Below are 70,622 nucleotides of genomic sequence, written 5' to 3'. Positions count from 1 at the left end.
AAAAATGAATATCAAACAAATTAGTTGCACCAGGAGCTTCTGCTGGCAAAAACCCGGTAGCCCCAGGAGACAAGAATATGCGGCTGCAAGTTTTTGTGGCTTTATTAATTTAGGAGTTGTCACTTCATAGATTTATGGAACTCCCTCAATATTTGCAGATTTCTTTTTCAGATATAATTTCCTACCCCACCTCTCACCTCCCCTTCCCTGATAATGCTAAAAGAAGTTAAGGCAGTTGCCTATAGCCGGATGTTTTTTTCTAAGAGACAGAACATTTTTTTTTTCATGGTATAGTTTTTTTATTTTATTTATTTAATATTTTTTTCCCTCAGTTTACACTCAAAAACAAAAAAATGTGTTTTTTAAATTTTTTTGAGTTTCTAGATTCTCTTCTTTTCTCTTGACTTACAATTAAGAAAATCATATATAAAGTGATGCAATCATTTCCATAAGTCAAGTTGTAAAAGAAAACATAGATCTCCTACTCAAGTAAATATAAAAAAACCCTCAAGAAAAAGAGAGAGAGAGAGAGAGAGAGTGAGAGAGAGAGAGAGAGAGAGAGAGAGAGAGAGAGAGAGAGAGAGAGAGAGACAGAGAGACCAGAGGACAGAGGACAAAAGAGGAAAAAAGAGAGAGGAACAAAACACACAGTCAGAGGACAGACAGACAGACAGACACACACACACACAAAACACAGACCCCACAGAGACAGAGACAAAGACAGAGAAAATAGAAAATAGAGATAGAGACACAGAAATTACCAGAGACAAAGAGAGTCCAGAGACAGAGGACAGAGACACAAAAAATAGAGATAGAGGACACAGAAAAGAGACATAGAAAACAGAGGACACAGAAAACAGAGAAAGAAAAGAGAAAAAAGGAGAGGACAGAGTAAGACAGAGAAAAAACAGAGGACAGAGATAGAGGACAGAGGGCAGGACATAGACAGAGAGAAGGGATGGGGAAAAATCACAAGTCATAATAGGAAATGGAATATATCTTCATTTCCCTCCAGCTCCATTGACATAATTTTCTACTTTTGACCAACTCCTTACTGAATCATCATCCCTCCTTCTGAGAGCCATCTTTAATCAAATCTCATGAAAGTATTGTTTGAAAGCTAATAACCTTACTTGATGTCTTTAAATACATAACCTGGCTTACTATACTTTTTTTGATCCAGATTCTTAGTCCTTCATCTCTTTCAAGATACCTTTGGGTAGCAATTTAGAGGAAGAAGGCATAGTAGGAGGATCCTAAATTTAGAGTTGTGGAAGAATCCCAGAGATCATCTAATATGACCAACTAATGTCAGAGACTAGAGAGAGTAGAATGGTTATGTGACTTGCCTAGTCATACAGGAGTAAATAGAAGAGAAGATTTGAAATCAAGTCAGTTGACTCCAAATTCAGCACTTTTCCTATTACATTCAGATCACAAGTCAATAAGCACTTACTGAGGGAATACTCTGTGCCTCTCCACTGTGATACATGCCTCTCAATGGAACATTCCTCCTTATTAATCAATTGCTTTTATATTATTTGATACCAACTCTGGGACCCAAAAGCAGATTCAAGAGGAAGGTGCAGAGCTCTTTTGGTCCAGGATATGAGCCAAAGATCCTTGCAGCCCAAGAATATTAGTTGTGCTTATCACACCATATGAACTGACTAGTAACTTATTGCTATTTTTCTTCAGCCCAAGCCACAGGAAGACATTTCTGGAGTCTCAGTTGGGAATTAGACATAAGTAAGATAGATAAAAACATGAAGAATATGAGAAACACTTTTTACTATTAATTATTATTGATATTATAAGCATTATTGTATTATATAGTATTAATTTATAACATACAACTGTCATAAAATTCCATGAGATGGAGATATTTATTTTGTAATGAGTTTTTTTAAAAGAATGATTTTAGTCATATTCTCCTTTTCTTTTTTTTCCTCTTTTTAAATTAATTTTATAATTATAACATTTTTTTGACAGTACATATGCATAGGCAATTTTTTTTACAACATTATCCCTTGTACTCCCTTCTGTTCGGAATTTTTCCTCTCCTTCCCTCCACCCTCTCCCCTAGATGGCAGGCATTCCCATACATATTAAATATCTTATAGTATATCCTAGGTACAATATATATGTGCAGAACCGAATTTTGTTGTTGTTGTTGTTGCAAAGGAAGAATTGTATTAGGAAGGTAAAAATAATCTGGGGAAAAAAACAAAAAAAAAATGCTCACAGTACACTCATTTCCCAGTGTTCCTTTTCTGGGTGTAGCTGATTCTGTCCATCATTTATCAATTGGAATTGGATTAGCTCTTCTCTATGTTGAAGATATTCACTTCCATCAGAATACATCCTCGTACAGTATCATTGTTGAAGTGTATAATGATCTCCTAGTTCTGCTCATTTCACTCAGCATCAGTTGATATAAGTCTCTCCAAGCCTCTCTGTATTCCTCCTGTTGGTCATTTCTTACAGAACAATAATATTCCATAACATCCATCTACCACAGTTTTTTCAGCCATTCTCCAATTGATGGACATCCATTCATTTTCCAGTTTCTAGCCACTACAAAAAGGGCTGCCACAAACATTTTGGCACATACAGGTCCCTTTCCCTTCTTTAGCATTTCCTTGGGATATAAGCCCAGGAGTAGTACTGCTGGGTCAAAGGGTATGCACATTTTGATAACTTTTGGGGCATAATTCCAGATTGCTCTCCAGAATGGTTGGATTATTTCACAACTCCACCAACAATGTATCAGTGTCCCAGTTTTCCCACATCCCCTCCAACATTCATCATTATTTGTTCCTGTCATCTTAGCCAATCTGACAGGTGTGTAATGATATCTCAGAATTGTCTTAATTTGCATTTCTCTGATCAATAGTGATTTGGAACACTTTCATATGAGTGGAAATAGTTTTAATTTCATCATCTGAAAATTGTCTGTTCATATCCTTTGACCATTTATCAATTGGAGAATGGCTTGATTTCTTATAAGTTAAAGTCAATTCTCTGTATATTTTGGAGATGAGGCCTTTATCAGAACCTTTAACTGTAAAACTTTAACTGTTTCTTGGCAGAAACTAGGCATGGACCCACATTTAACACAACATACTAAGATAAGATCAAAATGGTTCCAAGATTTAGGCATAAAGAACGAGATCGTAAATAAATTAGAGGAACATAGGATAGTTTACCTCTCAGACTTGTGGAGGAGGAAGGAATTTGTTTCCAAAGGAGAACTAGAGATCATTATTGATCACAAAATAGAAGATTTTGATTACATCAAATTAAAAGCTTTTGTACTAACAAAACTAATGCAAACAAGATTAGAAGGGAAGTAACAAATTGGGAAAACATATTCTCCTTTTCAAGAAGCTTTAAAGCTCCATTTCCTCTCGGATAACAACAAGCTCCTCTGTTTGATGTTTCTTCTCCTCCTTCCCTCCTTATTCAGTACACTTTATCATCCATGTATGTACCCTTACATAGAATGCTTAGAATGGATTATCACCATCACTATCACCACTATCCCTTAGAATTGGTAACTCTCTTTATAGCTCAACTCAAGAACTCCATCTTACCTTACCCAATCCCACTCTCACTTCCCATTCAAAATGCTAGAATTATCTCCTTTTAAATTATGTCTATACTTTGTATTTGAGTTTGTATATACATTTTGTTTTCTCTGGGAGAATATAAGTTTCTTGAAAGTAGCACCAAGTGCAGAATAAGTACTGATAAATGTTTGTTGACTGATTGATGAGCCAAATGTATGTTGATAGTGAAGTTTTTAACCCTTTGGTGGACAATAACATGGCAAAGGTCACATTTTTCTAAAACATAGGAACACACTTTTCAAACCTTGTTTAGGATACACAAATGCCATGGATTAACACTGTCTGGGGCATTGGAGGGTGGGTTGGAGTAGCTGAGAATATTATAAGAGATGTATTTGACCTTGAACTTTCTTCCTGGACCATTTCTTGAGCCCAACCTCATTATCCATTGGCAGAACTGGGATCATAATCAAGAACAAAATTAAGAAATTAAAACAGTATTTTTTCCAAGAAATTTTACTAATTTTGTTGAGACTGTAGAAGGTGGCATATGAATATAAGATGAAAGGAAATTTGAAGGTGAAGAACAAGGAAGAGATAATAAGAAATCCACTGCTATTGTTAAAAACTGAAACATATATGTTGGTCTCTAAAACTCATTAGTTGGCAACATAAAAGTCTATTAACTTCCTCTGATATTATGGAGAACAAAAACAAATCCATTCAAATATGCCCCAGAGAGATCAGAAAAATTTTCATGAAGATCAAAAACATACGTGTAGTAGATAGAGTGCGTTGATCTCAAGTCCTCCTCTGACACATAGTGACTCTGTAACTCTAGACAAATAAGTCATATAACTTTTCAGTGCCTCAGCATCCCTTTAAGAACCTGAGGATGAGCTAACAATTTTCATTAATGGAAGCAGTTTTCACACAGGACTTCTCTTCACTATTGAAACTATAAGTCCCTCTGGACCAGTTTTGCCAACACCAACACAGAGATAGAATGACCATTTTTGTTCAAAACTATGGTGATTTTTGTGTGGAAACTTCCACTATTAACATAGTTGGCACCTACTCTTCAATTCAAAGTCTTAGATGTCCCAGTGAGGGGTTAAGTGACCTGCCTAGTAGCAGAAAGCCAGTATGAGTCAGTGGTGAAACTTGAACTCGATTGTCATGATTTTTGAGGCTTGTTGTCTTTTGACTATGTCAACATTATATCTATCTCACTGTCTGTCTCTCATTCTCTTATTTTTATATTTTCCTTCATCTCTTTCATTCTCTATCATTTGCAGGTATTTTATAGATTTTACATGTGAAGCCTTATGAAGAGGTAAGAGTAATCCATTACTGTTTATATCTTTTTATGTGCTAACACAGGGAGAACTTGATTTGAATCCTGCCTCAGACTGTTACTTGCTATGTGATAATCTCTTTGGACCTCATTTTCCTCATCTTTTAGATGAGGATGTTGAAATTGATGATCTATAAAGTTTCTACCAGCTTTAATTATATAATGCTATCATTCTATGTGTCTAAAACTCATAATATTTATGTTCTCTGGAACCAACTATTGGGACAAATTTTTTTTGATAGAATATGTTGTGCCTTGAGTATGATTAATTTGAAAATATAGTCAGAATCTCATCCCAAATTGGATAACACCAGTGTTATAAGCTTCCCATATTATTATAAGAAAATTTATTATGGTTATAGAAACTGTCAAATCCAAGTCAAAAATTCTGGACAAAGGACTATAAATTTTTTCCTCTTCATACTCATTGGATTACTCATGCCAGTTATGGATATGTCAGATTGACAAGATTTCCTAGTACTAACTTAAAACCAATATGAAACAAAAGACAGTTTTCAAAAAAATGAAGAAAGAAATTGGATGGATGAATGGAATAGCCACTTGTTATAGGATTGTCTTTCTCCTCTGAAGAACCAAGTAACTGGTATAACTTTGACCAAAGCAGCTATTTCTATTACCATCTTTCCAGAAACCTTATCCCTTCATTAACTGAACAAAAGAAAATTGATGAGACTTTATATTTGGAAAAGGAATGTACTTTTGAAGTAATTGAACAAGATTGAGAGGTAATTTTGTTTTAAGAGTAGAAAAAAAATTTGAAATCTATGTATAGTAAGAACAAAACCACACTGCTTTGCTGTCTTGAATACATCCCTCAGTTTGAATCAAGGTAACATTTCTTTAGATTGGTGGCTTTAATATATAGAAATTGTATCTTCTCAAGAATTTACTTTTATATAACCCCTTTCAGTTAACTATTCACTTCTAGAGAGACACACACTGTTAACTGACTACTAAAGCAGGGGCTTTCTGTTCACTTCTTCCTTTTATATACTTAAGAATCTCTAGAAATTACATTAACATTTGTGTGTGTGTATATGGAATCAATGTAACAGTTGTCTCAGTGAAATAATTTAGTTTGGACTTTGTTTTTTGTTTAAAATTGATTTGCTGGGTGGAAATAATTACTGAAAATAATAGAATGAATTTCTTAATAAAAATGCAGTTGAATTCTTTTTGTCCTGATTCTGACTTGCTAGACTTACAATGTTAGGACCAGAAATGGCAACTTCTACTAAAGTACATCAGGTGGATAAATTTTCATGTAACTGCTTCGTGCTAAACTATATGTCCCGCAAAGTTAAAAACCACATATATCCCAAGTGAAACTTGCCTTTTCAGTCTGAGGAAAATCTGATACTATATACTTAACTTTTAACAATTGATTTTAAGTTAATTAATTAATAGAATTTCTTTGGTAATGATGAATGGCTTAAAATAAGGAGACACAATCTTCAAAGAAATAAAGTTGAGAGTTATTAAAAAAAACAATAGAAAAGGGGCACTTGAGCAGGCTGCAACTTGTAAGCAGAGTGACATACAGAAAATGGTACAAATGATGTAATAAAAGAAATATATGACTATAAAAGAAAATATGAGTTGTATATTGGAAGAAGAAGGGATAACTGAATGGATAACCCATGATCACTAGTGGCACCCTTTTAATATAAATAGAAGATCTTCAGTATATTGATTGAGATCCAATATGTGACAACATGAGTGATATGGATAAAGGCCTGAAGTCAGGAAAATTTAATTTCATGAGTTCAAACCTAATCTCAGACTAGCTATGTGACCCTGGACAAATCACTTAATTCTGCTTGCCTCAGTTTCTTTGTCTGTAAAATGAGCTGGAGAAGGAAATGGCCTGTGTCTTTGTCAAGAAAACTTCAAATAAGATCACAAAGAGTTGGGCATGACTAAAATAACTGGAAAACAACATGGATGAGGACATGAACCTTCTCGAATGGGATGCTATATCTTTATTACTGCAGGGAATATCCACATATTTGAATCACAAATCCATTTGATATATTGGTGTATCATCACATAAATGAATGTTTTCACAATAGACTAGATACAAGAAAACAATGGCATAGTAACAATTCAGAAAAAAAGATGATGCTGAATCTCAACACAATTTCCTGAACACATCTTGCTTCTCCCCTTCCCCCCAGTATCTAACACTATGATTCATATAAAAGGTACTCAGTAAGTATTTATTGAATTGGATTAGATTATTAACATTAACTTATACTGCATATTTAAAGAAACAACATGAAAATCTTAAGCATCTAAGAAACATCATTCAAAGGCTTTAGTCAAGTCTGTTTTCTTTTAAAAGTATACTTAATTTTCTTGTTTTAGCTGTTCTAAATAAATTGGTTATAGCATACATAAGGCTCTATTGTTTCAATTCAAATGGATGCACAGATTGAAAAATTTAAAAGAATCCACAAATTGTCATGGATTAGGATTTCCAAGGAGCATCCAGAAATTAGGTAATGATTTTTTTTTAAAATTTGAATAGATTTTTTTATTTTATAATTATAATTTTTTTGACAGTATATATGCATGAGTAATTTTTTATAACATTATCCCTTGTAATCATTTTTCCAAATTATCCCCTCCCTTCCTCTACTCTCTCCCTTAGATGACAGGCTATCCCATACATTTTACATGTGTTACAGTATAACTTGGATATAATATATGTGTGTAAATCCAATTTTCTTGTTGCACGTTAAGTATTAGATTCCGAAGGTATAGGTAACCTGGGTAGATAAACAGTAGTGCTAACAATTTACATTCACTTCCCAGTATTCCTTTTCTGGGTGTAGTTATTTCTGTCCATCATTGATCAACTGGAAGTGAGTTGGATCTTCTTTATGTTGAAGATATCCACTTCCATTAGAATGCATCTTCATACAACATTGAAGTGTACAGAGATCTTCTGGTTCTATTCATTTCACTCAGCATCAGTTTATGTAAGTCTCTCCAAGCCTCTCTGTATTCCTCCTGCTGGTCATTTCTTGTAGAGCAATAATATTCCATAACCTTGCCCAACCATTCTCCAATTGATGGACATCCATTCATCTTCCAGCTTCTAGCCACTATGAAAAGGGTTGCTGCAAACATTTTGGCACATACAGGTCCCTTTCCGCTCTTTAGTATTTCTTTGGGATATGAGCCCAATAGCAGCAATGCTGGATCAAAGGGTATGTACAGTTTGATAACTTTTTGGGCATAGTTCCAAATTGCTCTCCAGAATGGCTGGATTCTTTCACAACTCCACCAACAATGTATCAGTGTCCCAGTTTTCCCACATCCCCTCCAACATTCATCATTATTTGTTCCTGTCATCTTAGCCAATCTGACAGGTGTGTAGTGGTATCTCAGAGTTGTCTTAATTTGCATTTCACTGATCAGTAGTGATTTGGAACACTCTTTCATATGAGTGGATATAGTTTCAATTTCATCATCTGAGAATTGTCTGTTCATATCCTTTGACCATTTATCAATTGGAGAATGGTTTGATTTCTTATAAATTAGGGTCAGTTCTCTATATATTTTGGAAATGAGACCTTTATCAGAACCTTTAACTGTAAAACTATTTTCCCAATTTGTTACTTTCCTTCTAATCTTGTTTGCATTAGTATTGTTTGTACAGAAACTTTTTAGTTTGATGTAATCAAAATCTTCTATTTTGTGATCAATAATGATCTCTAGTTCTCCTCTGGTCATAAATTCCTTCCTCCTCCACAAGTCTGAGAGGTAGACTATTCTCTGTTCCTCTAATCTATTTATGATCTCATTCTTTATGTCTAAATCATGGACCCATTTTGATCTTATCTTGGTATATGGTGTTAAGTGTGGATCCATATCTAATTTCTGCCATACTAATTTCCAGTTTTCCCAACAATTTTTTTCAAATAATGAATTTTTATTCCAAATGTTGGTATCTTTGGGTTTGTCAAAGACTAGATTGCTATAGATGTACCCTTTTTTTGTCCTTTGTACCTAATCTGTTCCACTGATAGACTGGTCTATTTCTTAACCAATAACAAATGGTTTTGGTGACTGCTGCTATATAATAGGCACTGATTCTAATGATAAATTTATTAAATATGCAGTAGCCCAAATTCCAAAAAAATTGGGTATAATGGGGATAAGGTATAGCAATTCACTGGCTTGGGGTTGGCAGCAAGGTATCTGCAAATAATTTCAATGACAGAAACTATGGGCTTGATATTCTCTCTCTGCTCTTTCTCATCTATCATTTACTTGTTTCTATTTGCTTTTTTATTTTAAAGGGAAAAGCAAAGGGAAAGAGTGAGAAATTGGGAAAATATTTTGTGAGTTGCCTATTGTAGATGGTAAAGGGAGAAACAAACTTCTAGCATTTGACATTGTTAACCTCAAATTTTTGGTATTTTGTCATTCTTAGTCCTCCTGCTCATTTTATTTGCTGGCTCCTCCTTTCTTTGACTGGCTTCTCTTGCACTGGGCATCTCCCTGGTTCTATTATTGGCTCCTCTCATTTCCATGCAAATGAGAGGCGATGTGGTATACCTTGAGAAATGACATCAGAGTTGGAAAGACCTGAGTTCAAGTGTCATCTCTGGCACAAACTGGGAGTGTGATTCTGGATAAGCCAGTTAACTCCAAGTACCTCTAGTACTCTGACTATAAATTGCAGAAAAGGTGTCCACCTGCATTAGTAAAATGAATTTTCTTATCAGGGAGTTCTTATTACTATGCAGATAACTTCCCAATCCATGTTGCTTCCCAATCCTCTACCTCTCTACAATCGTATATTTCCAGTTGTCTGCTGGACACTGCCATGTTCTACCTTGATATGTTAACTCCTCAAGCTTAACTAAACTCATTTCTTATATCTAAAACTCTTTACCTCCTAACTTTTCCATTTTTGTTGCTGACATTATCTGGCTAAATTCCACGTTTGTGAGGCTCAAAACCTTAGATTTTTCTTTGATTCCTTTTCCTCACTTTTCCTTACATCCAAATAATTGTCAAATTCTACTACTTGACCTCCTGAAATATTTTTCACATTTATCCCTTTGAGCTCCTCTCCTACCAACCATCCTTTTATAGCATCCACCTTTTACCTTAAGGACTGCTACAATCTCTGAACTGATTTCCCTGTCTAATCTCTCCTGTTTTTAGTCCACCCTTCAGAAACAAATTGAAGAAACAAATTATATGATATAAGTTTTGGTTGTGGAGTCTCTAGAATTGGGTTTAAATCTCAGATTTATGACATATTAACAGCACAATTTTGAAAAGTCTTAGTTGTCCCAGCTGTCTTAGTTGTACAATGGGGGTATTGGACTAGATGATATGGGTGGTTTCTTCGAATTTTAAATAATATTTTAATGCACAGATATGACCCATGATAAAAAATATCAATGTCTTAGCAGTTTCAAAAAAGTCTTGATTCCATTTTTCTCATTGAAATAAAGGCTTAAATGTTTAATTCCAGTCTTGCATTGATATTCTTTTACAGTTCAAGATCATGGAATACTCCTATCTTCAGTTAATAGTGAGTATCACTCAAAGGGTGATGAAATATCCATGAAGGATGTGAACAACTGTAATATGTTTCAAACAAAAGCTACTGAGAGAGATGGACTTAGAGAAGACATCAAAGAAATATATAATCAAAAGAACCATGGCAAAGGCAAAGAAGAAATCACTGATGGAGAGCCCTTGTACATCCCTGAAATCTGTATAATATCAGTCATTCATTCAATCAACAAGAATTTATTAAAGACTCATTTCGTGCCATGTACCTTATTAAGTTCTGAAGATACAGAAAGAGAAAAAACTATGATTATCTTTAAGGAGTTTACATTCAAATGGGGGAAACTATATGTAAATGATTGTGTATAAATAAAATAATACAAAATTAATGGAGGGAAACAAGAGAGTAAATGTAAAAAGAAGTGAAGGAAAGCCTTGAGTACATTCACTGGAACCTCTTTGATAACTTTGATCAGAGTCAACCGTGAATAGCTTATTGGAGGATATAAACAAAAATTACACTAATTAGGCAGGCATAATTGGGTTGCCATCTGCATTGTGGGAAGGAATATTGACATCAATGAGCTCATAGATCCATTTGAATATTTGAATATAATTTGTATAATAATTACTTATGTGTAGTTCATCTCCAACCCACTAACTGATATAATCACAGAAAGCAATAGATAAACAACAGGACAAAGATTGATGATAATCTACAAATAAATCACAAAGACAAATCTATATCTTATTCCTTTAGAAATGTAAAGAAGTGTCTTTTATGAATTTAGAAGGACAGCTTATCACTGACTTAGAAAAAATTGGCCAAGGCTATGATGATCTTTAAAAAAAAAACTTAATATTTCATTTATGGCAAAAGTCAAGAAGTGGCTTCAAGGAGTGTAAAGTTTGGCAGTGGAGAAGAGAGCTGACTATGGATCTAAAAGAAAATGTACTCAGTCACTTGGAAGTAGAAGTATGGAGAGGAGTAGAAACAGAGATGTCACTTGAATTCCCCATATAGTAGAGATACTGTGTGTATTACAGAATAATGAGAAGACATTGAGACCCTACAGTAAGGAAGGTATGAATTTTCTTGGTCATGTGTTCCCTATATTTATGTTTCATTACCAGTTTAAATTTGCAGACATTCTTGTTACTGAAACTTGTGTGAGAAAGCATGTTCCAGTTTCAGATACAATATTTTGTAGCTACTATTATTAATATGCCATCTTAGTAAATTATTCAACTTTGATCTGTATACTAACTGTTAAAGGTATATGCACTGATGAGGATTTGTGAATTGTAATTTTAGGAATGTGATTCCAGAAAATACCCTGAATCTAGGAGTAGTCATCCCACTGCTGACCCAACCTGCAAACTTGTGAGTGCTACATTGGAAAGATATTCAAATAGGATGCTAAGTTAGTTACTCTAGATGTGTTATTTTTTTCATCTTTGAGTTCCTAGTACCTAACTCAGTGTCTCAGAGGAAATACTTGATAAATATTTGAATTTGTTTGAAATTTTCAGAATATTATTTCAAAATAGTGGAAAAGAAACCATTAGAAATTATTAGATCCAGAGGAATTGTGTTAAAGGTAGATAAAGTCAGGTATGAAGAGAGGAATAGACACTGAAATGCAAGATGGAATTGAGAGTTTGGGGAAATGTATGTATGTATGGTCTATACAATCTGAAAATTGATGTTTGAGAAAAGGCTCTTGTGCTTCCCAAGGAACCTTTAGGCAGGGCCAAATAAGCCTTCCAGAATAGCTCTAGACAAGAATAGACCATCCTTTACTGAAGAAATCCTAGTCTGAACCTGCATTCCTCTGAAGGAATTGCTTTCCCAGAATAGACCTAATCTCTGTTTTGCATAGGTTTGCTGGAATGAACTAGAAGATAACTTTGTGTAAGTTTGCTTCACTCTAGGTCCTTCTAGTGCCTCCTAGGAGAAGGTGAAAATGACAACTACTTATTACTAGATAAAAAGCTTTTCAAGTCTTTAACATCAAAATCACCTCTCTTCTTTCACTCATTCATTCATTCAACAACCATTTATCAAGTATCCATTTTGTGTCAGACATCATACTTGAAGTTGAAACACACAAATAATAACTAGTTTTCACCTTTGAGAAGCTTACAATTGAATTTTCTCATTAGTATACTCTTTTTTGAAACATGGAATTTTATCAAAATTGTGTGTGTGTGTGTGTATGTGTTTGTATGTTCATCTGGGGAAGAAATAAAGTTTATAGAGGTGAAAATGAGAATCACTATATATATATCATCCTTTAAATATGCTTCAACTTTTTGAAAGGTACTTTAAGTGATGGAAGAAGAAACTTAGAAAATTATATTGTTGTGACTTAAAGAATAACTAATAGGGAAAATTGTGGTTGTTTATTTTGGGGTGTGAGCCTGCTAAGTGATGCAGTGAATAAAAATAGGGTTTGCAGTGAACAAAAAAGGGGTTGGAGTCAATATTCGTCTTTGAGAGTAAAAATCCAGTTTCATTTTTACTAGCTGTGTGACCCTGGCCGAATCACTTAATCCTCTTTGCCTTAGTTTCCTCATCTGCAAAATGAACTGGAGAAAAGAAATGGTAAATCAGAATTTCTGCCAAGAAAACACCAAATGGGGTCACAAAGAGTCAGATAAAAATGAAATGATTAAACAGCAACAAATTGGAGTGGGAGGGAGTCTGGAATTTTCATTCTCTTAATGTAGGAAATTCCTCCAGACAGTACAGATCAGCAATTGTTTGGCAACTTGGCCTGGGAAAAAGAAAGGATTAACTATTTCTTCATAGTCAGTGTTTGTTGGAGAAAGGTTGAACCCAGATATTTCTGCTTAGGCCAGCTAAGTGGCACAGTGGATAGAATTCCAGCTCTTAAATCAGGAAAATCTGAGTTAAACTCCAGCCTTAATAGCCTTGTGATCCTGGGCAAGTCACTTAACCCCATTTGCCTCAGTCTCCTTATATGTAAAATAAGCTGGAGAAAGAAATGGCAAACCATTCCAGTGTTTTTGCCAAGAAAATCCAAAATAGGCTCACAAAGAGTTGGACACAACAAAAATGACTCAAGAACAACAAAAATTTCCTAGCTTAAAGGCTTGATCTCTCTCCATTTTAAGATGCTGTCTCTCAGTTGATGGATATCTTTTGAATAAAATTTACTTAAATAATGGCATGGATAAAATCACTATCAAAGAGAAGAATGAGAATAATATGTTCTTTTTATCCTAGAATTGGTAAAAGGTCCCTGTTCTCCATGAAGGGAATTTGTTTTTTGGAGACAAATGCAATATTTAATGATATTCAGAAAAGTAATTAACATGGGACCGAAATACAAAAAAACAGTAAACAGTACATTGAAATGATGGAATAATAACAGAAACTCAGGATAATGATGCAGCCGAGGAGCATTAATTGATATACTCAAGCACTCTAAGTTCCCAGAAGGAAAAAAATGATTTAAATGCAAATTATCATTACTACTACTACTTATATTATTATAAATTCATGAAAATAAGACACCTCACTAGCTTAATGCATATATAAAGATGATTGAAATATTTATGAGGCAATTTTTTCCCAAAATATTCCATTGCCAATAATTCACCAAGCATAAAATGAAAGATAACTAACAAGTTTAAATATTTCTTTAGTTCAAGAAAATGTATTTTGCACTTTCTATGCTTGTTTACCTGTACAGGTCAGAGTTATGACTGTTACAGAAATCTGCAGTAAGTCTTGCTTAATGATTTTATATTGATGGCAGTTAAGATTGTCCAGACTAATGTTCTCTAAACTGAAAATTCTGAGAAATTGAATGGGAAATTCTTGGAGAAGTGAAGGTTCTTTTCCTGTTTGTATTTATAAATTCTTCTGCTGTGTTTTTAATAGAATCATATTCAAAAAAATAGATGATAGGGGAACAACAGAGATTGTCATGAACCATCACAAGGGAAATAAAATTGTGGTATCTAGAGAAACTAAGCATTTAAAAATGATTTATTAATATATGCTTTCATCAGTCACTAAGCAAAATATCATCCCTCTAAAAATATTCTCACATTTAAAAGTGTTTTTAACATAAATTTAACATTTGAAGTTTTGAGTTCCAAATTCTTTCCTTCTCTCCCTGTTCTAGAGAGAACAGTCAGATAGAGGTTATATAATTGCAGTCAGGTAAAACGTTTCCATATTAGTCATGTCATATAAGAAGACTCAAATAAAAACATAAATAAAGTAAAAAATAGCATGTTTTAGTTTGTATTCAATCACTGAATACAAAAAATATCAATTCTTTCTCTTGAGGTGGATGCTTTGTCATTAATCCTTTGGATTGTCTTGGATCACTGTATTGTTAAGAATAACTAAGTTATTCACAATTTTTTACCCAGCAAAATTTCTGTTACTGTGCACCACGTTTTCCGGGTTCTGGACACTTCACTATGCATCAGTTCATATAAGTCTTTAAAGGTTTTCTGAAATCATCCTGCTTTTCATTTCTTACAGCAAAATAATATCCCATTACAATCATGTACCATAGCTTGTTTAGCCATTCTACATTTGATGGGCATCTTTTTGATTTGCAATTCTTAGTCACCACAAAAAGAGCTACTATGAATGTTTTTGTACAAATAGGTCCTTTCCCACTTTCTTGAATGTTTTTGGGATATAGCAGTGGTATTGTTGGATCAAAGAATAGACAGTTTTATGGCCTTTGGGCATAGTTCCAAATTACTCTTCAGAATGGAAACCAATCATTTTAAAGAGCTTTTTAAAATTATTATTTGTGATAAGAATGGAAAAATTTGGGGAAAATATGTCCCTGATAGATGATTTGTGCTTTGATGCTATGTTCAATAGACCCAGGGTCTAGAAATAATTATTGCTATTTTAAATCATTACTTAATATTCAGTTGTTCTGGGGGCATTTTAAAATCAAGTATATACATTCAAAATATCTGAAGACAAGTGGAATATATTCTGAGCCCAGAGCATGTTTTTTAAAATCATGTAAGTGTGACAATCTCATTCAAGAAATTTTTCTTGGGTTTCTACCTAATTTTTTTTCATAGCCAAATGAAATACTAAATTCCAAGGAAGTTGAGGTGTCAAAAATTATAGAAGAAAATATGACTAATTTAAGACATTCAATGACAAGCCAAAACTATGATGAGGTCATTGAAGATGTTTTAGTAAGAAACAAACTGTAGTATTAGGGAGGTTAGTAGTCCTGACAATTCAGCTGGAGTGGGGCAGGAAAAAGGATCATGTATTCCAATTGGTAAAAATAAAATCATAAATATTTTGTTAGTCCTATGATTTAATTGCTGTTGGAAACCCCTGGCAGGGAAATTTTCTCTGCTGATTCAGGTCAATAATTTTTGGTTTTAGAGATTTGCCTGGGGCACTGAGAAGTTAAACAACTTGACAAGGGTTACACAGCCAGTATATATATATATATATATATATATTTTTTTTCAGAGGCAGTAATTGAAATACACTTTTTCTGAGATCAAGATTGACTTTCTCTATCCATTATTGTACACTGCCATGCATCATAAATTGAATGATAACAATTGAGGAAATTGAGTACCTTAATTGGTTTTCTTTGAAAATAATATACTTCCAGTTGTGGCTTTTTAAAAAATGTTAACTTCATTTATTTATATATTTTTAAAAATTAATTGATATTTTTTATTTTTTACATCATGGTCATTTCTTGATCTACTACCATCACCATCATCCTCCCTGTCCCACTTTGTCCTGTAATTGGTGCTAAAGAAAAAGATAAGCAAAAAAAGCAGACAAAACAATTGAGATTAATAGGATATTCAACTTTCTGATACCATAATATCCTGCAAAGTATGTTCCATGACCTCATCTCTAGGACAAATTAGTCTGACTTTAGTTGGCATTTATTGTTATTTTCCTTTATATTGTCTTAATAATTGTGTGCACTCATTGTTCTCCTGGTTCTTTGTACTTCACTCTGCATCAATTTGTAATCGTTTTCTCATATGTTTTTCTGAATTCCTCACATTTGCTTTTCCTACAAGTATGAATTAAATAATTTCCCAAGCCATGAGCATCCATTTTCCTCTTTCTTTGATTTTCTTGGGATATATAGTGGTGGTCAAAAGGGTAACTAAGTGGGGCAGTAGAAAGAGTACAAGAATACTCAGATACTTGCCAGCTGTGAGGCCCAGGACAAGTCATTTAACTCCATTTGCTTCAATTTCCTCATTAGTAAAATGAGCTAGAAAAGGAAATGGCAAATCACATTAGTATCTTTGGCAAGAAGACCCCAGTGAGATCATGTATGCTGCTGAAATCAACTGAACAACCACTAAATGGCCTCTTAGGCCATCCAATTCCAAACTTTCCAATAATGTATTAACATAAAGCAATTAATTGTTTTTTTTAAAGAACAACAATGATTTAATTGCTGTTGGAACAGCAATTTAAAGAACAACAAATTAGAAAGTCAAAATGAGAATCTTTGTCCCCAAGTGATTTATTTTTAGAGCCACAAAAATTCATGAAGAACATCAACTCACATGGGGAACAGTGTCAAAGAGTAGCCAGATGAATAAAAAAAAAGTAAGGTTGTGTGAATGATCATGAAAATCACTTCTAATGGTGGGATGAGAACAAACTGAAATTGAGAAATATAAGAAATAATAGAGCAGGAATATGTTCAATAGCCCTAATAGTCATAATTATTCAAGAAGTCTGGTTAGATTGTGAACTACCCAGTTCATTGGTTAGCAGTTGCTTCAGAGTTTAAAATTTAAAGGCCAAAATAAGCTACTTAATGGCTCACTGCCTGTAAACTTAGTTCTCTGTCCTAAGATGCTAAAAAAAAATTGCCTAAGCAATTCTTACTGTAAATGGTTGGTACAAGAGATGCCTAACAGTTTATTGCTAATATGAAGTAAATTGGTGAAAAAGACATCGTAAGATCCTTCCTATCAAGAATTCATAGACTGATACTTCTAGAAAGTATCTTTAGACAGGGATATGTTGGAGTCAGCTCAAATCAGCTTTCAGTTTGAGCATTTATGCCTTGGAATTTAACAACTGCTATAAATCAAGGGTTCGTTTTATTGCTCTGCTTATTATATAGACTAAGTATTGGAGAAAATTTTGATAATATAAATTAAATTTTAAAATGTGCTATGTGCCACACCAGATCTAAAACTATATAAAGTGGAAATTATCAAAACTATTTGGTGTTGGTTAAGAAATAGAGAGATGAATCAATGGAATAGGTTAGGTACACAAGACACAATGGTCAATGAGTATAATAAATGATAAGCATTGATAAATGCTTGATAAGTGGAAAGACCCCACTGCTAGGATAAGAATTCACTATTTGACAAAAACTGCTGAGAAAACTGGAAAATAGTATAGCAAAAACTAAGCATAGATCAATATCTCACATCATATCTTGTATCAAGATAAGATCAAAATGGGTACATGATGTAGATATAAAGCATAATACCATAAGCAAATTAGGAAATCAAGGAATAATTTACTTGTCAGATTTATGGAGAAGAACAAACTTATGATTATACAAGAGATACATATATCAGATTGCTTGATGGGGGGAGGGAATGAAGGGGAAATGAAGACAGGAGGGAAAAAATTTGAAACTCAAAATCATATATAAAATGAATGTTGAAAACTATCTTTACATGTAATTAGAAAAATACTATTTACAAGAAAAAAAGAAAAAAAGTTCAAACCTTTAAAAATGTAGCATATATACTTCTCCTTGCCCAGAAAACTAGTTGTTAAAGATTTATTGTCACACTACTGCCTTGAGAATCTAAGTCCAAACTCCTCATCTTTTGAATTAGAAAACTATGCACCAAGAAAGGTACAATCAATTAATTAATCATTAATCAAACAATAATTATTTGATTATTTATTAAGTATTTACTATTTACCAGGCACCATACTAGGTGCTGAGGATGTTGGGGGAGAGAGAGAAAAGAGAGAGAGAGAGAGAGAGAGAGAGAGAGAGAGAGAGAGAGAGAGAGAGAGAGAGAGAGAGAGAGAGAGAGAGAGAAGGAAAAGAAAAAAAAAAGAAAAAGAAACATTCCCTTCCTTTAAGTGCTTACTTTCTGTGGGGGAAAGTAAACAGATATAATTCCCTTTGGAAACTCTGCCAAAAAGGCTTGAAAGGGGAGATACATGTGGCTCTCTGCAGGCAAGTCCCTTTCGCCACACACGGTTCTAATGCTAAGTATCCTGAGGGTGCAATATTTGTAAATCCCCTTAAAAGTTAAAGTTCCTGGAAATTGGGATGCCCATCATTTGTGGAATGGCTGAATAAGTTATGGCATATGAATGTAATGGAATATTGTGGTTTTATAAGAAATGATGAGGAGAATGATGTCAGAGAGGCCTGGAGAGACTTAATGAACTGATGCTAAGTGAAGTGAGTAGAACCAAAAGAACATTGTACATAGTAACAAGATTATGTGATAAGCAATTCTGATGATCATGGCTCTTTTCAATCCAATTCCAATAGATTTGATAGAGAGAGCCAATTGCATCCAGAAGGAGATGGGACTGAGTGTGGATCATAACATAGTATTTTCATCTTTTGTTGTTGTTTACTTGCTCTTTTTATTTTCTTTTCCTTTTTGATCTTTTTTCTTGTGCAGCATGACAAATGTGGAAATATATATAGAAGTGCACATGTTTAACATATATTGGATTGCTTACCTTCTAAGGGGAAGGGGATGGGAGAAAGAGAGAGGGAAATTTTGGAACACAAGGTTTTGCAAGAATGAATGTTGAAAACTATCTTTGCATGCAGTTTGAAAATAAAAAAAGATATTATTAAATATTGTTTTAAAATATTAAAGTTTCCTCAGTCATAGAAACACCATCTACCCCATGCAGCTCGGACTAATTTTTCTTAAAATATTTTAAAATCATTCTTACGATTTAATTGGTCTAGGGGCTAAGGCTTGAACCAATGACTTCCTATAAACTTAGATTCAAAAGTCAGCCCTCCAAGTAACTTGGGATTCCTCCTTTGGGTTTGATAGATGGTACCAGTAAATATGGCCACCACTGACCTGGGAATCTGTGTTCAATTGAATCTAGGCTATATCTGTTGAATATTCTTTCTATAATATGGTTATCCTTTTGTTGGCTATTGGATTGCCTACAATTTTATTCCATCTGGAACATGACTCATTAGAGCAGCCTGGATCAGGTGTGGCTTACAGCCCCCTTCAAAGGCAGCATCCTGGATTCTCAGGTAAATGATAAAAGTCTTCTTGGACTTCAGAGAGAATGAATAAGGCTATGTGCCTATCTTCACCTGATTCTAAAACACTTTTTGGTTGAGCTCCAAAAAACAGATTACAAATGAAAAATAAACAAAGCTAATTCAAAGCAAGTTCCATAGCAAGAATCAGAAATGTCTCATTTAGGAGATTATATGTGAGCTGAGCTTTGAAGGAAGCTGGAAACTGTAAAAACTGAAAGTGATGAGAGGATACAAAGAAATGGAGATAAGATAGGAAAGACAATTAAGTCAGTTTTGCTGGAAAAAGTGCATGGTGGTCAGCAGTTTCTGTTAAGTCTGGAAAAGTAAGTACATAGGCAGAGGGCTTTAAATACCAGAAACATTATTATTACCTCCTACAGGTGACAGGGACTACTGAAAATTTTCCATTATGTTGGTAGTTTTCCTAATATTGAACCTGCCATGCATTCCTGCCATAAATTCTACCTGGTCATACTGTATTATGATCTATAATTTTCTTTTTTCCATTTTAGGCTCTTTTTGGTTTAGGTATCAGCACCATATTTGTATCATAAAAATAATTTAGTGGGACTCCATCAAATTTTCCAAATTGTTTATATAGTATCAGATTTAATTATCTTTAAATAGTTGGTAGTCTTCATTGTAAATCCATCTAGCCCTGGAGAATTTTTTTCTTAGGGAGCTCATGATAAATTTTCAGTTTACTAAAGATTTTCAAGCTGATCTGGGATTTAGGCACCTGTGCTTTAGGAATATCATTTGGGCAGCAATGAGGAACATGGATTGGAGAGGGAGAATCTTGAAGAATTGAGAAAGCTTGAACTAGGGAAGTGGCTTTTTGACCAGAGAGACTATGAGAAATATATAAAAAATGATATAGAGGCAAAATTGACAAGATTTGCAAACTAATTGTATGGAGCAGGGGATATAAAGCTGAGAAATAGTGAAGAATTGAGGATGATTATGAGGTCACAAAACTGAGTTATAGTGAAAGATGCTGGTGCCCTCAAAAGAAAAAGGGAAGTTAGGAAGAGGGATAGGTTTTGGGGAAAAGGTAATGAATCCTATTTTAAATGTATATGAAATGTCTATGAAATATCCAATAGGAAATGTCTAATTAGAAATTGATAATGCATTATTGGAGCTCAGGGTATACATACGTATATAATACATTTATACATATGTGCACCAAATATACAGATATTATTCATGTTTACATACATATATATATATATATATATATATATATATATATATATATATATGTATATATCCCTGCCACCCTTCATTTTTGCAGAATGCTTCTTTGTTAAATTTAAAAGATTCAGTGCATGGCATTGATGGAAGCCTTTGGGAAGAAGGTTGTAGTGAAAAACTGACACTATAAATCAATAAATAAAATGAATACTGAGGAAGGCTTTTGCATAGAACAGCAAAAAAAACAAAAAACAAAATTATTTTAAGCCCGGAGAAGTACTTTAAGATAAGTATTTAAAGGCATCCCAGAAAATATGTGTAACTTGATATAAGTAACTCATGGTAAGCAACACATGAAAACAAATGTACCAGTACATATTTTCGGAATATAAAAGGAAAAAAAATGATAAGAATTATGTATAGAGAGCACAAAGATCCATTCAATGTTTCCACTCAACTCTCAGTAGCTCTTCTAAGCCCAAAAAAAACCATTTTAGAACATTAAAGCTAATAATTTTTTATTCTTAACAATAACTCATTAAATTCACTTCAATATCCCTATTAAGAAAAAAAATGTGTCTTGAAAAAGCTCCTTTAGTAATATTAATCTTATATAGCCAGTATGGTTGAAATTTTACCAAACTTAGGATTTTAGTTATTAAAATATATATATTGTATATATATATACATATATAATATATATATTTTTTCTTTTGGTGTGTTGCATGCCTAAGATCAATATGGAATCAGAAATAGGAAAACCATAGGAATTTGGATAAAAAGGTAGGAAAATGTTTTCTAGACATTTATCTTATAAAGAAAGAAAAAGGAGGTACTGGATTTCTTGGAAAAGTAAGTGTTATCCATGGGCTAAGTCATCTTCTCTTAGGTGAACCTATTTATATCCAACAATAATACCCTGTTTCCAAAGTCTGCCCTAAGGGCACACAAACTAATTTAATAGAAATGTAATTTTTCAACTAACAAAAGACCCAAAAGACAAAGGGTGCAATCTAAATTGTCCGGGTCTCTTAGAGACCCCCTTTTTACAAAGTTTCATTGTATATATAGTATCCTGCCTCCCTCCACACCCCCAAATTTTAAGGATAAACAACACCGTAAGGGGCAGTGAACTAATTCTGCCAGTGTAGGCTCTTCTCAGAGAATATTAAACTTGATGGGTTCAGATGAAAACTTCTCTTAGGAAACTCCCAGAGAGCTCACAAATAAAACTTGTAGGTGATTGAAAATGAAATTCAAAAGACCCAAACCTTGAAGGGCTTATGTAAATTGACTGCATCAAAATCGTTCATGCTTGGCTTCATCTTTTAAAAATTTACAGCAATTTTTGTGAAGTATTGATTGAACTGTTGTACAATGTAAACCAGTTTTCAGTTCAAGCTAGTTTCTGGGTCTTCACTAATTATAAAGACTCCAGTTTGAATAATCTTTCTGGAACTATTATTAATGGAATTGAGTAGAAATGCCCCTGGTATTTTGTGCTTGAATTCTCCTTCCATCCAATTTGGACAAATTTCCTTTTCTTTTTCAGGTTTATGACATATTAATTTCCTTTACTCACTCTATAGTCCAGACTAATTGACCTTTTTTGTTTTTCATAACTTGTAACAAAATAGCTAAATGGTAAAGTGGATATAATGCTAAATTTGAAGTTAGGAAAACTTGAATTCAAATCCTTCCTTAAACACTAGCTGTTTAAGCCTGTGGGAAAATTACTGGGAAAAAAACCCCAAAAAACAAAAAACTCTCCCAGCCTTGGTACATTCAACTATACGGGGAGAAAAGAGACCCAGTAGCCTCGAAAATGACTTTGACTATTTCTCTGCAGAGGCTCACCCCACCTCCCACCCCATGTCTGATATGTATTCTTTTCCCTCCTTTCCTTTAAAACTCACTTTACCATTTTAAAGCTCTAATTTACTCCCTCACCACCTCTGTACATCTGACTCTTCATGACATTGTGGACACCAGGCCCTTTTGAGGAGTTCATTTTCTAATGTCATATCTTTTTCTTTTTTCTTTTTTTGTTTTCTTAAGCATTTTTGATACTACGCATAGGGTTTTCTTGGAAAAAATATTGGAGTGATTTGTGGTTTCTTTCCCCAGTTTTATGCAATCAGAGATTAAGTTAAATTCAGGCCCGTACTCTATCCATTGTGTCACCTACTTCCCCCAGCACCATTATGGTATTTCATAAGTGCTTATTAAATTAAATTTATTACAGATTATTTCAGATAATTCATAATTATATCTTTTACAGTTGTATGAGTCTTCCAATTATAATTATGGGGGGCATTATAATAGAGCAGCATGGAATGTGAGGGGTAGACTTGGAGTCTAGAAGACTCGGATTTGAAGCTCACCTTTAGCCTAAGCTATGGGATCCTGGGCATGTCACTTGGATCTTATTTTTCACTTCTGCAAAATGAGTGAGTTCGCCTAAATTGCTTTGAATGTCACTTCTAGCTTTAAATCTCTGATTCTATGATCCTACTTAACTACTAGGATAATACCGAGATAATAGATTAATTCTTCCTTTTCTGTTCTTGAGGATATTATAACATAATAACATGGAGAGCTTACTTGGAGGAGGGGACTTTGGGGGAAGAGAGTAGAATAAACATGGAAGAGATTTCTTCAACTGCTTCATTATGGTGCAGAATCTGACCTCCGTTACTTTCCTAGCTTAAATTTCATGATCATCCCTAACTGTGCCACTTCCATGAGCTTGCACTTGCAATCTGAAATTCTCCTTAGTCATAATTTTAAATTCTTTTAATTCTTTCTGCTTTAATCTTCATAAGCCTATTATTAAAACCAAAATTTTTATTTATACTTTTCCATGTCACAATTCTTTCTTGATATTCCTATTCTCTCCTACTCCCACCCTGGTCACAAAGAAGTCTTTCTTTTTTTAAAAAGTTTTCCTTTTAAAAGAGAAAGTTTTAAACCCATACATGGAGAAACTTCTCCATGTTTTTTAATGATAAGCCTCAAGTAAAACATATGGGACCTGAGGAGAGTCTCATTGTGCCCACACCCCCGTCATTACCATTTCCCAATGTTTTTGTGAAGGTGAATTTCAAGAAAAGTACTAAGAGAAAAAAGAAATCACAAAATATGAAGCCTAAGGGAAACGTAGGAAGGGAGCTGGAGTAATGCCATTCAGATTGCTTTGGTGGCCCAGATTATAGAACATATGTAGGCTGATTATATAGAACCTCAAGGCTCCAGAAGATCCATGAGCCTCAGAAAGTATGAGCTGCGTGCATGTTTCATGTGTAAAGTAGCTACAGGTTTATCCTCATCCTTCTACCATCTTTGGATGAGACCACAGAGATGGAATCAACTATGAGCTCAGTTCGGCTCTGGCAATATGATAATGAAGTATTTAATGACCTAGGTTTCAGTCTGGAACTCTGCCCACCGTTTGATGTTACACTGTCTCTACACAGGTACCATGTTCATTTGAGAAAGGATTCTAATATGAGGGGTCCCTCATCAGCTTGTTCTACTCTAATCCAATATTTGGAAAAGTTTTATCTCCTGTTTTTTTATCCCTGTGATTTAGGGTTGTTATCTTTGAGAGCAGAAATTCTTTGTCTTGCTCCTTGTATTCTCATCCCTATGCATCTTAGTCCTTCGCCTTCATAGTTCCTGTCCTTCCCTGCTATGCTATTCCATTTAGTCTATTCTATTGCAATGGGATATTGAAAGAAGAGAGAGACATTATATTTTCTAACTACATCTTCCAAAAGCCTGAAGCACAGTGGATTATGACTACTATAGCAAGGATTTGGAGGAATTGCTTGCAATGTGCTTAATGCAAAGCTGAATACAAACTGTCCTAGAGAAATATGAGACATGGGAAAATTTGAACAAGGTATCAGAAAAGAGAAAAATGGAAAATGAATATAGAGTCAGGAAGCTGTCCTGCATTTGTCGGCAGGTAGGTAGCACAGAGGATAGAACCCTGGGTCTTGAATCAGGAAAATGTGAGCTAAAATTCAGCTACTATGAAACCTTGGACATGTGTCACAGTTGTCACCTGTCTCAGTTTTTCCAACTGTAAAACAGAGATAAAAAAGTACACCTATCTCTCAGGGTTTTGAAGATTAAATGAGATAATATTTCTTTCTTAACACACTGTCTAGTAAGCTTCTACCTCCTAATTTCCCACCTCTCTGCAACAAGGAAGAAAGCTAAAGAAATGATGTTGAATTTGATATAGAGAATTATGGAAAAGTACATGGAAACACAAGTTGTAATATATTATATATGATGAATTATTCAAGATAAATACCATAAAGAATATTACCAGTGATATTAACAACCAGAAAATATGAAATAAAATAACAAGACTGAGGGACAATCCATAGAAAGCTCATGTGCTCCACTGTTCCATCTTACAAGAAGAGAACATGAGGAAGATCTTATTGGCAGGAGTATTTTATTGATGAGATGATCAATTGACTAGAAGCAAACTAACAATAACCATGATAATAATATTAGTATTTAATATCTATAAAATACTTAAAGGTTTGCAAGGTAATATATATTTATTATTTCATTTGATTCTCATAACAACCCTATCAACAATGTGGTTTTTTTTGAGACTTAGAAAGGGTAAGGGATTTGTCTTTGTGCTAAACTAAAAGTGGACTCCATAGTTGACTCCAAATGGGCATTCCAAGTTGTAGCCACTGACTGCCATTATATAATAGTTGCTAAGATGTAGAGTCAGAGGACTTAAGGTTGAACATTGGCTTTGCTGCTTCCTCCCTTTGTAATTCTAAATAAGGCAGCTCAACTCTCTGGCTTCAGGTTTCATATCCATAATACTAGAGCTTTAGATTCAGTGGCCACTAAAGTCCCTCTATGGAGGCATGTTCTGAGGTTTGTGAGAGCTAGATTATTAAATTTTCATTGTGAGCATTTACACCTTGGAAATGAGGCAACTCTTTGAATCAAGGCTTGCTTTATTGTTTTGCTGATTTTCTAGATGTAACACAGTAATGGAGAAAATGTTAATGATGTGCATTGAATTTTAAAGTGTATTGTGGCCCTGAAGTCAGAAGGATCTGAGTCCAAATATGGCCACAGACACTTAATAGGTGTGTGACCTCAATTGCCTCAAAAAAAGTGCATTGTGGGTATGTCGTTGTTTTTCACCTCCCCCCACTCCACCTCCAGAGAGCCAGTTGTTAAACATTTACCTGCAGGCAAGCCCCTGTCCCTTTTTAAATTGTGTAATCTCTGACTCTAAGAAATAGGAAAATAGTATTTTTGTGACTTAAATCTTCTTCAATACATCAAAAACCAACTTGCAGGCAATCTTTAGAAAAGAGGAATGAAAAGTATTGAGAATAGTTCAATGCCTAAAGAAGGGAAAGGGACCTGTATGTTTGTGGCAGCCTTTTTTTGTCTCTTTCTGATAAAGCTGATTGAAAGAACTGTCTTAAAAGACTTTCTTGTTTGTGTTATGATGGACAGAAATAACTACCCAGAGAAGGAACACTGGGAAGTGAATATAAATTGTTAGCACTACTGTCTACCCAGGTTACTTATACCTTCGGAAGCTAATAATTAATGTGCAACGAGAAAATGGTATTTACACACATATATTGTATCTAGGTTATATTGTAACACATGTAAAATGTATGGATTACCTGTCATTGGGGGGAGGGAGTGGAGGGAGGGAGGGAGGGGATAATGTGGAAAAATGAATAAAAAATAAAAAAATAAAAAAAATAAAAAGAAAGAACTGTCTTAAAAGACTTTCTTGTTTGTGTTATTTTTATATAATATTAGTTGTATATCTGGTGCATTGGAATCTTGCTTCTTCAACATAACTTTAACAATGGAAAGAAGTGATATGTAATGTCTTTCTAATTAGATTCTAATTATTAATTTTTAATAATAATATTCTATTTGCATGTAATGTCTTTTTGTATTATTTATGGTTATAAAAAGTCTTTTAAAGAGGCATTTTATATTATCTAGAATTTATTTTATTTGCAAAGTAACATCAACTAATACAACATTGAAAATAAACAACCTCTATCCACTATAAAGTAATAACTTGTTTCTATCAATAAGGGACCAAAGCAATTTTTTTCAAATAGCAACTGTGAAAGCTGTAGCTGATGTAACTCTTGCTTTGAGCTAACTTGCTAGTAGGGGAGAGAAGAAGAGAGAGAGAGAGCATAACAGACAGATAGAAAGAGACAGAGAGAGAGAAAGAGAAAGAGAGAGAGAGAGAGAGAGAGAGAGAGAGAGAGAGAGAGAGAGAGAGAGAGAGAGAGAGAGAGAGAGAGAGAGAGAGATTGAAACTGACCAGTACAGTTCCTCTAAAGAAGTCATGGTCATAGGCTTGAATAAATTAGGTAAAGAATCTGAGCATATAAAATTTTGCTTTTCCAGTTCTGATGCAAGGGGCACCAAATACATGCTATGATTATTGATCTCCTCCTGTCACAAGAATAACAATCAGACTCACCAGAGAAATCAATACCAACTGCTTAACTATGACAAAGTATTTGAGATACATAAAACAGTGGGCTAGTTGCAAAAAATATATCAATGTGGTACATGAAAATAGCTGTACTTAACCAGAGATATGAGCCCTGTGACTTCCCAGTGTGATTTATAAAAATATTGGTGAACTTTACTTCGGTCATTTAATTTTCCTATTTAATTCTAGGAATGATAAAGAGAATTTTTAGAGATGAGTAATGGCTGATAAAGAGAGAATTTTTTATACTTAAAAAAAGACACCATTTGGAAATGGTTAGGTCAGTATCTTCTGGTATTTTTCCTAAAATGTTCTGTCAGAGGTGATCTGGCTATTTCTGGGGTGGCAGCCTGATAGAAGTTAGGTAACCGGATGTCATAGCGATGGCCTTTTCCCATATGCACCCTGTCATTCAAGGCATAGAGTTTGTCAGCAATATCACTGCCAATTAAAACAGAAAACAGGCGGGAGATGAAACGATGCTGAGCAAAGAGCAAATACAGTTTCTTTCGCCTCCAAGCCACATACCGACAATCTGTCTCTGCTATGAGGGTTACCTGCAAAACATAAGACCACGAACAAATAGATTAAAGGAATCAAATATAAATACAGGCAGCTTCTTTGTGGATAGCATTTGAATTGGTTTTGTTAACTTCAGAAAAGAAAACAATGCTGTCATTTTATTCCTTCTATTCTTCATTTAATTTCCTTTAAAATTTCAGGATAGAATTTGGTAATCTATAACATATTCCAAAAGTGTGTATGTGCACAGGGGGAGTGCAGTTATGAATACTTAAGTATCCAAAATGACCACAGCTTTTGAGAATTTAATAAGATGTTTTGTGTTTTGGAAGCTTCTGGCCCTTTTTGTGATTTAAAACCATGGATGCCAACCCTTAGGCTACAGAATTATTAGGCCTATGTGAGAATCCATAAATTAGCAATCACACCTTCCCTATACTGAATACATTATATCCTAGACATTTTTTCAAATATATGAAGATGTTATTAAGATCAATAAAGCACAAATTTATTTAACATTATTGATTCCATCTTATATTTCTGTCATTATATATGTGTGTGTATATATATATGCATAAGGTGGGGAAATTTGTTAAATTTAGAATTAAACATCTTGTTAAATAAAGTATATTATGCTACTAAAACAACTAGTGTAATTTGGGATAATATAATTAAGACTGAAAATAATGAGAAATATGAATATAAATGAGAACTAAAGACCTCTGTAAAATAAGACAAAGTAGAAAACAGAAATGCTGACTATAACTACAATATTATAAAAGGGGAGTGAATAGGAATAAATGTATAAACAAAAATTTCTGATGGAGACTTAGAGGAAATGATTAAAAAGATCTGATACTATGTTATGTGTTAAAATTACTTTTAAAAATATATACATTATTACAAAGCAAGTTATTAGGTATTATTGATGTCCAGTATTATTTTTTTTTAAATTGGGGCATCTGGATGGAACAATGGATAGGTTGCTGGTTCTGGAATTAGGAAGACCTGAGTTCAAATCCGACCTCAAACACTTCACTGTGTAATTGCCTCTAAAAATAAATAAACAACAATAACAAAAAGCAAAAACAGTAAAATAAAACCATTTCAAGGCCTATTTGGATGCCCATGTTCTATACAAAAAATGCCTTAGGTAGGTTATACTAAAGGGTATGTTTTAGATATGAAACCATAGAAATAAAAATAAAATCTATTATGGGAACTAATGAGTCATTAACTTTCAAAATAACTAGATGTAACAGAGACAAACAGATGTTGTAATTTTTCATGATGCCCAAGAGAATGGCACTTCCTAGAAAATACAAATTACTTCCCTTCTAGCAATATAAACATATCTTTGAATTTTAGTTTGTTTCTAAATTGTCCCACTAATGAATTTCCAAGTCTGATAATTGTCCTCCAAAGATTTTAAAAGCACAGCCTGAATTAAACACAGTTTGATTATCTAAAACAATTTTTAAAATTTGCTATTAGTTTTTTCCTATCTATATAAAAACCAGTTTCATGTATGTTCATATATCAAAAGCTTGAGCTCTGCATAACGAGGAAAGCATATCTTAATTTATTTTAAAGAAAGACATTACAGGATATAATAACAGAATAGAAGTAATAGTAATCAGAATGAGTAATTTTTGTACTAATTTTTTCTTTTACATTTTCTTATTGTTCAAAATCCAGAGAATTGAGTGCTTACTATGCAGTTTATCCATGCTTTACCTGAAAAATACCCTCCTCTGTGGGTCTCAGTGAATCCCATTCAGGAGAATCCAGGAATTGAAGGGGGAAAATGTAATGCAGAAACTCTCCATCCACTGTCACTCTGATCCTACGCCAAGTACAATGGGTAAGAATTATATAATTATAAGAGAGATGCATTCTAATAGTAGGAGTTCTTTGGATCTTCCTCCCATTTTTTTACTACCCAAAACTCCATCCACCTAAAAAGTGGCGGGAGTAAAGTGCATACATTGTCATCAATAGAAAAGCATTTATTAAATGTCTACTATGTGCTAGGCATTTTGCATCCAAAGACAAAGAATAAAAGAAACCTCTCAAAGAATTAACATGGATAATTATACATTCAAGCAGATGCCAAATTAATGGTAATGTTTCAAAGTTCAGGTATATATTGGTTGTGTAGAACATGTAGCATATTTTCCCATAGATACCCATTGGTAACTTATAATCATGTCCCTAGTCAAGACACATGGGTTTAAGTGTTCCTAAAGTTCAGGTCCACACCAATAGTCCTGGAAGGGGGTAAGCATTACATGGAATAATGTTTCTCTATAAGGGGAAGTATCCAGAGTCATTTTAGGAGGTCAGAAACACATCTTCAGCACAGGTAATAAAAGACTGAGTTACAATTGATATGTGTCAGCTAGGACTCCATCTCCAATCCTAGGTGATACAATTCTTCCCAGAGAATGATTTCTATCCCCCTTCTGCTGGTGCTGGGGCAATTAGAACATTGGATAACTAACTATAATTAGGAGAATGGACCAAGTGGATAGAATGCTAAGCCTGGAGTCAAAAAGATTCACCTCCCTGAGTTCAAATCGGGCCTGAGATACTTACTAGCTGTGCGACTCTGGGCAAGTTACTTAACTCTGCCTCAGTTTCCTTAACTGTAAAATAAACTGGATTAGGAAATAGTAAACCGTTCCAGTATCTTTGCCAACAAAACATCTAATGGGAGTTATAGAAAGTCAGATGTGACTGAAAATAACCGAATAACAACAAGAGATTAGGAGGAGGTCCTCATAAAAAAGGGAGACAATCTCTATGGTGTTTGGGGGCAAATAATTTTTTGTTGTTGTAAGCTAGGGAGACCACAAATAATAATCTCTAACTTTAGGTAGACAAGAATTTGCAAAGCCTTTTATGTTATCTTATTTAATCCTTATAATAACCCTATGACATAAAGTATTATAGATTTTGTTAACCTGCTTCCCACATTGAGAAAACTGAGGCGGGGCAAAGTTAAGAGGCTTGTCTTTCTATGATCATATAGCAAGTAAGTGTAGGTGCAGGGGTTAGACTTGAGCTCTCTTGACCCTAAAGTTCAACACAATTTCCATTATACCGTACTACTTTGTCAAAAAAAAAAGAAAATTTCAGCTTTAGGAGGTATTAAATGCAAAGGATTTATTCTTGTGAATATTCTCATAGAGACTGGTTGTATCAGGTTTATGTTTTACATACCATCAATAAATTGTTATTGTTCATTAGTTTCATCATATCTGATGCTTTGTGATTTAATTTAGGATTTTCTTGGCAAGATACTAGAATGGTTTGTTATTTCCTTCTCCAGCTCTTTTTTACATTTGAAAAACTGAGGCAAACAGGAATTAAGTAACTTGTCTAGGGCCACACAGCTATTAAACGTCTGAGGCATATTTGAACTCAGAAAGATGAGACTTCCTAACTCTAAGCCTAGGACTCTGTCCACTGTACCACCTACCTGCCATCAATAAGCATGTGGACATTTTAGTAAAAACTAGTCTTGGTGATGGAGGTAAAAGAGCTGGAGAAATACCCTTCTTCTCTCTAGCATTCCAAGAAAAGTGGAATGATCTCTATTGGGAGCATCTCTTATTGGCTCCAGAGAAGAAGAGTTGTGGCAGGTAATTCTCTGAAAAGAGGTATACATGCATTTGTATGATGACCTTAGTGGCCCATTAGAACTAATGCTATCTTTCTGGTCAGGCATTCTAAATGTTAAAAGAGTCTCTTAAGATTGGTGAACTCTAAAGGTTGCTATCTACTACAGATGACTTCATGTGGGAACAAATGATACTGCCAGAAAGAACCTGGCCAGGAAACTGAAAAAGTCAAGAGCACAAGTAAAATCCATCAGTTCTTCTAACTGAGGGTAAAGCTTTTAGAAGATAAAGTAGGATATAGGAAATGGACAGCGATTTTAAAAATAATTTGGAAATGGTGAGGTTTTTTTTTTCAGAGAATGAGAGATGATTTTCAGGACCATAGCATAAAAAGACACTGAAATAACTTGTAGATGTAGTTACTAAATACCTGTTATCATTAATTGAAGAATTATGGTACATTGGAGAGGTGCTGAGAGACAAAAAAATGGGAAAACATCTCATTTTCCTTTCTTCCCTTTTCTTTCCCTCCCCCTTCTCTTTCTTAAGCTTAATGATGTGTAATAATTCACTTAGTAATTCAGGACAGTATTATAGATACCATTTATGAATTGCCAAAAAACATCTGATTGAAGCTCTCATGGTATCTTTGATCACAAGACAAAGAAATATATGCCATTTGATGCTACTGATCATCCTCTGCATATCTTTTCCTGTTTGGATTTTCATGATTTTACTGTCCCTTGATTCTTCCTCTACCTTTGCTACTGCTCCTTTCTCACTCTCCTTTTTTGGATCATTAATAATATTCTTTTCTCTAATTGTAAAGACACTTCAAGAATCTGGACCTCACACCCTCTTCATCTCATTTTTATGGCCTGGGGACACATGCATCCCAAGAATCAATGCTAGAGATAGAAGTTAGAAGCTGAAGTTAAAAGTTGGAAGATATGGACTTTGGGGCAAAGAAAGGAGCTAGAGCTACAGAGACTCTATAGAAGGTTAGTCACAGAGAAGAAGATGTAGATAATCAGAAATAATCAGCCTAACATATGTCAGTCCTTCTCTATAACACTTTCTAAACTTCAGATTATTTTATACAACAGATATATCCCTGAAAATGTGAGAGTAAAATTAAGTCCCAATTTCAACTGTACTAAGGAGGCTCACATTTGCTATGAATAATTTTATAAAATAAATGATCCTTTCTATACAACTAAGTAATCAAATATTTCCTCCTTAATCTATCTTTTTTTTCTAATTTCATTATGTTTTTTCAAGAGAACCATATGATAACTACTAGCAAGGTTAAGGTTTGCAAAGAACTTCACAATTTTTATTTCATTTGGTCCTGACAACTGGAAGATAGACGGTATTATTATCTCCATTTTACAGATGGGGAAATTGAAGCAATTTTTTTCCCTCCAAGGTCACACAGTTGATAAAAATATGAGGCTGTATTAAAAGTGTATGCCATTAATATAACCTCATTTTAATTTTCTAAAAGGGGAAGGAAGTGAGTATTTCAAACCCAAGAGTTTGATACTGATTCATAGGACGATTATAGAATGTATTATATATTGTAGAATGTATTTTTAAAAAAGAGACTGTCCAAATGGAAATTAAATACTTACAGCCCAGCAGGAATTCATCTAAATACAAACCTTGTCCAACAAAACTCAAACTTTTTTGTGAGGGGGTTCCTACATTTAGCAAAATCAGAAGAATATTTCTGATTCTAGATCTAGCTCTATCTACTGTCCCATCTAGCTCCCATTCTGACAAGTCACCAAAATTCACAAAAACTTATGAGTCACTCTTGATGATTATCCCGATCTCATCTCTCATATCCCATCAGTCTTGTCAATTCTACCACCATAATATTTTTTAACCTTCATCCTCTTTTTTCCACTCAAATTATAATCACTCTAGTTCAGGTTCCCATTGTCTCTGGCCTATATATTGCAACAGTCTCTTAATTGATCTGTGTGCATTCAGCATCTTCCTTCTTCCAATTCATCTTCTACAAGGCTACCAAATTAATATTCCCATACCATGGATCTGAACATTGCTTTGCTCCAATGACCCTATTGTTCTTTCTTCTCTCTAAAATAAATAGAAACTCCTTGTGTGACATTGGGTCATTCACAGTCTTGCTCCAAACTGTCTGTGGGCTGATGAGATATCATGCCTCCTACACACAAAAATCCAGCACAATCAGCCTACTTGTTGTTTCTTATATTCTATATTCCAGATCCTGCCTCTTTGCTGATAGGCTGGCCCTGAAGTGCTTCCCCTCTCCAATTACCTATCTTGGAGCCTCTGACTCTCTTTAAGGCTCTCTGATGCTTACCTGAAGAGGACTTTTCTGTTTCTTCCCTTTTGTCAGTGCCCTGATAAAATAAAGTAACTTGTATTTCTCTCCTGTATATGTTGTATCCCTTCAGCAGAATGTAAGTTCCTTAGATGGTCTTGGTTTTTTTTTTCTTTGTAATCTCAGCACCTAATAGTGTCTGGAATAGAGTAAGCATGTAGCAAGTCCTTATTGAATGGCTTATTGAATTCAATATCTTGAATTTATACACAATGTGGGGTAGTGGATTAGAGGGACAGTTTTGGGATCAAGATTTGGGATCCTGTTTCTGACTTTTAATGACTGACTATATGACCATGGACAAGACAGTAGACCAGAAAGGCCATAAAATTATGTTATACATGGATTGCTGATCTGAATTACTGGACAGAATTTCAACACTAGGCATTCCTCACACTGATGAAGGAAGGGAGGGAAGGAGGGAAGAAGAGAGGGAGGAAAGAAAACCTGTTTCTTCTCTATCCCTACCCCCAATTTCTTAAGTTTAGGTTTTTGTAAACTTAATTTTCCAGGAAGTTATTTGGCATGTAGAATAGATTTTCTGAGGGAAGATATGGGCAAAAGTTATACAAGATAGGCAGGGATGAGTAGGGTTCAATTTGTACCATTAGAGAAAATTCCTTAAGATTCATTTAAATATTTTGGAATTTTCCAAAATAGAACATGCTATACATTTTTCATAATTGCTAATAATTATTACAATTTGAAGAGAATAACATTTATTACTTAGAAGGATATATGTACATATATATTTATATATAAAATCAATAAGGTAACTTAACAAGATTTCAGATTTCTTGGTACTATTATCTCCTTGGCTAGAAATGCATTAGATTGATAACAAATGAAGCAGTAAATAGTAATAGTAAATAGGCACATACTTTTATTTGAATTACCATTTGTAGGATTTTCTGAGAAGAAATGTTTGACCTGGAACATGACCTGCTTCAGCTACATAATTCTTTGTCCTACATCTCTTCCCTGAAACCTCTTGTTTCCAAGATGCTTCTATCATGGAATTCCCTATGATATGAAGGTATGCCTCTGTAGTTATAGATATGGAACGATTCAGTTGACCATTATGGGGAAAATATGGATGGTGCTTTGGCAACAGTTAAAGACTAAGGGGTTTTTTTGGATTTTTGGGTTTTTGTTTTTTTTTGCTAAAATATACTTTGAACCACTGCACACTAAGATGGAAACAGATTGATAAAGAGGGAACACATACTAATACACACAGAGAGAAAGTGAAGAGATGGTACAGACCTTCCTGACACAAGTAAAGAGAGTTTATCGATTGGTGTTTTGCCCTGCATGGCATAACAATGCTCCTTTTCCAACGAGACCACTTGGCAACACAAAACAATCTTCCTGAAGACGGGCAATGTAATTCCCAGGGGCTGGAACAGAGAGTTGTAGAGCTCGTGGAATTCTTTGTCAAAGGTGACACTGCGGACTTGATAGGCCACGTGGACAAACTGCATGAAGCAGATGATGAACAGGATAAAGTTCCAGGAGAATATATCAGCTGCGCAGACATCTACCCAGGCCCAAACTGAAGAGCAGAGGAATCCCAGACCCAGCAAACTGAATACATACAGGAGCCCAAAGAATCCACTCCCTCCCATGAAGCCAACTATAAATAAAATGCTAGCCAGGTGATAAATGGACCCTTCTGCCTCTTGCTTCCAGGCTGTGCAGAGTGGATGTTCACCTAGCAAGTTCCACCATATGCTTGCATTTTCTCCCATGGCTGGCTGAGACTGGATTTATTTTGAAAGTTCTTAAGTGGATAAATGAGACTTTCTCTGCACCATCCTCAGATCTTGGGCTAACTGGTCATGAGCCAGGAACATCTCATATTTGGGCTCAGGTGGATAACTTCAGTCTTTGTGGCAGTGAAAGCATTCAGGAAACCATCTTAATTTCTGTAGATTCAGCTGACCTCCCATTTTGGATTCAGTCCTTACATGGTATATGGTCTGCCCTGCCCTAAAGGGGAAAAATCCATTTAATTAAAATTTTAAAAATCAAGAGATATGTTGAAAGAATCATTAGAATAACTTAGAAAAGTAAACACTTAGTTGCAAATTAGGATATTAAAAACACCAAATATTTAGGGAGTACTTAGGTAATAAGTCTGTTAAAAACTGATTTTTATAAACAGAGGAATATGGTTTAAAATGGACTTTGTCACATGTGTGACCTTAGTAAAATAATATTACTTCCCTGGGCCTCAATCAACTCATAAGGGAATTAGATTAGTTCATCAATCAGAAAGCATTTATTAGGTACCCACTATATCCCAGGCACTATTCTGAACAGGGAAGGGGGCAGACAAAAGTGAATTTATCTCCTATTGGGGAAGACAACATGCACACAAGTATCTGGATAACATAGAAAACAAACACAAAGTTAATTTTGGGGAGCAAAGCATTAACAGATGGCTCATTGGTTGGTTGGTTGTTTTCCTTTATTCTTAAAGAGAACCAAAATGACATCATTATGTTGGGGTCAAAGTAGAGTGTGTCCAACTGGTCCAATACAAGCTCCAAAGTCTCTACCACAGGTTAGGAAAAAATAGTCCATATGAACTAGTATATGGAGTAACATTTAGGAAAATCAGGAAAAGTTTTATAAAGGAAAATAAAGATTCTAAGGGGCAGAGGTTATGAATTGGTTCATTCCAACTTGTGCAAAAGGAGTGATGATGAACTGTTGGAATGCCCCATGTGAAAAATAACAAAATCAATTTGGCTGGAACATAGAGTACATGGAGGGAACTAATATGCTATAAACCTGGCAAGGCAGACTATAGCCAGGATGTGAAGATTTTAAATTCAAAATGGAAATTTGTGTATGATTTTAGAGGTAATAGAGAACTGTTGGAATCTATTGAGCAAGGGAACAATATGGTCAGATCTTTGCTTTAAGAACAACACTGGCAGCTGTGTGGAGTCTGGATTATAGAAGGGAGAAACCAGTTAGCTGGGAGACCACTTGGAAGACTATTGTAACAGTTCATGGGAGAGATGATGAGGTCCCGAGCCTAAGCTAAGATAGAGGCTGTGTTAGTAGAGAGAAAGGGATGGATGTGAGAACTGTTGTGGAGGTTGAATGGACAAGACTTACTTAGCATCTGATTGCATATGCAGAGAAAGGCAGTTTGAGGAATCCAGGAAAACTCCAAAGTTGTGAACCTGGGTAAGTGGAAGGATGATCATATCCTTGACAGAAATAGAGAAGTTCAAAATAAGGGTAGGTTTAGAAGGAAATAATGACCTCTAATATTCATTCCAGTTCTAAATCTTGAATCATTCCATTCTAAGATATGCATAAGAAATTTAAATAACTTTGCTTTACTAGTAACATTCTATGCTATAAAAGTTTGGTTTTTGAAAATATTTGCTTCAGATTCTATATTCAAATTTTGTCTTCAATCCATGCTAGTTGTGTGAATCTGAGCAAGTAATTTAACCTCTTACTGTTCCCAAGTGACTACTAATCACAGAGTAATTGCTGGATTGCATAAGTAGACTCATTGTCCTCCAACCATCCTCTCATTAACAAATCAATGGACAGAAAAATAATCTGAACATGAGCCAAACTTCAAGAAATTTGAGAAAAACGATTCCATCTTAGCTTAATGTATTAGAGGTTATTTCAGGGTAAAAGCTGAGTTCATATAGCTAAACAAATGCTATGAATACTCCTGGCTACATGCACTGTATACTGATTTACCAGATGGTCAAAAATGTTACTACCAACACTGCTCTGTTACACATACATTCTCTTCCCTTTAAGCCATATGGTAAAAGAACTCTTATTCTATGTGAGTCACACAGTATGAATTCCCAATGCTGTAGGAGCTGAAGGATCCACAGCAATTATCAGAGGCACATAGATGCTCCGGACAATAATGGCATCCACTAGAAAAATGAGCTTGCTTTTTCTCCTATGATAACAAACTAAAGTAGTGAACTTTGGGGCTATTTTTAGTAATTTTATTTTTAAAACAGTCTATTAGCAGAGCTCTTGTTGATGAGATATCAGGTATCATGGCTTTGTTCCATGGAAAAAGTACATAGAGAAGCAAAATGACTTGGCCAGAGGGAAAGGAGCACATCATCTTCACTGCTACAAATGGAGTTAGAAACCCCTGTCCCTAACTTTTGGTACTGATTCCTTTCTGGAGGGGAAGGATATTTTCTGAAATAAGTTCATAGGGATTGCATGGTCATTTATGATGAAAATATGGCAAGAACTAATACAATATGTAACAGTCATTCTCCAAAGGATAAATGGTTTATTGAACTTGTTCATATGAATAAATACTCCTCCACTGAAGAATTGTAAACTCACAACCATTTGAAAGATTGCTCCAAAGTCAATAGTGATAATGAAAATTAAAGGAAATATGAAGACTTATCCTATGCCCTGTAAATTGGCAAAGATGACAAAAGATAGAAACAATTCATGTTTTCCCATCATGAGAGTAAGTATGCTGCTGCTTCTATTGAGCACTACTCTTATGATCTTGGACAACTCATTTAACTTCTCAGAAGCTCAAATTCCTCATCAATAAAATGAGTAAAATGAGGAATTGAGAAAGAAGCAAAGGTTCTTAATATTTTATGTGTGACACAGACCTCTTTGTCAGTCTGTTGAAAGCTATGGATCTCTCAACAGAATGATGCTTTTAAATAATTGAAGATAATGCTAAATTTCAGTTAGAAATTAATTAAAATAAAAATGTAATTTTTTTCCTGTCTAAATTTATGGACTTCCTGTAAATTACATATAGAACTATTGGAAGTCCATGAATTCCAGATTTAAAACTCTAAGGATCCTTCCTTCCTTAGGAAGGATCCTAAGGATCATAGTTGATGAAGCTATGAATTGGTCCACTTATGCTGGCAAAAAATTTGGAGTTATATGGGGGAAAGTGACTAAAACTATCCTCTTTGACCCAGGGATTGTACTACTGAATACATATTTTAGAGATCAAAAAAAAAAAAAAAAAAAAAGAAAAAAAAAGAAAGTTCCCAGATACATCAAAAATAATCATAGTAACACTTTTTGTGGAACAAAGAACTAGAAATAAGGTAGAGGCCTAACACATAGTGGTACATAAATATAAAGGAATATTATTGCACAACAAAAATAATGAACATGAGAAATTCAGAGAAATAGGGGAAGACATGAACTAGCCAGATAAACAGAAGCAGCAAATCATACAAAATAAAAATATTTTAATAATTTCATATTGATATGTAAATTTTGTAATACTTTCCTATTAAGAAGTTGGACTAATTTTAAACTTAGAGTGATGGACTGTTAGATCTGGAAGGGTTATTAGAGATCAAGCGTGAACTGACCAATTTCTTCCATATGTCCCCTTTTCTTTATACATATAACCACCACTGAATTCCAGGTCCTTATTATCTCATATCTAGAGAACAATTCTCAAAGAGCATTTTGGGGATTCAAACTGGTACCTGAGACTTTCAGGTGGTCCTAGAGACTCTTTTAGGTGGCCCATGAGGTCAAAACTACTATCATCATAATACAATGTTTTAATGTCTAATGCAATAAATACCTATAAATATAATTGACACAAGCGAAAGTTTATTGGGGGGATCCTTGATAATTTAAGATATAAAGGGGTCTTAAGATCAAAAAGTTTAAGTACTAATGGACTAAACTATTGTAATATTTTTTTTTGGTTACTCTCACTCTTTTAAAGGCTTCTCCACTTGAATCCATTCTCTACAACACTGCAAAAGTGATTTCCCTAAAATGCAAGTCTGAATTGTATTTTACACAGTTATGTCACATATTAACCATGAATTATTCCTTTTCTCATTAAAGTCATTATATCCTTACTATCTTTAGAATCAAATAAAAACTCCTCTGTTTAACACTAAAAGCTTTTTATATTTAACCTTATTACATATTGCACAGTCATTGATGAATACTATGATCCAGCCAAACTATTTTGTTGTTTGTTGTTGTTTAGTCATAGCGAACTCTTTGTGAGTGCATTTGGAGTTTTCTTGTCAAAGATACTAGTGTGGTTGGCCATTTCCTTTTCCATCTCATTTTACAAATGAGGAAGTAAGGAAGATAGGGTTAAGAGACTTGCCCAGCATCACACAACTATTAAGTGTCTGGGGCTGTATTTGAACACATGAAGATGAGTCTTCCTGATTACAAGCCCAGGGCTCTATCTACCTGTCCAGTGTGCCATCTAGCTGCCAAACCATATTCCTTGCTATTCTATTTTAACACTCAATTTTCTCTGTACCATTTCATGTCTTCAAACTTTCTTTTCCCTTTGCTTCTTAGAATTCCTGGTTTTGTTCAAAATTCCTTTTATTTTAGGTTCTTCCTGGTTCCCCAGCAGCCAGTGTCTTCCATGAAACTAAGATGATTTTATTTCTTTTAAAAATGTTTTAAAATTAATTTTATAATTATAATTTTTTGACAGTACATATGTATGGGTAATTTTTTACAACATTATCCCTTGCACTCACTTCTGTTCTGAATTTTCCCCTCCTTCCCTTCCTCCCCTCCCTTAGATGGCAGGCAGTCCCATACATGTTAAATATTATAGTATACATGATTTTATTTCTGCTTTGTATATGCTATACACATACTTGTATATATGTGTATAGATATATGCAGGTTATCTCCTCCATTAGAATATAATCCCCTTGAGGTCAGAGACCACAATAGTCTTTATATTTCTAAGCATAGGCCAATATTTGTGGATTAATTGTCTAGAAGAAGAATTTTCTAGAAGATTCATTTTCTGGAGAAAAAATTTTCTGGAAGAACAAAATCAGAAAACTGAAATAACATATCCAAGATCACAGATGATATGTAAATAATTGAGTTGAAATTTGAACTGTGAATCCAATTGTTCTTTATCCTACATTAACCTCTTGCCTAGTCAAGTAATTAACATCTTAAAGGGGGGACATGACTCTCATTATTTCAATTGGAATTGGAAGAGGATCCCATCAGACACCAAGTACTGAGGGCTTTACTCCTGTGATTTCTTTTAAAATCATACCATCTTTCACATTGCTACTGGCATCACCTGAGTTTAGGTTCCCAGTTTTGGACCAGGACAATTTCTTTCCATTTTCCTACCAAGCAGCCTCATTTGTATCCAGTCCATCATATCTGTGAATCAATCTTCCTAATGCTCAAGTCTAATTACATTATTCTACTTCTCAAAAACTAACAAACAGTCCCTAGTGCTTCCTGAATAAAATCCAGCTTTCTCTGTCTGCCATTTAAAAATCTTTACAATTAAGCTCTAATTTCCCTTTCCCATACCCTCTACTCCAACATACTTGGGGTCCCTAAATTTGCGCTTTCACTTTCCAATATTTGAGACCCTTCCTACTTCATTCTTTTTTTCAAGAATACCCTTCCCTACTAGCTTCCATTTCCTTCAGGTGAAATTTTACCCATATTTCTATGCTGACCTTTATCCAGGATAGCTTCTTATGGCAATTGTTCCAACCTCTCTGCTAATTTTTTTTTTAGCATTTTAATTGTGTTGAATTCATTTAATTGTGTTGAATTCATTTAATTGTGTTGTTTTCAATTGTATCTGATCCTTTGTGACCTCATTTGGGGTTTACTTGGCAAAGATACTAGAGGGTTTCCCACTAAGGAAGTAGTTTGCAGTTCCAGATAAGGACACTGAGGCAAACAAAGGACTTGTTCATGGCCACACAGCTAGTAAGTATCTGAGACCTAATTTGAATTTTCTTGATTCTAGGCCTGGAACTCTATCTGCTGCACCATCTTAATTGAATTTCATGTATATTCATCTTCTTCTTTGTATTATAGCTATTTGTCATAGAGAACCAATTATCCACCCCAATCCCCAACAAAATTGCAAATTCATTGTATAGAGAGATGATCCTCATTTTGAAAAAAAAAATTAGTCTTATATATAGAGCCCTAACACATAATAAGTATGTGATAATTAAAATTTAATGAATTGAATGGAATCATTCAGCTCCCTGGGAAAGTCACTAACTTTCTGCCTCAGTTTCCTCATTTGTAAAATGGGAATAATAAACATACCTAAAAAGCAATACATACAAAAAATAGTTCCTGCTTTGGAGGAGCTCATTGTTTAGTGGGAAAGAAAAGTTGCAAACAATTCTGTACAAACAAGATATAGAAAATCTTAGAGGGAAGACATTAAAGTAAAGAGAGGACTGAGAAAAGCTTTTTTTTACAGGAAGTAGCACCTTGGCCAAGACTTGAAGAAAGCCTGAGAAAGATGAAGATAAGGAAGGAAAAGGCTCCAGGTCTGAAGAAAGCCTCTGTAGAAAACTTTTCCCAAATGCCAATTCAAATCTGAATATTATTTAAGATAACATAAATTCCATAAAATCAATGAAATATAGAGCAAAATAGGCCAAGATGGCTACCAGCCATATTGTAGTATTAAAAGGAAAAGCTCCACTAATCCAATAAATAAATGATGGAATTATGATCCATAAAACCAATCCAAAAGATTTATTATGGTGTTTTGCCATTCCCATGCCACAAGAAGCCAGAGAAGTGTTCCAACATTTATCTTGGTGGCGGGGAGAAGGAAGGCACAGAAATCCCATACTTCTATTATAGAGATAGTTACAAGGCATTCTGCACAAGATATAGTCTCCTAGATACATTCACAAAGACAAGTGGTTAGCAAATTAAAAAAAAAAAAAACTAAAACTTTTTTAGTTGAATGTCTACACTATTTTGTCTTTTACTAGAAACAAAGTAGATGCCCATCATTTGGGGAATGATTAAACAAGTTGTTTTATGTAATTGTAATAGAACATTAGTGTACTGTATGAAATGATGATTATAGTAAATATAGAGAAACATGGGAAAATTAATATGAACTGATGCAAAAAGGAATAGGAAGAGTCAGGGAAATAACATACACAATAACTGCAACAATATAAATGCAAAAAACAATAATGACAAAAATAAAAGCTTGATACAATCAAATTATAATGACAAAGCAAAGGCATATAACAAGACATTTCCTTCTTTTCTAGAAATATCAGACTTCTTAGATATATTGTTTAATTTTGTTAAATTTTTCCCCCATCTATTTTATTCTTTGTTATGAGGGAAAGCTTTAGAAGGGAGGAGAAAGAGGAAGAAAATTAGATTGGGAAAAAAATTAAATGCCATGTACAATACTGGATTTATACTGAGGCCTTGTTGTCTTCCTATAACCTTGAATTTCTAAGTTAAAGTATTAATTTAGTTGGAATCAATGATTCTAGACAGCATGTATCATTGAACTAGCTTTTGCTTGCTAGACAATCCAGAAGAACACAATTATACCAATATTTTACTCATTAAATTAGTATCAGTTTCAGTATACACTCCAGATATCAAATTATCATGTCTGTAATTGGTTTCTTCTTTTTCCAGATTGTAGTTAAACTAGAACCTATATGCCTTCACTATTTCTAGTTACTTTTAACCTACTTGTTTGCATTGTGACCACGGACAAATCAATTAACTTCTATGCTCTCCGTTTCCCAATTTGTAAATTATGGATAATAATTATTTCCCCTTCCTAACTCACAGAGTTGTTGTAAACATAAATTTGATAATGTTCATTAAAATGCCTTGGAGTAAAACACTATATAAAATGTGAGGCATCTTTACTTCAAGTTAATAATTTTAGTGTAAAACTATAAATGTTCACATGATTACATGCTTCAAATCACTAATGGCTAAGAGCAATGTAAATTACAACAACTGTGAGGTTTTACTTTACAACCTGAAAATTGGCAGATATGACAAAAATATAAATAATCAATATTGGAGGGGATATGGGAAAATAATATTTCATAAAACTTCTTTTGGAACTATGAATCAGTTCAACCTTTGTAAATTCAATTCAATTCAATAAATTCAATTCAGAATTAGGCAAGGAAAATTATGATGCAGTGTTCTATTACTGGTGAAAAGAAAGAAGGAAAGAAAGGGGGGAAAAGAAGGAAGAAAGAAGGAAGTTAGGAGGGAAGGAAGGGAAGAAGGAAGAAAGAAGAGAGGAAGGAAGGAAGGAAGAACTCACTATGTATGGAAACATTTGTTGCAGTAGTCTGGTAGTAAGGAATTGTAAAGAAAATGGGTGTCCATCTATTGAAAAGTGAATAAAAAAACTCATGTAAAATTAATTAAATCTTATTGTGCTTTAAGAAATTATTAATATGAGGAATTCAGAGAAATATGGGAAGATTTATATGAAACAAGGAGAATCAAAAAGAATAATATATATATTGACTGTAAAAATAGAAATCAAAAGATTATTAAATGAAGTTAAACTCAAATGCTAATTTGTTCCAGAGAATAGCAAATGAAGCATTCTGCCCATCTTTCCTAGCAGAGATATTGGAAACAATGTAATGTGATAAGAACACTGACTCTGGAAGTTGTTCTTGAGTTGGAAGTTTTAGGCAAGTCACATTACTTTTCTAGGCCTCAGTTTCCATACCTACAGAATGACAGGATTAGTCCAGATGGTCTTTTTGTTCTGAATCTTTGACCCTATAAACTACTACTATGTGCATTTTTTTTAAAATCACAAAATTAGGTGTTTTTGCCTAATGACACAAAAGAAAGTTTCATGGACTAGGATGATATGATGTATTACTTATAGAAATAAATATGATTAAAATACATTAATAGCATTTTGAAAAATATTTATTTGCCACCAATATATGTGTCAGTGGATTTGTTCATCTATATGTAACATATTTCAATAGCATCTTTCTATAGAAGCTAGAAGTATTGTTAAGAGCCAAAGGAAATATTGTGCAAAAAGTAATATTGATACTGGGTTTGTAAAAACTGTTCATGGAGATGGCTTAGAAAAAGCCGAAGATACTGTTTTTGTTTTTGTTTTTTGCTTTATTTATTTATTTAATTTTTTTTTTTTTGTCATGGCCAGAAAGAAGGCAGAGAAGAAAGAGAAAGAAGATTTGAGAGGTCTTCCTTCTTGATTGAATCATTTTAATCTTTTGGGTGTGAAAAGGATGAAGAATATTCTTTCGAAAAAAATTTACTTGTCCTCACTATGTTCTCAGAAGTGAAGTCAAGTGCTAGGTAGCATATTAGGTCCTTCTGCCATGAAAATCTGAGTTCCAAATCCAGCCTCAGATGCTTACTAGCTGTATGATACAGAGGAAGTTATTTAATGTTTGCCTTGGTTTTCTCAGTTGTAAAATGAGGGAAAGAAATCATTTACCTCCCAAAGCTGTTAGAAGTGTCAAAGTAGATCAAATTTGTTAAGCACTTACCAAGGGCTTGTTTCTTCCTTCCTGCTATTAAACTGAAGGTTTGAAGTGATCCTGGTGGTGATCATTCTCACAACTAAAATATTGTAAATAATTAATTATCTACATCTTTGTGCTACTTATTTCCTCATTAAAAAGTATATGTCCAACAAATTTAATATTTATTTATTATTAGAGATCAAAGGGTTTATTATATAGAAGAATATTAATGATTACTATTGGGAAAGAAAGTTTCTTTAATTTGTTAATATTTGATCAATTGGTGGGAGCTCTGAATTCAGTTGATTAAGAGATGTTAAAACTTAATTAGTAAGAAAAATATTTAAACAAAATCTGAATTGTTCTAGAGATTGGGATGATTAAATATGATTGAGAATTAATTAATTGATAAAATTAAACATGAGAATGAGTCAAATGATATGGGAGATACCATGATCTTTGTGAAATAAAAGGCATGAAAAAGACAATCCTTATTACCAGGGAACTTAGAATGTATACAAGACACAAACATAAGCAAACAATAAGAACCTTTTCTTCTTTTAAGATTCCTACCAGTTTCTTCCTTTTCAATAGCTTGAAGGGCCAGTGGAAATCTGATCCAACATCATCAATTTACAGATGGAGAAACTGAAATCCAGAGAAGAAATTAATCACTGAAGTTCACACATCTAATAATTGGCAAGGCCAGAATTTACATCAAGACTTTCTGATCCCATATCTATTCACTTTTGACATCAACCCTATCTTTCCTTTTCTATTTAGTCAAAGAAAATTGGTTCTATTTCTGGTGTTGTTGTCTGGTTTATGTTTATATGTTACTAATGTACTTAAAGTGCATGAAGTAGCAACAGGGCCAGTAGAAATGTTAAGATGTCCTTATGTCCATTTCTACTCTCATTATGGGAGATTTTATCATATATTGGGCTCATATAGAAGGGAGCACTATGTGATTTATATACTAGGTCTTATAAAATCAATATTACCAGTCTTTAGTTCTAGTACATTTCTCTCTCTCAAAAAAAAAGGATTTTACACTATACTGAAATCTTACAATATGAATGGGACACCACCTTACTTATTCATTGTGGCCACTATACTCACCAATAGCTATAACACATGTTAGGAGCAATGGAGAAAAAAAATTCCTTTTGTATCAAATTGGAAGCACAATCATACACCATAGATCTAAAATAGGAATGGACTATAAAAGACATGGAGCCTACATCATTTATTTTACTGATGAGGAAATTGAGGCTTTAAATGACTTGCCCATGGTCCAACAGGTAACAAAAAGAAAGAGACAATTCAAACTCAAATCTGTAACTGTAACTACAAGTTCAGGGCTTTCTCTACCACACCACACGGTCTCCAAAAATAAAAATAAATAATTGCTCCCTAGTAATTTCATATCTTATCTTAAAGAACTCAAAAGTAATTTATAATCTAAGCATTTAGAAATTATCTAATTGGGAAAGTTTTCTGTTGGTTTCATTTATCACCAGCTCAAGAATAGCAATCATAATATGTTAATATGATTATAATATCATTAGTTAATATTTATATACTATAATGAGGTTTTTTACAAATATTTTACCTAAATTACCTCATCTGAAGCTCATAACCACTGTAGAATTAATGCAATCTCTATTTTTATAGATGATGAAACTGAGTCTCAGAGAGTTTAACTGATGGTTATACTATTGGTAAACATCAAGTGGGGACAGCAAAGTGAGGCATCTTTGTGAATTCAAATCTGTCCTCAAACCACTTTAGTATCTTTGCCAAAGAAATCCCAAAAGGGATTATGGAGATCTTGACATGAAAAGAATCAAGGTTGGTGCTTAAACCCAGGTCTTCTGACTCCTGGTGTATTTAATGAATGATAAACAGTCATAGGAATTTGCATTTTTATTCCTTCTTAAATTCATGTCAATGAAAGGAGAAATGATGGCCAGAGGAACTCTTGGCAGAGTTAGATTTCTAAACAAAAACTATAGGTTGTTTACTGTATACTTTGTTGTCTCTACTCTCTTCCTCCACCCTCAGCCCTTTGCAATCTACCCTCAGCCCTTTACAATTTGGCTTTCCAAGGGATAATATTCTTTTCAAAGTTATCAACGGAGAAAATGGTTATTAAATAACAAATTATTGGAGAGATCTCTGATCTTTACCAAAAATTTACCACATCTAGACTATCTTATCTAAATGGAGTTGTTGCCCCTACAACTAGAAAACCTTACAAAGAATTTAATCTAAGATGAATTCTGGCTCACTAAGTTCCACTCAGGCAGGTTTGAGCAGGATGGAGCAGAGTGGTAAATCCTTTGCCTAGATTGTCCAAAGCTGGGGTTGATTTGGAAGTATATGATATAATCAGTCACATCCCTCAGCCTTTCATTGGAATAGATCCGTCTATCATAATATTCATTTTTTCATCAAAGAATTGTCATCATTAAGAACAATCATTCTCCCAAGTGCATATGTGTTGAGTGGGTTCCATAAAGGGTCTCTGACAACCAAGAGTGCCATTAACCCTTTTATTAATTATATATTAGAATGATTAATAAGATGATTACACAAAAATTCTCTTGAACTTTTTAAATGTCACACAATGATTTCTTAATTGGCAAAGCTGATGGCCTTTTCTCATTCCTTACTATTTTTAAGATTTAATATATTAGACACTATTTATCACTGCTAATCTCAGACATCCTCTGCTGTCTCAGTTTTCATGATCTTGTTCTCTTCTCATTCTTTTTTTACCTGCCTGACCATTCCTTTGTTTCCTTTGCTGGGCATTAACATCATAATATCCTTTATTTTCAGTATTCTTCAGTGTTTAGTTGTCAGTCCTCTTCTCTTCGTCCTGTATACTGTCTCTTGATAATCCTGTCAATGTCCATGAATTTAACTCTCATATTTCTGTTGATGACTTGGAGATGTATAAATTTCTCTCTATCTCTATCTCTGTGTGTTTATCTTTATCCATGTATATGTATATACATTCACAGATCACATACATATGTATATACATGTATGTGTATATATTTGTCTGATTGTATTTTGTTTGTGTGAGTGTTTCACCATAATTTCTCTCATGCTAGTAAGAGTACCAGAGGATTTTCCTTTTCTTCTTTTTTTGAAGAAGATAACCAAAAGTTATGTCTCACCAAATGTCTTCCAGAAGTGACTTTCAGAGCTTGAAAGTTTCAGCAATGAAGTCAAGGATTCAGAACATCCAACCAAGTTAGAAAGATTTCATACAAAACATGACTTATTGGAAAGAACAGTGGATTTTAAGTCAGGCATCTTGGGTTCAAATACTGACTGCTTTGCTTATTAGTTATATGACCTTGGGCAAAGAATTTAACTTCTGCATGTCTCAGTTAAAATCTGTAAAGTGGAGTTAAAAATACTTCTATTACCTACATCACAGGATTATTGTTTTGTAAATCTTAAAACACTAGAGAAATGTTAATTGCAATGTGAGAATATCATGGTAATGTTATATATCATACAATTATCATTTAAAAACTAGCATAGGTAAACCGAGGAAGAATCATCACCAGAAAGCTAAGCTGTTCATTTTTTAGTCACAGAAATTCTTACAAACCTTTCTGAAAGGTTTTTCCTTCTGTTCATACTAATCAGGAAGAAAAAAAAGGGTTTCTGAGCTGTGTCGGAAGAGGAAATAAACAATTAAATAAGAGATTTTTCAAAGCATTAAAACAGAACACACATGCACACACATACACAAATCTCACATCACACATACGTTGAAACAATTGCACAAGGGAGTCATATAAAATTGAACAATGAAAATGTGTCCAGGTCCAAAAAGGTCCACAATGTCCTAACTACAAAGACACTATATTAACACTTCCAATCCTCACAAAAACACAGCAAGGTAAAAAATATCAATATGATTACCTCCACTTTGTGGATAAAGAAACTGAGGTCCAGAGAGATTACCAGATTTTCTCAACAAAATAGAGTAACAGTTTAAAAGCTAGAAAGAGAAAGTAGTGGAAGTTCATTGCGTTTATGATCAGATATCTTGGGTTTGAATTCTGACTTTGCCATTTACTTTCTATATTATTACTGGATCAGTTATCTCACCTTTCTGAACTTCAGCCCCTTCTGGCTCTAAATTTATGTTCCTATGATCATTTGATTCTAGAATTCATTTGAATATAATATAAAATTTTAAAAATGTTCACTTATCTCACCCTTTGTTATAGATGGCACCAATGTGCCTGAGATTCAATTTCCACATGATTCATTTCTGGCATCCTTCTTGGAGTCTGGTTTAATGAAAAGAGTACTAGATTTAGATTTAGATAATTTTAATTCAAGTCCTAGCTCTGACAACGACAACAACAACAGCTAAAATTTATGTAGCTCTTTGAGGTTTTCCAAAACATGTTATGTATATATAAAATCTCCTTTAATCCTATGTGGCAAATGTTCTATTTCTAAGGAGAGGAAACTAAGACTGAGAGAAAAAAATAAGTGACTTGTTCAGGTCACAAGTAAGCATCTAGTTCAAACTCAGGTCTCTAGGATACCAAGTACCAAGCTCCATCTCTTCAGAGGTGTCAAACTTGAAGCCTGCAACTTACTAGGAAAACTCCTAAAAGCAAAGAGTAATTTGCAGTTTCATGTGCAATCATCTTTTTAAAATTGTATGTTATGGAAATGCTTTTTTAATTAATAAATTAAAATAAAATAAAAATATCTAGGAAATATTTAACAAAACAATAAATAAAAATACTGTACAACAGAGATGATCATGATTTTTTATTTTTCTAAGTCAAATTGGCTGTAAGGATTTCTTTGGATTTGAGTATGACTCCACTGTAGGACACCATTTAATGCCTGAGTAACAGTCTTAATTTCATCATGTATTAAAGTGCCAAAAATAATGTCCATTATAGTTATTTCACAAAGTTTCCAAAAAGAAAGAACACATTTGCTAAGTCAAAGAGCAATTCAAAAATGTGTACTACTGGTGTAATTAAGTCCAACTCATTTGACAGATGAGTAAACAGATGTCAAGAGAGATGAGCTGTATAAGAAATGAGGATCAGTCTGATTTCAAAAAAGCCTGAAAGACTTAGATGAACTGATGCTGAGTTCAGTGAGCAGAAACCAAGAGAATATTGTACACAGTAACAAAATTATGTGATGCTCGATTGTGGTAGACTTGGCTCTTTTCAACAATGAAGTGATTCAAGGCAATTCCAATAAATTTATGATGAAAAGTGCCATCCACATCGAGAGAGAACTATGGAGACTGAATGGGGATCAAAACATAGCATTTTCACCTTTTTATGTTATTTTTGTTTGCTTGTTTTTTCCTCTTTCTTTTGTTGTTGTTGTTTTTTTTTCCCTTTGGATCTTTTTTTTCCCCCTGAGGCTGGGGTTAAGTGGCTTGCCCAGGGTCACATAGCTAGGAAGTGTTAAGTGTCTGAGGTCAAATTTGAACTCAGATTCTCAGGCAGTGCTCTATCCACTGCACTACCTAGCTGCCCCCCCCTTTTTTTTTTTTTGCACAGCAATGAAGAATATAGAAATATGTTTAGAAGAACTACATAAGTCTAATTTACGTCAAATAGCTTACTCTCTTGAGGAATGGGGAGAAGGAGAAAACCCAAGGTTTTATAAAGGTGAATGTTGAAAATTATCTTTGCATCTATTTGGGGGAAAACTATTAAGATAGAGAGAGAGAGACAGAGACAGAGAGAGAGACAGAGACAGAGAGAGAGACAGAGACAGAGAGAGAGAGAGAGAGAGAGAGAGAGAGAGAGAGAGAGAGAGAGAGAGAGAGAGAGAGAGAGAGAGACAGGGAGACAGAGAGACAGAGAGACAGAGGCAGAGAAAGAAGTTGTGTCCTCAGAGATATATAATTAATATATGGCATAGTTGGAGGTAAAATTTAGATCTTCTGATTCTCAATCTAGTGTTTTTCTCCAAAACACAGACTGTCTCATGAATTCATATGCTAACAACTGGAGATAGAAGAGTCTCAGCATTGTTAAAAATGTTCTAAACCTATGTTTGAGTCACTTCATCATGAGCATCCTCTGAAGGATGTCAATCAATTCAAGGATATTTGAATTGCTTGTCTCCTTGTCTTAGAGTTACACATGCCTAGCCCAATTTCAGCTCTGAGTAACTTCACTAGCCAAATTATCTGCTCCTATTCATAATTAACCAACAAAATTAATTATTTCATCAACAATTAATTAAAAATAAATAAAAATTTACCATTTACATAACTATGTTTCAGGGATTATGCTACTCAACAGTTACAAAGAAGCAGCAAAAACCATTTATACTTATAGTCTTTGAAAGCTTATGTTCTAATTGGGGAAACAATATAAAAATCAGTACATATAAAATAATTGTTGAGTAGATGAAAAATAATTTTGAGGGTATGACACTAACAACTACAAAAATAGACTATTTTGGTATTTATTTGATTGAATCTCAAATCTTCATTATTATAAGGCTATCCTTTTATTTTTTTCCTCTTAGTCATTCTCTATCCACTCCAGATAGCAGATTATTCCAAACCTTTTCTTGTCCCCAAATTCTTCTTCCTTTCAATTTTAGAGTCCTAGAAAAAGACAACTCATTGCTTTGATATATAGACCTTCTCTTATTTATCAAATTCTTATAATCTGACTTTTGATCTCATTACCAACTCAATTGCTGAATCTCTTGTTCTTCTTTGTCCTTATTCTAACTTTCTCTAGCCTGTAATGCTATTGACTATCCCTTCCTGAATACTCTTATTCCTTGGCTTCTATATCATTGCTCTCCTTTGGTTCCCCTCTTCCTTTATAAGGGTTGTTGTGAGAATCAAAGGCAAATTTGTGCAAGGTGCTTTGCAAACCTTTGAATTCTATATAACAGTTATTTCTTATTATTGTTATTAAGTTTGTTGGCACTGTATATAGGATTCTGGGCCTAGCATCAGAAAGACCTGAGTTCCAAAATTGTCTCAGATACTTACTAGCTGTGTGACTCTAAGGAAATCATTTAACCTCTCTTGGGACTGTTGAGAAGATAAAATGAGGAATAATAGTAAAGTGCTTAGCGTCATACCTGGCATACATAGTAAGCACTATGTAAATATTAGGTATTACTATCAATTATATTATTTTATCTCTATCTCTCTAACTATTCCTTAATTTGCCTTATTGAATAATTTTTTCTTTCTGTTCATCAAATGACTATATATGTCCCTGAAAAATATTCAGTAGCTCCTTATTGCTTCTAAGATACAAACTCTTTTGGTTGATATTTGTAGCCTTCCATAATCTGGTTTCTATTTCTCTTTCCAGATTAAGTGCATCTTTTTGCTTTCATACACACACTATATTTTGACCAAAATGGTATTCCTTTAATTTCACTTTCAAAAACTTCTAATTCTTATAAGTATTAGGTAGATATCTTAAGAGGATAAAATAAGAAACTTCGGATTTAGTAGCCTCTCAGCTTATCAAAAATACTGTATTTCAAATAACAAAAAATGATAATTGCTTCAATCAATTTGGAATAAAGCTATTATTGTAAATCCAAAATATTTTCTGAGGTCTCACACCAAGTTTAAATGTATGAATAAAAATGTAATTATTTCTTTACTGCTTTTACTTATTGTCTACTGATTAGGAAAAGTAGATTTCAAAAGCACCAAGTTTACATTCTAATATAATACTTCTGTCTCCCATAAAAAAGCCTACATATGTGCTGTTTCTTATCTGTATTAAAAATGTGTGTTATGCACTCAGCTATATACTGGGGAAATTAATGGTCATATCTCCTTTAAGGCATATTGAATTTGTTAGACATTCAAAATTTAGGCAAAGTCAACAAGACCAAGGAATCTTCAGATTTCAAATAGGATAGGTTTTACATACTTAATCAGAAGGCAGTCATATAGCCTTCTGTCCTCATCAACTCACATCTGTTAACTCTATGAATAATTTAGTCGCACAACTTTATCTATTCTCTGTCTCTTTTACATTAGCAATGGATTTGATACAATATAAATGCTCAGCATGTAAGGACATAAGTAGGAATTATTAGGCCTAAATCAGCAGCAGATTTGTTTAATAATAATAATGAAACTAAAGTTTAAAAAACTGTGACTTTCCCTTGGAAGCATTTTCCTGTTCATTTCTTGAAAAGAAATGGGGGAAGGGAAGTTGAGAGAAGGAAAATCTTATTTTTTTTTCTTTACAAAGATAATCAAAAGTATGTAACATGCTCTCCTCATTTGGAGGCTTGTTGCTATATATGCCCATGATATTCACTGATAGTGATAAAATCTTAATTCTGAAGTTTTCTCAATCAATTTTTTAAAGGACTAATCTCAAAAATTTTGCAAAGGCTAAATTTAATATCACTTAATAATCACAGGTAGTGATCCTATTGCCATACTCATATGTGAAGACAGTTTCATAAAGAAGTTTGGCCTTTAGTTTCAGTCTTCTAAGGCCTTCTTTTTGACCAAGTAGCACTAAAAAGATGTGCCAAACTTATTAGTCAGTTCTGTGGTACAAAGTCTGAATTCCAGTTTCTGGTGACACATTTTTAAATTTAACAACATAGAATGTCACCATTTAAAAGTTGAGTTTGTTCTATGATTCAGAAATTATAAGAGATTTGTGTAATTAAAGAAATCCAACTGCTTACCAAATGTCTGAAGGCTTAAATACACACAGATTTAGAAAGCAGGTAATACCTTAAATGAAATTGGATTTTAGCAAATACTGTCTTGAAGATACCCTAATATTGTGGAATACTGGCACCAGAAGGAATCTTAGGAATAATTTGATCTAATGTTTTCATTTTATGTCAGAAAACTGAAACCCATAGAGGTGATTTGATCAGTCTTGTTTATATTTTCAACTGAGGATTCTTGTTTAGTTATTTATTACCAAAAAGAAAAATTTCAAACTATAATAATATAATATTTTATGCAAAAATCCTTGGGGATTAAAAACATGAAGAACTAACTATAATTTATGCTCACCCTGAAGTTTCAAAATACTTAAAATATAATGGTTAACATTTTTTTTAAATCACTCAATGTGCCTGTTTGGTGGAAAGGTTTTGAATTTGTTTCCAAAATTGTTGAATTCTTCTTTGCTGAAAAAATTTTGTACCATCTGTATCTTATTAATTTTTTATTTGTGTTTTCAATCAATACAGGGACCAGGAATCACTAGAGTTGGATGGGACCTTTAAGATCATCTGGTTCAGTTGTGTTATATTTTATAAATGAGGAAACAAGAATAGAGAAATGAAATAACTTGACCATGGTCCCACCAAGGACTCCTCTCTTAAATATTAGAGAACTTTTGACCTGCTTACAAAAAAGAAGAAAAGAAGGAAGGAAGGAAGGAAAGGAAAAGGAGAGAAGGAAAGGAAATAGGGAGGGAGGGAGGGAAGGAGGGATGAAAGAAAAAAGAGAAGAATGGAGGAAGGAACAAAGAAAAAAGAAAGGAAGGGAAAAAAGAAAGAAAGGAGGAAGCAATGAAAGAAGAAAAGAAGGAAGGATAGGCAGGAAGGAGGAAGGAAGGAAACTCCAGAAAGAGTGACAGTAACCTTCCTCTTCAAATGCCTTCTAAGCCTGCTTTATATTTCAAACTCCTTGCATAGAACATGAATGGGAAACATTAAGAATCATTTTGTTGTCTCCCCTCCCCCCCAAGCAGATTCATCCATAGGACCAGTGAAAGAAGATGGAGATGGATAGGTATATGTGGCAGTTCTCCCAAGTCGGTGTGCAGTTGAAGACAAGGGGAACCAATCCTGTTCCGTCTAGGGTCCAGTGCAGGAGACTGACAGCAACTAAAAACACAGACGCCTATGAGAATCTAAGAGAGAGCTCTTTTCCCCCTACTAGATTCCTCCCCAAATCTCTTAAGAGATCCCTGAGGACACGGAATAGGCAGGACTGACAGGCAAAAAGAAATGAGGATCAAGGCAACAGAGAAAGTAGTGTGGAAAAGTGGGGTGGGAGAAAGGGCAAAACGTGGGAAGGGAATGGGAATTTGGGTAGCAGCCAAGGAAAATGACAGTACCAGTAACCGACCTGGGGCAAGAGAGGAGGCATATGAGTAGCGGCAGAGCACAGAGAAGAAGAGGCAGAGATAGGGTTGGAGAGCTCCGGGAAAGTTGCTCCAAAGCCCAGGGTGCCTCCAACTTTCGCTTCCATTTTTAGCCCCGCGAGGTGCCAGGCTGTAAGTCGACACCCGAGCAGGAGGCGGTTGCAGAGCCAGCAGTTCCTCTCCCAACTCCTTCTTACCTTTTTGTTTCGCTCCGCACAAGCTCCAGGGTTGCATGACAAAAGTTTCAGATCCTAGCCGGACTCTAGCTGGGAGGCTGAGAGCCTGGGAGGCTAGAGCTGACCGGACAGCTCCGGCTCCCCTTCTTATTCAAGGTGGGTGCCGGCAGCTCCGAGCCCACGGGTCAGCTCCGCGCCCCTGCGCTCAGCCCCCAGCTCCAGGCGGGCCCGGCGCCGGGCCGCGGCAGCTTGGACTAAAATAGGCAGGGCAGCGGGGAGGAGGCGGCGGTGCCCGGGCATCGGCTGCCACGGCGCACGCGCCCCCCAGATGCGGCTGCAGCTGTAGCTGCAGCAGCGCTTGGCAGGCGGAGACACTGAGACCAGCTGTGGTGGGTGGGAGCAGCTGGAGCCACATCTGGGAGGAACCCGTGGGTCCAGAGCCAAGAAAGTGGAGAAGAATACCAACGGCATAACAGTAGGCGCTCGGGAGAAGAACGGAGATGACTGTTTGAAAACTTTGATAAACTCCAGTTACTCTTAATGAGTACATTAGGGCTTGAATGTTTCGTACCCACGACTAATAACATTTCACATTACAGAATATTCTCCACATATCTTAAAATTCACATTTTAATCTTCCCCACTTATCAGTACACATTTGTTTAATTTGAGAGAGAAGCTCTAGGGGTGCTGTTCAATTTCTCACCTTGTAGGATTATGAATTTAGAGCTGAAAGGAACTGACATTATTCAATACTCAGATTTTACCCACAGGAAACTCAGGCTCACAAAGAGGAAGTGGCTTATCTTAGGTCAAATATGTAGCAGTAACACTATTTCTAATACTTTGTCTTTCTAGGATGTTGCTATGTTTCTGGTTCAAAGAATCTGGGCCAAGTCCCAATCGAATTATGAAAATCTTTAAAGGGACACAGGTCTATAGTGGGAAGAGACCTCAGTCCATCTTTTACATTCTAGAGATGAGAAACTTTAAGACTCAGAAAATTCACTTGTTAAACTCATAATCTTCTGTGTTCCTAAGAGGTCTCCATCACCTTCACATTCGTGGCATCTGCACCTTCAATTTAAAGGGTTCTGTGAAAGAAAATTGGCTGTTGGTTTAGTCTGTGGGCTTAGAATTGGAGAACCTGTAACTTGGGGGTCATTCTCCATTATGATTTTTCTCATAACTACATACAAATTAATTTTTCTAAACTCAGGAAGATCATACACACATGTACATATATGTACACATGTATGTGTTTATATATCTTCACATATTTTCACATGATGCATGACTTCAGAAAACAATGAGCCTATTTTCTGGTGAAATTCAAATTTAAAAATGTTTTCTTTCTTCTCAAATCCTATCAGCTAAGTGAAACTTTTCTTTAGCCTTACAGACATCAGCATCTCACTTTTGAAATTACCTAGTATAGATTTCATATATACTTCTAGAAGCAAATGTTATCTCATGGAATGTTTCATTTTTGTCTTGGTATCTGTGGGACCCCCTGGAATATTGTAGCAATTGAATAAATGTCTTCTGGTTGATGGATTAGGGAGACTGGGTGGTACAGTGGGAAAGGTGCTGTCTTTGGAGTAAAAAGACGAGTTTGAATCCTGTCTCCTATACACCTCTGTGAACTTAGAAAAGTCACTTTAGATCTCTGGGCATCAATTTCCTTTTTGGACTCAATAGTCTCTTAAAGTCCCTTCCAGATCTACACTTATGGTTGTTATCTTGATCATACTTTTACCAAGACTTAGTTCTGATCCTTTTCACTGAAAATATAGTAAAACACTGGAAAGACAAAGTATCAGGAACAGTGTGGTATATTGGGGGAAATGTAAGATGCAGAAGTAGAGAATCTGGATTCATTCTCAGCTCTGCTGCATTTAACCTAAAAGATCTTGAAAAACTTATTTCCTCTCCATGGACTTTGGTTTCCTTATCTGTAAGCAATGGATTAAATGATTTTAAGGTTTCTTTTAGCTCTAAGTGAAAAATGATAGAAAATGGGAAGACTCTTGAGAGTTTATTTATCAGGGTGGTCGAACAATCCAAGAAGTCCCCTTTTTCAAGATCACCCTTGACAGGAGACATGCACATGTGCATATGCACACACACCCACACCCACACCCACACACTCACACAAATATACAGAGGCACAGAAAGAGAGATAGAAACAGAGACACAGAGACACACAGAGTGAGACAGAGAGTCAGAGAAAACTGTGATGTAATAAGCATCTCTTTGAGAGATAAGATTCTGAGAAGGGTGTTTTATTGCCATGTCTTCCTTATCTCTTTTAATTAAATTAATTAAAAGCAAAATTGCTTTTGCTTTGCTGAGATTATGATTGCTCCTTCTGCCTTTTTTTTTTTTTTTACTTCAGCTGAAACAATATATTCTGTTCCAACCTTTTACTTTTACTCTACATGTATCTCTGTGTTTCAAATGTGTTTCTTGTAAAGAAATTGTATTATAAAATTTTGTTTTTTAATCTACTCTACTATCCACTTTTATTTTATGGAAGATTCAGTTCATTCACATTCACAATTATGATTACTAACTGTATGTTTTCTTCCGTCCTATTGTCCCCCATTTATACTTTTCTTTCTTCTTTCACCCTGCCTCTTCTCATCAGTGTTTACTTCTGCCCACCTTCTCTCTCAGTCTTCCCTATCTTCTATCAATCCCACCCTATTCTTTCTCCTTTCATTTCCTACTTATGCTTTCCTTTTTATTAGTCCTTCCCTTTTCTTTCCCCTTTTCCTTCCCACTTCCCTATAAAGTAAAATAAATTTCTATATCCTTCTGAATATATATGTTATTCTCTTTTTGAGCCAAATCCAAGATTCAAACAGCATGCTTCCTTTCTTTTTCTTTACTGTAATAGTTCTTTTGGGACTCTTTTATTTGGCCTCTCCCTTTCCTCTTCTTGCTGTATAATCCTTTTTTTTTGCTCTCAATTTTTTATATCATCACATAAAAGTCATCTTATTAATTCATACTCCTTTTAACTCTCTAATAGAGAAATATTTCTCAAGAGTTACAAGTTTTGGAGGTAGAGCCAAGATGGCAGAGTGAAGGTAGTAATTTGACAGAGTTCTCCCTCAGACATCTCCAAATACTTTTAAATAATGACTGTAAACAATTTTAGATAATCAGAAAACACAAAAAAACCAGAGTGGAACAATTTTCCAGCTGAAAATAGCTGGGCAGGAGTGGGCCTAGAACACAATCGTAGCATAGACCATATCAGCTCAGCCTGGGCCAGAGGTGCCTGCATTTGCAGCAGTTACAGCAATTTCCAGACCTTTTTATCCCATAGAGGCCATGGACAACTCAGCAAGAAAGGTTTGGCATACTAGGATATAAGGGGAGCCCTAGACCAAGATAGGACTTTGGGATCCAGTGAATCAATAGTGGAGACAGTAGAGCTGCAGTGACAACAGAGGTTTCCAGAGATCTCAGCTTATGTGTGTGTGTGTGTGTGTGTGTGTGTGTGTGTGTAATAGGAGGAGAGGGATGGACAGCTAGTCAGAGGGAGATTACAGGGGCTTCTTTACTGGCACTGAGGCAAAGCTATGTTCCTTTGTCTACACTCATATCCGGTTGCAGTACTGGCTCACAGTACAGGGCCCTAGAATGATCTTTGAAAACAGCTGCACAAAAATTCTGAAGCTTAGAACATTATGCCCTCCACCCTGGAAATGGAGCTCTACTTTAACAAATAGTTAAATAGACTGGGAAAATGAATAAACAATAGAAAAAGATGCTGACCATAGAAAGTTATTATAGTGACAAGGAAGGTCAAAATACTCATTCAGAAGATAACAAAGTCAAAGCTTTTACATCCAAAGCCTTGAAGAAAAATAAGAATTGGTCTCAGGCTATGGAAGAACTCAAAAGGGATTTTGAATATCATTTAAGAGAGATAGAGGAAAAATTGGGAAAAGAAATGAGAGTTATGCAAAAGGAAATACAAAAAGCTAATGAAGAATATCTTAAAAAGTAAAATTGGCCAAGCGGAAAAGGAGGTACAAAAAGTCACTGAGGAAAATAATTCCTTAAAAATTAAAATTGAGTAAAAAGAAGCTAATAACTTTATGAGAAATCAAGATACAATAAAACAAATTCAAAAGAATGAAAAATTAGAAAAAATATGAAATATCTTATTGAAAAAACAAGTGACCTAGAAAATAGATCTAGGAGAGATAATTTTAAACTTATTGGTCTACTTGAAAGCCATGATAAAACAAATAAAGCCTGCACATCATGTTTCAAGACATTATCAAGAAAAAACTGTCCTGATATTCTAGAACCAGAGGGCAAAGTAGAAATTAAAATAATTCCTGGATTATCTCCTGAAAGAGATCCCAAGATAAAAACTCCAGGAATATTATAGACAAACTCCAGAACTCCCGGACTAAGGAGAAAATATTGCAAGCATTCAGAAATAGTGGAACCACACTCAGAATAACACAAGATTTAGCAGCTTCTATATTATAGGATCAGAGGTCTTGGAATATGATATTCGGGAGAGCAATGAAGCTAGGATTGTAACCAAGAATCACCTGTCAAAAATGAGTGTCATCCTTCAGAGGAAATTGGAAATTCAATGAAATAGTAGATTTTCAAGCATTCATGATGAAAAGACTAGAGCTAAATCACTATTGATCAGAGAAATACAAATCAAGACAACTCTGAGATACCACTACACACCTCTCAGATTGGCTAAGATAACAGGAAAAGATAATGATGAATGTTGGAGGGAATGTGGGAAAACTGGGTCCCTAAAACATTGTTGGTGGAACTGTAAATGGATCCAACCATTCTGGAGAGCAATTTGGAACTATGTTCAAAAAGTTATCAAACTGTACATATCCTTTGATCCAACAGTGTTTCTCTTGGGCTTATATCCCAAAGAGATTTTATTTTTATCTTATTTATTTGCTGAGGCAATTGGGGTTAAGTGACTTGCCCAGGGTCACACAGCTAGGAAGTGGTAAGTGTCTGAGACCAGATTTGAACTCAGGGCCTCCTGACTTCAGGGTTGGTGCTCTATCCACTGTCTCACCTACCTGTCCCCCTAAAGAGATTTTAAAGAAAGGAAAGGGACCCACATGTGCAAAAATGTTTGTTTCATAGTGGCAAGAAACTGGCAACTGAGTGGATGTTCATCAGTTGGAGAATGGCTGAATAAATTATGGTATATAAATGTTATACAATATTATTGTTCTATAAGAAACAATCAGGAGGATGATTTTAGAGCAATCTGGAGAGACTTACGTGAAGTGATACTAAGTGAAATGAGCAGAACCAGGAGATCACTGTACACAGCAACATCAATATTATACGACAATCCATTCTGATGAATGTGACTCTTTCCAACAATGAGATGACTGATGCCAGCTCCAATGATCTTGTGCTGAAGAGAGCCATCTACACCCAGAGAAAGAACTGTGGGAATTAAATGTGGATCACAACATAGCTTTCTCACTCTTTTTGTTTATGTTTGCTTGCATTTTGTTTTCTTACTCATTTCATTTTCTTTTTGGTCTGACTTTTCTTGTGCAGCAAGAGAATTGTACAAATGTTTGCACATATTGGATTTAACATATATTTTAACATGTATAAGATATATTGTATTGCTTGCCATTTAGGGAAGGGGTTGGGGGGAAGGAGGAGAAAATCTGAAACAGAGGGCTATAAAAGGGTCAATGCTGAAGAATTATCCATGCATATGTTTTGAAAATAAAAAGATTTAAAAAGAAAAAAAAGGACCAGAGCTGAAGAGAAAATTTGATATTCAAATTCAAGAGAAGCATGAGTAGATATTTAGGAAAGGGAAATCATAAGGGACTTAATAAGGTCTACCTTTTTATATTCTTACATGGGAAGATGATAATTGTTGCTCATAGGAGGAATACATATAGGCAGAGGACACAAATGTGAGTTGAATATGAAATGACAATATCTAAAAATAAAACAATTAAGGTGTAAGAAAGGAATGTACTGGTGAAAGCGAAAGGTGAAATGATGTAAATTATCTGTCATAAAAGACAAGAAAAAGTTATTACAATGGTAGGGAAGTAGAGGAAGAATGAGCATGAGTGAATTGTACTCTCATCAGAATTGGTTCAAAGAGAAGATATCATACATGTAATATGGATATAAAAATCTGTCTTACCCTGCAGGAAAATAGGAGGAAAGGGAAATAAGAGAAGGTGAGAGGGTGGTAGATGAGGAGGCACATTGGAGAAGGAAGTAATCAGAACAAAAACACTTTTGAGGAGGGAAAGGATGAAAGGAAAAAGAGAATATAATAAACAAGGTGAAATACAGTTAGCAATAGTAATTATAAAAAGAATTTTGAAGCAAATTTCTATGATGAAAGCCTCATTTCTCAACTTATAGGGAACAGAGTCAAATTTGTATAAAAATGCCATTCTCCAATTGATAAATGAGTAAAAGATATGATCAATGTCCAAAGTCATGCATATCTTTTGACAATATTACCACTACTAGATATGAATCCCAAAAGAGATTTTTTAAAAAGGAAAAGAAATAATATGTATGAAAATATTTATAGTAACTATTTTCTCAGAGCAAAGAATTGAAAATTGAGGGTGACATAAACTGAGATCTTTTGCCCCTCCTCCCCCCATGCAATCAACAGACTCCCAGTTAAGTGGTTTTATTCAGTTGGAGATCTTGGTCAATCACCCTCCATTGAATTGCTCCAAACAACTCTCAGTGGCTAAAACTTCCAGTTAAGTAATCTCATTCAAGTTTAAATTGAATTGAAAATCAGTCTCTCAGGAGTCGCCCCACCCCTCTCTGGGCCAAAGATCAAAGCAAGCCCTAATATATACTACATGCCTATATATCTTTGCATATGTCCTAAACAGGACCTTGCCCACTGTTAAGAAATGCTCTTTTCATTGTAACCCACCTTGGCAGATGTCTTAATAGATTTTGCCCACTGGTGAAGATATTTTCTTCTCAGTGTTAACCTTTGCTATCTTCCTAACAGGACCTTTTGCCCACTAAGAAGTCTGTCTTCCTAGCAAACTGGCTTCTTAGTGCCAATAAATCCCTTTTTGCCACACAGATTTCAGGTTTGTGAATTCTTTCCCATAAGAACTGTGTCTCTGACCAGAGGGGATTTTCCATCCCAATTCTTATATTTCATCACAACCACCACTAACCTCATCATTTGCTCCTCATCAAGGGGATGCCCATCAATTGGGGAATGGCTGAATAAGTTGTGAAATGTGATTGAAGGAATATTATTGTTCTATAAAAAATGATGAGTAGGATGCTATCAGAAAAACCTGGGAAGTCTTTCATGAGCTTAAGCAAAGAGAAATGTACTGTGTGCATTGTAATAGCAAAGTTGTGGGATGATCAGCAATGAATGACTTTGCTGTTCTCAGCAATATAATGATCAAAGATTACTCTGAAGGATTCATGATGAAAAATGCTATACATACAAAGAGAAAGAATTGAATGTATCTGAATTTTAAAAGGGTTTTTTTGGGGGAGGGATCTATATTTTCTTTTGCAACATAATTTTTATGGAAATATTTTGCACAATTTCACATAGGACTTCTCAATGTGGGTGTGGGGTATGGGAAGGAAGAGGGAGAAATTGGAACTCAGAATTTTTAAAATGTAAAAAATATTTGTTTTACATATAACTGGGGAAAATAAAATAAAATTTTTTTAAAGTTACAAGTTTCCTCATCCCTTGTAGGGATACAAAGAGTTTAATCTTGTTGAATACAATGTGATTTTATTCTTCCTTGTTTATATTTTTATGTTTGGGTGTTGTATTTGAAAATTACATTTTCTTTTCAGCTCTGGTCTTTTCATCTGGAAAATTTTAAAGTCCCTTATTTCACTGGATATCAGTCTTTTCCCTTGAAAGATTATGCTTAATTTTGCTGGATGTTAATTCTTGGTTGTAATCCAAACTACTTTGCTTTCTGGAATATCATATTCTAAGCCCTCTGAATTTTTAGTATAGAAGCTGCTAAATCCTATGTAATCCTGCTTGTTATTCTTACAGTATTTTCTCCTTGACCTATAATTCTGGAACTTGGCTATAATATTCCTTGGAGTTTTCATTTTGAGATTTCTTTTAGGAGGTGATTGGTAGATTCTTTCAGTGACTATTTTACCCTCTTGTTCTAAGATATCAGGGCAGTTTTCCTTGACAATTTTTGAGAGATGCTGTCCAGGCTCTTTCCCCCCTCAATAATTCTTATATTATCTTTCCTAAATCTATTTTACGGGTCAGTTGTTTTTCCAATGAGATATTTTACATTTTCTTCTTTTTTTCATTCTTTTGATTTTGTTTGACTGACTGTTGATGTCTCAGAGTCATTAGTTTCCACTGGCCCAATTCTAATTTTTCAGGAAATATTTTCTTCAATTAACTTTCATAGATCCTTTTCCATTTGGCCAACTATTTTTTTTAAGGAGTTGTTTTCTTCAGTCAATTCCTGTACTTTCTTTTCTAAGCTGTTGACTCTTTTCTCACACATAATTTTCATGCATAACTCATTTCTTTCCCCAATTTTTCTTCTATTTTCCTTATTTGATTTATAAAATATTTTTGAGCTCTTCCAAGAGGACTTTTTAGGCTTGAGACCAATTCCTCCTTGGGGCTTCACTTTTGGTATTTACCAGTGGTGTCTTCTTCTGAGTTTGTGTTTTGATTTTCTCTGCACCATAGTAATTTTTTATAGTTGGGACTCTTTTTGGCTTTTTTTTTTGGTTCAACTTTAAAAATTGAGCTCTGCTTCTAGCACACAAGGGGACACAGTCCCAAGCTTCTTTGCTGGGGGATAGGGACCTTATCATGATTTTCTGCTTGGAGTCTGATGGGCTGGTGGCTTTTCCACTGGGGTTGATTGCTTGTTGTGCTTAGGTTCTGGGACTTGGAATTTACCTTCTGTGCTGGGGGTGGAAGACTCAGAATTGGCCTGCTAAGTCACTGACCAAGTGAGACAGACAGTTGATCTGTCCTGCTAAGAATCCCCTGCTAGATTGACTGCATTGAGCCTTTTCTGGGCTGTACTCTCCTTTTAACAAGTGAGACTTTTCCTGAAGTCTTCTTAAGTTATCTTAAACTGAAAAAAATATTTCATTCCATATGTTTTATGGGTTCTGGAGCTCCAAATTCTATTTAAAGGGTTGATTTAATGTTGTTACTGAGGGAAACTGAGGAAGTTCAGGCAACTTCTTGGCTTCTCTCCACCATTTTAGATCTGTCCTCACTCCTTTGTTAATTAGCTGTTTTAACAAGTTTTGATTAACTCTTGCCACCAGGAAAAGCAGGAAAAAAGGGTTCTACTCAAAAGACTAAAGTCATGGGACTTGTTGAGATTATTCTCAATCTATCTAAAATAGTACATATACCACAGGCAGAATCATTTCAATGGTGTTTATTTTGATGAGAGAGTGAAGTACTTTCAGGATCAAATCCATGTGCATATTAAATATATGTGATTACTTTACAAGATACTTTGTTTTATAAGTATTGCACTGTGTAAAACTTCAAATTTTGTCAGTTAGGTTCTTATCCCAATGAGATTATGAGTTCTTTGAGGATGAGGACTGATCCTTTTTAAATTTTGAATTTTCTTAGAAGCATGCAATATTCTGACAAACAGTAGAAATGTTATAATATATAAAAATTAGCTTGGCACTCAGAATTCATTAGTTCTCTCTGTTGAGGTGTAAATCAAAGCATAATTTTTCATTTTATTTTTCTTGCTTTTTTCACAACATGGCAAATATGGAAATGTTTTGTATGATTTCACATATATAACTTGATGTATTTGTTGGTAGTTAACGTATTATTTGGTTTGTCTAAATTATTTTTCTTTTTAAAAATTTTTGCTATAAGGAAGGAATCACTTGGTAGAAGGGGAGAGAGGGATATACATAAATGAATGCGATATAAAAATTAAAGTGCAGTCATTTCATTCTTTCCATTTCATTTCTCTTTCTGTAGGCTAGGGTCTCCTCTAACCCCACTTCTTGGCTCACTGTTCTTTCTTGGCAATTCCCTTGATCATTGAAAGTTTAATTCAATTAAGCAACAATAAATATTCATTAAATGCCTGGCGGGTGCCAAGGAATGTGCTAAATTCTTTGAATACAAAAGACAAAAAAAAGTCCTTGTGCTCTAGGAATTTACATTCTATTGGAAAGATAGTGTTTATATATACAGTATTTACATAAAAACAATATGCACAATACAATTCACATATGAAAACAAAATATGAAATACTTCAAGTCATTTTAAGGATTGAGGGCACTTGTAGTTGAAAGATTCCAAAGAGGCTTAATGCAGAAAACAGCACTTGAGCTGTATGTTGAAAGAAATATTCTATCAGGCAAAGGTGAGGAGGAATATATGTGTCTGTGTGTGTATGTGTGCGTGTGTTCCCACGTGTGTACATGTGTGTATATATATATGTATGTATATACATATAGATATTATTATTTATTATTATTATTATTATTATTATTATTATTATTGGAGGCAAACAGGATTAAATGATTTGCCCAAACTCACCAGTTAGGAAGTATTCCAGGCCAGATTTGAACTCAGGTTTTCCTGACTCCAGGACTGGTGCTTTATCCATTGTGCCACCTACCTGCTCCAGAGGGATGTATTTAGGCATGGGGGACAGCCAGGGCAAAGTCATAGAGATGGGCATTGGAATACTCTGTGTGAGAAACAGCAAGAAGACCATTTTTTGGGAGAACATAGAGTTTAGGAAAGGAAGTAATGTATAACAAGGCTAAGAAGATAGAGCATAGGTTGTGAAGGGATTTATTTAAAAATCAAGCAGAGAATTTGTACATTTGTGCTAATGGAAACCTGGAATTTATTGAGTAAGGGAGAGACATGCTCAGCCCATTACTTAAGGAAAATAACCCTGAGAGCTGTATGGAAGATACATTGAAATGTGGAAAGACTTGAAGCGGGTAGTCCCACTAAAAGATCATTGTGATACTCCACATGAGAAGTAATGAGGGCATAATTACACAGAGGTGACTGTGTGACTATCAAGAAGAAGGTGAACATAAGAGATATAGAGGTATAAATTTCAAGATTTGGCAACCACTTGGATATACAATTATCTGTATGGAATGATCATTAAACTTTCAGAGATGATGAGGTCTCATTGGATCATAGAGCTAGAGCTAAACAGCATCTCAGAAATCACTTAATCCAAACAAAGAGGGCATTTTTATAGAGAAGGAAACTAAAACCAAGAGAGATTAAATGATTTAGTTAAAGTCTACATGTATTAGGCATCAGAGGTGAGAGAGGTGTCCAGGACTTTTGTTTGAATATTTTCCTTTAATCTATCCCAATTTTACCATATTGTCTCCATGCACGAGTGGAAGGAAAGATGGACGGGACAGAGCCTTAGCATACATGTAAGCTAAGGAAACAATATGAATGATTAGGTAGTAAAGAAACATCAATGAGACAAGTAGGAAAACTATGAAAGAGTAGAATCACAGAAACCCATAGAAGAGAAAATATTTGGCAGGAGAGAATAAGCAGCAGTACTGGTTGCTTCAAAGAGATGAAAATAAAAAAAAGAGGAAGAGAAAGAGATGAGAATTGGGAAAAAAGATTTGACAGTCAAAAGATCATTATTATTTCAGATATAATGTTGGGGTTCAGGGGTGCAGAGGATCCCCAAAATATATTGTCATTCTGGATTGATGTTATGAGTGTCCCAAAGATTTTGGAAGCTTAGATAATTTTTAAATTAAGAGTCAAAGATTTAGTATAATTGTAACACCAGTTAAAGTAGGCTAAATTCCAAAAAGAGAAAGTTAGCAAAGAGCAAGGAGTAAGCAAGTAAATTTATAGGAATTTGAGGAGTACAGAACAACGAACAGAGCAAGGTAAATGATATCATAGGATTGGGATTAATATGATTGATAGAGGGGGCAGCTAGACTCTGTGGTGGATAGAATACCAGCCCTGAAGTTTAGGAGAACCTGAGTTCAAATCTGGTCTCACAGACACTTAACACTACCTAACTGTGTGACTCTAGGCAAGTCACGTAACCCCAGTGCTTCAGAAAACAAAAACAAAAAACCCCAAAAACATGATTGGTAGAAAGTTTGGTATTGGGGTTAACAATAATCCTCTTTCTTCTTTCATGAAACCAAGAAGTGCTCATTGTTTAAGTCCAGGTGCTAGATAGAAGACCAGACTTAGGATGGCAAACCAGATATCATTGAAAGATAGCAGGGTGAAATAAAGATGTCAGACCTCCCTTTCTTTCACACACACACACACACACACACACACACACACACACACACACACACACACACACACACACACACATTTTGCCAAGGTCACTCCCAACAGCTATGTAATTGCATCATCCCCAAGGTCCTGAAAAGTATTGAGGTCTTTACTACTATCGGGGTTTTCACCACATCATTGACAAATCCACAAAGCCTGGAGGTTATTACTACATCATCCTGAGGGCTGCATCACATCAATAGTACTTTCAGTTGAATGATGAGATCCAAAACTAGATTGTAAAAGGGTAAAAAACCAGTTAAAGGAGAGGAAGAAAAATAATCAGTATAGTTGATAGCTGTTTTTTGACGTTTTCTAGCAAAAGAATAAGGAAAAGTATTGAAAGATAGCTTGAGGGAATAGTACAGAAGCCATTCTTTTTCTTCTTTCTTTTTTAAAGGATTTTGGGACTTGAAAATATTTGAAGAAAATAAGGAAGGAAAATGGGGAGAAATTAAAAGTTTGATAAAAAAAGAGGGAAATTATTGAGAGGGTAATCTGTTGGGAAAACTGGGAGGAAAGGAGAGCAAAAACACAGAAAAGGTATTGGCAAGGTGAAGGGCCGATTAATCAGAGATTGGTGGAAAGAAGAAGAGAATTGGGAATAATGTCAGAGGCTTCAAAATGAAGAAAAGTAGAGAAAATAGAAGCATTCCTTTAAAAGGCTTCAATTTTCTCAGAAAAAAATAAGTAAAGAGGATTTACTTTGAGAGTAGAGGGATAGTGGGAGGTAGTGGAAATCTGATGAAAGAAAAGTCTTCAGACACCTATGTGGAAAATGGGAATCAATTAGGAAGGAATAAAAAAAACTGCCTTTCTATAATACAAACCCAGCTGATGTTAGATAACAAAAATTTGCAGTAAAGTCCTTTTCTTGTTCTATATGAAGCACATGAGTAGTAATGGAAGGAGGAGGTGATGGAAGTAATTTAGTACTTTACTTTGATTAAGTATTAGCAGCTATAGGACGATGGAATAAGGGATTTAGGAATTAAAAAAAACTATAGAATTGACCTATTTAATTATGGTTTAGATTAAGAAGGACAGAAAATTAATCCAGAGTATGGATAATGGCCTAAAAGTACTGAGAGGCAGAAGAATTTGAGGTCACAGGTAGGACAAAAAATAGATTTGAGAGGGTTAAAGTATAGGTAGAGATGTATTAATAGAAAGCTATGATTGTACAGAATAATATCTAGATTTTTTGATCAGGAAAGGGACATGAGTGATGATTGTGAGTGATGATCAGATCTGGGATGTGGCCATCATCTCTATGTGGTAGAGTGGAAGAGTAGATCAGAGCATCTGAGGAGATCAGGAAAATAAGAAGATAGGGTGTTTGAAGGAGCACCAACAGATATGCTGAAGTCCCCTAGTATAAAGTTGGAAATTAGGCATAAGAGTAAATTAATAAATCAAATTTTGAACTCCTTGAGAAAAGAGAGAAAATACCCAGGGACCAGTGGGTGATAGCCACTCAGATCTGGAATTAGTGATACATTTTGATAGAGCAAACTTCAAAAAACAAGATGTTGTCAAGGGATGGTGCAAAAGGGAAAGGCAAAAGTAATAAGTATTCTGATTCTCCATCCAAAAACAGAAAGACAGAACTTTAATGAGGGGGTATAGCACAGTACTCCCACTCTTGCTCTAACTAAAGCATATTCAAGCTGAGCCGCACCTGAGCCACTTCTAGAAAAACATGTGGCTCAATGATGAAAAGACTTAATGTTTTGGTATGATGCAGGAAACTCTAGGTGCTTTCTCCACTGGCCTTGAGAATTTCAGGAACTAGGGCATTGCATCAATTTAAAAGGAATGATAACATTCTTCCTATCTGTGTGGAATATGTGACAGGTCACTCTGTCTCTGGGATTCCTGTGAAATGCAAGGAAGGGACAGTGACCTAGGCATTCCAGTTCCATGACATCTTTATAAATATGATAGTGAAGTTGAGTGATTTTAGAGTAGACTTTGGATAGTGGTTACATTTCCGTTTTTTTTTTTTTTTGTTTGTTTTGTTTTGTTTTGTTTTGTTTTGCATCTTTTCTGATCATATGTGACTGAATAATGATGCTAATGTATTTATGCCCAGTCTTGAATGCAGCCTTGTAAATGAGGCTGGAGCTCTTGGGACCCTTAGCCAGAAATAGCTGGCAGCAGGAAATTTCTAGTTCGAAGAGAATATCCATAAGCAGAATGATGAGGACAGAACTCATGGACTTGGTGGGAATTGTTTACACAATGCAGAACTAAGGTGAAATATAAAGTTTCTACTCAGTAATTTCAAAAACAACTTCATTTTTAAGGTTTAAGTCTCAACCTCACCAGGTATAACAATAGTTATTTTACCGTTGCTGCTTGTTTTTCTGTTAGTGAGTTTCTGTGATTCTCATGTATATTTTCTATTTTATTTATGAAAAGGAAATTAAGAGCTATTTTGGACCTGATTCACATTGTTCAGTGAGTGTTTTTTTTTTTTTAATTTTGGGAGAGAACCTGGAAATGAGCTAAACCATAATTTTAAATGATTCTTCTTGTTTTT

General features: G+C 34.6%; 1 protein-coding gene across 6 annotated transcripts; it reads right to left on the bottom strand.

The window, feature by feature from the left end:
• Window positions 1–27,011: 27,011 nt before the first annotated feature.
• On the bottom strand, window positions 27,012–56,076 carry POPDC3 (popeye domain cAMP effector 3). Of its 6 annotated transcripts, XM_074310197.1 has the most exons (7): window positions 55,729–56,076; window positions 49,634–49,708; window positions 45,957–46,031; window positions 37,192–37,286; window positions 35,326–36,051; window positions 29,797–29,905; window positions 27,012–28,094 (listed from the first exon to the last, which is right to left on the bottom strand). In XM_074310197.1, exons 5-7 carry the CDS (start codon window positions 35,808–35,810, stop codon window positions 27,819–27,821), a joined length of 870 nt encoding a protein of 289 aa, XP_074166298.1. In that variant the 5' UTR covers window positions 35,811–36,051; window positions 37,192–37,286; window positions 45,957–46,031; window positions 49,634–49,708; window positions 55,729–56,076; the 3' UTR covers window positions 27,012–27,818. The 6 variants fall into 6 exon arrangements, with proteins under 6 accessions (XP_074166298.1, XP_074166303.1, XP_074166300.1 ...); XM_074310202.1 differs by lacking the exon at window positions 37,192–37,286; XM_074310199.1 differs by lacking the exon at window positions 45,957–46,031.
• Between the last annotated feature and the right edge of the window lie 14,546 nt (window positions 56,077–70,622).

The sequence above is a fragment of the Sminthopsis crassicaudata genome, chromosome 4 (genome assembly GCF_048593235.1).
Source record: "Sminthopsis crassicaudata isolate SCR6 chromosome 4, ASM4859323v1, whole genome shotgun sequence".
NCBI classification, from domain to species: Eukaryota; Metazoa; Chordata; class Mammalia; order Dasyuromorphia; family Dasyuridae; genus Sminthopsis; species Sminthopsis crassicaudata.
The sequence above is the reverse complement of the archived record's forward strand: the minus strand, read 5'-3'. Positions and strand labels throughout refer to the sequence as shown.

What these genes read in the sequence shown, in the direction of transcription:
- POPDC3 (XM_074310197.1), bottom strand. Translation starts at nt 35,810, where the DNA reads ATGGGAGAAAATGCAAGCATATGGTGGAACTTGCTAGGTGAACATCCA. An exon ending in TCTTTACTTGTGTCAGGAAG is followed by an intron (nt 29,906 to 35,325) that starts GTCTGTACCATC and finishes TACTTGGCGTAG; the next exon opens with GATCAGAGTGACAGTGGATG. An exon ending in CAGAGGAGGGTATTTTTCAG is followed by an intron (nt 28,095 to 29,796) that starts GTAAAGCATGGA and finishes TATGTTTTGCAG; the next exon opens with GTAACCCTCATAGCAGAGAC.